Below are 72,089 nucleotides of genomic sequence, written 5' to 3' on the forward strand. Positions count from 1 at the left end.
TGCATAAAAACAGTCCTCTTCGTGCCTTTATATTTTCATTTTCTATGACCAAAAATTCGAAATTCGTTTCATTTTTACAAAAAAAGTGATTGGGATGTCCCCCAATCACTTATAAGTATCATTTGTCGATTATCTTAAATATCTTATTATATTTTTTCTATACTAAATTTTCAAACCTCTTTACCTTGATATCTTCTTTTTCATGTAATTTGAATACTTTTCTAAAGTAATCTTTTGTAAAATGTTCTGTTAATCTAAATTATCTAATAAATCTATATCAGAATTAGTTAATTCTGTTGTAAGATAAGTGAAAAATCAATGAAGACGAAGTTGCCAATATCAATTAAGTCAACTACTTTTGGTAATACATTTGGTTAAACATTCTTTCTTATTTTTTATCTCTGAATTTCGAGATTACACAGATTAAAAAAATTTGTCTCTCTTTATTATTGTATCTATTTTTTCAGAGGGTAAATAGGTTCGTCATCCCCTTCTTCATTTGGCTTATCTTCATTTTCTTTCTTTCTTTCTCTATTTGAAATTTGAAAAGTCTATCCTTCTTTTATTAACTTAACCCAGACCTAACCAGACCACAATTCATCTTTCATATATTACTTCTAAATTCTTTCTTATTAATACTTTTCTGTATTAAAAAGTAAGTAGTCTTTCATGTGATGCTTATTCAACATTCTTACTACAGCTTGGTGTTGTTGTTGTTTCTTTTTTTTACCAAGAATAAAGTTATTTAAGAAGTTTATGCAGAAAATTTCACGTGAAAAATTTATTTTCTTAGAAAAGTACAACGTAGAACTACTATATATGATATGTTGTTTGTTTATAAAATCATCAATAACTACGTATAAATATGGAATTATTCTATATTCTAACATTTTTCAATAATTGTATTAACCATATATCCAAGCTAACCAGTTTAGCCAGCATATGGACTTCTTTAACAGTTCTCCGTATTCCTTCAAATAGCATGTCATTAGTGTTGTACGCACTGCATCTCATATTATACGCAATTAATGTGACTTTTATACATATTATGCAACTGTATTATATCAACAAAGGGTGTAGAAACCCGTAAATAAATAAATAAATAAAGAAGTATTAAAAAGAGGGTAACGTGGAACTTGAAATGATTTTTTAGTTATTTTCTTTGGATATTAAAGTAGATTTCATTGGATGTAAGAGTAGATGTAATTGGACAGTTAAGTATTTTTTATTATACTGTTAAAGCAATGTGTTTTAAGGGGAGGAGGTTTAAACACCTCGCCTAACCTAACCTCGTCCGGATCTCGAGGGAAGGAACGCTGGGCAAATGGAAAATAATCGGTGCAAGTTGAATTTATTTTCGCTTAGTCGCCTTATACGATTAAGCCGTTTATTTCTTCTTAAATTTTACTCTTAATTACAATAGATAGAAGAAAATAATTTTCTAATTTGTTGATGGCGACTTCGTTAAAAAGTAATTATTCCGTCGGTAAAATGCGCAAGATTTCGGGGGTAAAATGATTGTAATTGACCCCCGCAACCGCAAATAATTTTTCCAAAACGATTTGAATTGAATTTGTTTTCCCGTCGAACAACCGTTTTCACACCTTCTCGAATTTTTTTCTAGAAAGTGGGTAGGATTTCTGGGGTATGTCTAGTCACCAAAAATGATTGTAATTGACCCCCACAGCTAACAATATTTTTTTCAGAACGATTTGAAATATTTTAATTTCGTCGAAAAATTTCACACCTTCTCGAATTTTTTTCTAGAAAGTGGGTAGGATTTCGAGGGTATGTGTCATTTGGTCACAATTACCAAAAATGATTGTAATTGACCCCCGCAACCGAAAATAATTTTTCCAAAACGATTTGAATTGAATTTTTTGTTTCTCTGTCACCTAATTAGATTTTCGGTAAGGAATTTTTTTCTCGAAAATGCGTAGGATCTCGGGGGTATGTGTAATGACCAAAAATTATTGCAATTTACCCTCACAACCGAAAATAATTTTTTTAGAACGATTTGAAAAATTTTTTACCTCTTGTTTTGTAGTTGTTCCTTCCGATCCATAGGATTTAAAAGATTTATGAAAAATCTTTTAAATGTTTCATATAAATCTTGGCAAGAATTAAATTTTCTGTAAAAAAAAATTAAATAAATTTGTTCTCTGCCTTCTCTAGAAAAGAAAAAATTAAATGAGATGAAATCTTATACATTACATGCTTACTTAAATCGCATTGAAAACGAATACCACAAATGTTTCAGAATAATCTGCAAAATGGTCTCACTCGCAAAGGGTTAATTGAGAAATAAATGTTTGGTAATTGAAAACAGGTAAGCAGGTTATTAACCAGCTGTTTTTTTCGCTAAGACAAATTGAAAACTCGGTTCTAACAAGGAAAAGTTGGAATGGTACCCGGTTTTGGGTTAGGTTTTACTTTAAGATATGTATTATTAAAGTTATTACAGGTACTATTTTCCGAAATAGAACTATATTCTATTCACCACTAATCAGCGTGGCCGTGAGTGATAAGGTGTTTGCCTGCAAGTTCGAGCTTCTTCTTTTGCTCTGCAGATTCGAACCCTGGTAGAAGAAATCTTTTTTTTATTTTTTCAATCATATTTTCGTACAATCAAGTACACATAACATGTGACATTATATTTTTGTATGCCCTTCGAATATTTCTTTTTTTTTAAGTTGAATTTAACCAAAATTACATTTATAACATAATATGTTATTTTCAATGTACGAAGTACATGAATCTGAAAAATGATGGTACTTTTCGTAAAAACAGTCAAAACATAAAAATTTCAAGCACCACGTGCATCTAACGAAAGTTCTGTTTTCACAGAAATTACAGAAATTATTTTCTATTTAATGATGATGATGGTGGAATGGAATGACCGCTTCATTTACATTGATAAAATGTGAACGATTTTCGGATAGTCGTACCTCGTACTTTTTACCTTATACTTGAGGTAAAAAGGGGTATAACCGGGTAAAACAGTTTTATGACATTACCTGCTAACTCATGTTACTGTTCTGATGAAAATGAAACGCTATGTTTTGTATTCGACTATGTCCTTTTAAAATTTTTAATCCAACCCATACTTTGTATTAAACTGGTAAACGGGATCACTTTTCTTTTGTGGTTTAAACGGTTTGGTGGTGCACGTTATTAATTTTGATGGATCGATACAATTATTTTTTTATGCAAAGTTAAGCCAAATCAAACTAGTTAATATATATTTAGTTCGTCATAACAAATTGATAATTATACGGTTATCTAAAAACATATCGAGGAAAATCATTATTAATTAATTTCTGCAACTATTAATTCTACTACTAAGTTTTGTTTATGTTATAAAAATAAGATAATAACTCTTCTTATTGAAAAATCCCACAGCGTGCACGATACTGGCAAAGAGTGGATTCTCATTTTAATTTATTAATTTTCAATCTTAAACTATTGATTTTGAAAAATCGTATTAATAATATACATATGTTACGCTCACATATAAGAATAATAATAAGAAAAAAATTTCTTTTTTTTTTCAATAATTAAAATATGATCAGGGGGTTTTAAAACCCATTTATTTTCGTAAAATAAATTTTACAAAATTTCTTTTTCAAACTACTTACGTACTTTGCTTATGTGCGCCTACATCGTCATGTGCGTCGGAAAGTAAAAATGCCTGGGCAGTCAGTCGAGAATCTCGACTCGAGATTCCAAATCGTATGCCGTTGACGGGAGGTCGGATTTCAGTTGTTAAGAGCGAGAAGGCAAATGTGAGCCTTTCTCTCTCGACTCTCACGAGGCGGTCCGAAATTACTTCGGGCAGCGTCAGTTTGCCTTTGTCGACTTTCCGAAACATTACGAGCTCACGTACGCGTGAGAGAGCACACTATGCCTTCGGTGCACTTCTGGCACCTCTGATTTCAGACACTTCCTCTAAACCAATCAAAAAACTTTTCGAACAAAAGTTACACAGAAATGACAACACTTGACAAGAAATTGCAATAGTAGAAATTAGCAAAACAGTTTTTATTCAACAAAAAATCAAGGTCGTTTCAATTTTTTTTTAACAAAAATATATAATTTTAAATATATAATCGATTTGTTTGTTGTATCTTTGTATTCTCTTTAAAAAAAAAGTGTAAGAGGTCTTAGGTCGAAAATTGACTGGAATTCTTTAGAAGCTATGATTTTTCTTCCGAATTCCCATTCACGCGACACACTGTCTCCGCTCCGCCGCCCCCGGAGGAGGATTAAACTTCATTAAATAAACGAAATACAGTTTGAAACCCTCCTATAACACGGTAGATCGGTTCCTATAAAATGCCGTGTTGTCTGAAACCGTGTTATATGAGACCTAACCCAGAGCCAGTTCACTCGAAAAGGGAGGGGAGTTATGGTCCGAAAACTTATTAAAAACGAATATTTTTTTTTAATTCAATGACAGAATTTACCACACAGTATTTGTTTAAATAAGTAATATATTTAACATAACAGGAAATAATTAAATAAATATGAATGAGCGCAAGCAGGCTGTTGCAGCTCGTAATGCAAATCAAAACGTAACATACGAGAAACGTCGCGAGAAGGCGTCCCCAAGACGAAAGAAACAAAACCGTCAACGATGTGAATGACGCGCATCTCAACGACCCATTTTATATCAAACACATATAGATCGCTTTCTCACATTCTACATAAGCAATTTAATTTTTCTATGTATACAGGGTGTTCGACCACCCCTGGGAAAAATTTTAATGGGAGATTCTAGAGGCCAAAATAAGACGAAAATCAAGAATACCAATTTGTTGATGGAGGCTTCGTTAAAACGTTATTAACAATTAAATTAAAAAATTTCAAATCGTTTTGGAAAAATTATTTTCGGTTGCCAATTCGGGGGTCAAGTACAATCATTTTTTATGAATACACATATCCCCGACAATCCTACCCTCCTTCGAGAAAAAAAGTTCGGGTAGGTGGTGAAATTTCTCGGCGAAAAAAAAAATTTTTCAAATCGTTCTAAAAAAATTATTTCCGATTGCAAGGGTCGATTATAATCATTTTTTATGAATAGATATACCCCGGAAATCCTACCCAGTTTGGAGAAAAAAATTCGAGAAGGTGTGAAATTTTTCAACAAAATTAAAAAATTTTAAATCGTTCTAAAAAAATTATTTCTGATTGCAGGGACCAATTATAATAATTTTTGGTCGATAGACATACCCTCGAAATCGTAACCATTTTCGAGAAAAAAATTCCTTACCGAAAATATAATTTCAGGCGAAAAATGCTTCCCGTAAATTTTATGTTTGAATCTTTAAAACACCATAACTTCTGAACGGATTGGACGATTTTAATGTTAAAAAAGCCAAACGCCGCGTATTTTAGTGTAGAATATGTAACAATTGTAAAAATATTGGAAAGGTTGTTCCTTGGCCCCGTAATGTTAGAAAACCCCCATAAAAATGGTCCAATTTTCAACTTAGATAGCCATAACTCCTATAATAGTGAATATATTTCAATGAAACTTTTTTCTCAAGTAGAGCCCATAGGTACCTACAAAAAAGTATTAAACAACTTTTCTGTAGGACGTCAAGCGAAATTATTAAAAATCAAAAACGAATTTTTAAGAAAAATCAACAGGGGATAGGTAGGTAGGTAGGTAGGTGCCTAAATTTTGTCGGCGAAATTGAAAAGTTTCAAATCGTTCTGGAAAAATTATTTTCGGTTGCGGAGGTAAATTATAATCATTTTCGGTGAATAGACATACTCCCGAAATCTTACCCACTTTCGAGAAAAAATTCAGTATTGGCGGAACTTTAAACGTTAATAACTTTTTAACGAAGCCACCATCAACAAATTGGTATTCTTGATTTTCGTCTTATTTTGGCCTCTAGAATCTCCCATTAATATTTTTCCCAAGGGTGGCCGAACACCCTTATATATATGTATGTATGTATGTATGTATAACAGAAAACAAAAAAACAAAAAAACACAAAAAATATTATTTTAATTTAACGCAACCTTAATTTAATAAATTATAATTTCTAATAATATATTTTTTCATGTAAAGCCACTATATTTCTTTCATTGTTCTTTCGCGTCATTACTTTAAGGTAATTTAGGTTTTAAATATGTTAAGCAAAAATCATGTTATCCAGTGCTGTACAAAGTTTTATGTTTTCGCAATTTTCTTATCGTGTTAGAGCGAAAGCGTGTTATAGGGGATATGATGCCGTGTTGTAGGGGACAAGCATCCCTGTATAGGGAAATTCTCTTTTACAAATGTCGACGGAATCCCGACGTAACACCTGTATCCACGAGTTGTTATTAATGAAGTTGAAGGTAGACGATCAACCAAGATTCACACGTAACCAGTCTTCCGAATTCAAGGACACTTCAATTTGGCGACAAGCATGGGATGCTGCTCACGAAATACACGAAACTTTCGTCGTGAGAGTAGCACGTGAAATTTACTTACATAACCTAAATCGAGCACGTACTCTACCTCACTTACGGGCACGAACGTAAGGCGATTTATACAGTCGATATCGCCGATTTTTACAAAAGGTAAGTTTTAACATTTAAGTAAACAAAGCCTCTGTAAGTTTTATTTTCCATACTTCAAAAGTAAAAATAAATGCATGAAAAAAGAAAAAAACGTTCTTGACAAGTCCTATAAAATACTTGAGTTCAGTTTGTTCATAATTCATCGGTAAAAGAATCTAACTCTATAACAATCCGATACACAAGATATAAAGTCAGTTTCTCCTTTCATTATTAGATGCGTTGACTTTAATTTTATAAATTATGATGATAAGTATGATGATTTTACAGAAAGAGTTTATTTTTAATATTAAAGATTTCCTATATAAAGACAAGAAGGATATTTTTACCAATATCTATCTATCTATCTTAATATTCTTCACCCACTTGGCCCACTTACTTTAACGAGTCTGAGTAAATCATCAGTACTATCAGTACTATCATTTATTAATAAAAATAATAGTTGGATAACATAGAACTTAATATTATTAGTCACACCACTAATAAAATGAATCTGCGATTCCATATCCAAAGATATAGTATAAGCTAGAAAATTCAGATTATTCAAGTTACTTCTATCACTCGTCAAATTTTTTATGAAATTCTATGCTAATTCATGCTCTTTAAAATATAATTATAATCTACTGGGACTTTTAGTTAACTTATGTTTTAATGAATCAATAATCAAAGTATCTATAATTAATATTAAAATCAAATAAGAGTAGTCGAAATAGTATTAATATTTACTATCAGTCTCTGATATTTAAATTTTATTAAATATTTTAAATCTGTTATCACCTTGTTCAAATAATTTATTACTAGCTTTGATAAAATAGATTTTGGGATGGATTTTTTAAGAATGGAATAAAAGGAATTCAGTTGTGAATTTTTATGAGGAATAAAGGGATATTATTATACTATCAACATGTATATCGTTCTTTAACTTGCCCATTTAGATATTTATATACTTGTATAAATATAAACCCACACTAAAATCATGTAAATATCTAAATCATTTTTAAATCTATGATTTGGAAAATTTTAGGGACTTGGAACTTAATTAATCTTTTATCTTACAGTTTTATCACACTTTAGAAGATAAAAATCATAATAATAATTTAATTTATTTTGCATAAAAACAGTCCTCTTCGTGCCTTTATATTTTCATTTTCTATGACCAAAAATTCGAAATTCGTTTCATTTTTACAAAAAAAGTGATTGGGATGTCCCCCAATCACTTATAAGTATCATTTGTCGATTATCTTAAATATCTTATTATATTTTTTCTATACTAAATTTTCAAACCTCTTTACCTTGATATCTTCTTTTTCATGTAATTTGAATACTTTTCTAAAGTAATCTTTTGTAAAATGTTCTGTTAATCTAAATTATCTAATAAATCTATATCAGAATTAGTTAATTCTGTTGTAAGATAAGTGAAAAATCAATGAAGACGAAGTTGCCAATATCAATTAAGTCAACTACTTTTGGTAATACATTTGGTTAAACATTCTTTCTTATTTTTTATCTCTGAATTTCGAGATTACACAGATTAAAAAAATTTGTCTCTCTTTATTATTGTATCTATTTTTTCAGAGGGTAAATAGGTTCGTCATCCCCTTCTTCATTTGGCTTATCTTCATTTTCTTTCTTTCTTTCTCTATTTGAAATTTGAAAAGTCTATCCTTCTTTTATTAACTTAACCCAGACCTAACCAGACCACAATTCATCTTTCATATATTACTTCTAAATTCTTTCTTATTAATACTTTTCTGTATTAAAAAGTAAGTAGTCTTTCATGTGATGCTTATTCAACATTCTTACTACAGCTTGGTGTTGTTGTTGTTTCTTTTTTTTACCAAGAATAAAGTTATTTAAGAAGTTTATGCAGAAAATTTCACGTGAAAAATTTATTTTCTTAGAAAAGTACAACGTAGAACTACTATATATGATATGTTGTTTGTTTATAAAATCATCAATAACTACGTATAAATATGGAATTATTCTATATTCTAACATTTTTCAATAATTGTATTAACCATATATCCAAGCTAACCAGTTTAGCCAGCATATGGACTTCTTTAACAGTTCTCCGTATTCCTTCAAATAGCATGTCATTAGTGTTGTACGCACTGCATCTCATATTATACGCAATTAATGTGACTTTTATACATATTATGCAACTGTATTATATCAACAAAGGGTGTAGAAACCCGTAAATAAATAAATAAATAAAGAAGTATTAAAAAGAGGGTAACGTGGAACTTGAAATGATTTTTTAGTTATTTTCTTTGGATATTAAAGTAGATTTCATTGGATGTAAGAGTAGATGTAATTGGACAGTTAAGTATTTTTTATTATACTGTTAAAGCAATGTGTTTTAAGGGGAGGAGGTTTAAACACCTCGCCTAACCTAACCTCGTCCGGATCTCGAGGGAAGGAACGCTGGGCAAATGGAAAATAATCGGTGCAAGTTGAATTTATTTTCGCTTAGTCGCCTTATACGATTAAGCCGTTTATTTCTTCTTAAATTTTACTCTTAATTACAATAGATAGAAGAAAATAATTTTCTAATTTGTTGATGGCGACTTCGTTAAAAAGTAATTATTCCGTCGGTAAAATGCGCAAGATTTCGGGGGTAAAATGATTGTAATTGACCCCCGCAACCGCAAATAATTTTTCCAAAACGATTTGAATTGAATTTGTTTTCCCGTCGAACAACCGTTTTCACACCTTCTCGAATTTTTTTCTAGAAAGTGGGTAGGATTTCTGGGGTATGTCTAGTCACCAAAAATGATTGTAATTGACCCCCACAGCTAACAATATTTTTTTCAGAACGATTTGAAATATTTTAATTTCGTCGAAAAATTTCACACCTTCTCGAATTTTTTTCTAGAAAGTGGGTAGGATTTCGAGGGTATGTGTCATTTGGTCACAATTACCAAAAATGATTGTAATTGACCCCCGCAACCGAAAATAATTTTTCCAAAACGATTTGAATTGAATTTTTTGTTTCTCTGTCACCTAATTAGATTTTCGGTAAGGAATTTTTTTCTCGAAAATGCGTAGGATCTCGGGGGTATGTGTAATGACCAAAAATTATTGCAATTTACCCTCACAACCGAAAATAATTTTTTTAGAACGATTTGAAAAATTTTTTACCTCTTGTTTTGTAGTTGTTCCTTCCGATCCATAGGATTTAAAAGATTTATGAAAAATCTTTTAAATGTTTCATATAAATCTTGGCAAGAATTAAATTTTCTGTAAAAAAAAATTAAATAAATTTGTTCTCTGCCTTCTCTAGAAAAGAAAAAATTAAATGAGATGAAATCTTATACATTACATGCTTACTTAAATCGCATTGAAAACGAATACCACAAATGTTTCAGAATAATCTGCAAAATGGTCTCACTCGCAAAGGGTTAATTGAGAAATAAATGTTTGGTAATTGAAAACAGGTAAGCAGGTTATTAACCAGCTGTTTTTTTCGCTAAGACAAATTGAAAACTCGGTTCTAACAAGGAAAAGTTGGAATGGTACCCGGTTTTGGGTTAGGTTTTACTTTAAGATATGTATTATTAAAGTTATTACAGGTACTATTTTCCGAAATAGAACTATATTCTATTCACCACTAATCAGCGTGGCCGTGAGTGATAAGGTGTTTGCCTGCAAGTTCGAGCTTCTTCTTTTGCTCTGCAGATTCGAACCCTGGTAGAAGAAATCTTTTTTTTATTTTTTCAATCATATTTTCGTACAATCAAGTACACATAACATGTGACATTATATTTTTGTATGCCCTTCGAATATTTCTTTTTTTTTAAGTTGAATTTAACCAAAATTACATTTATAACATAATATGTTATTTTCAATGTACGAAGTACATGAATCTGAAAAATGATGGTACTTTTCGTAAAAACAGTCAAAACATAAAAATTTCAAGCACCACGTGCATCTAACGAAAGTTCTGTTTTCACAGAAATTACAGAAATTATTTTCTATTTAATGATGATGATGGTGGAATGGAATGACCGCTTCATTTACATTGATAAAATGTGAACGATTTTCGGATAGTCGTACCTCGTACTTTTTACCTTATACTTGAGGTAAAAAGGGGTATAACCGGGTAAAACAGTTTTATGACATTACCTGCTAACTCATGTTACTGTTCTGATGAAAATGAAACGCTATGTTTTGTATTCGACTATGTCCTTTTAAAATTTTTAATCCAACCCATACTTTGTATTAAACTGGTAAACGGGATCACTTTTCTTTTGTGGTTTAAACGGTTTGGTGGTGCACGTTATTAATTTTGATGGATCGATACAATTATTTTTTTATGCAAAGTTAAGCCAAATCAAACTAGTTAATATATATTTAGTTCGTCATAACAAATTGATAATTATACGGTTATCTAAAAACATATCGAGGAAAATCATTATTAATTAATTTCTGCAACTATTAATTCTACTACTAAGTTTTGTTTATGTTATAAAAATAAGATAATAACTCTTCTTATTGAAAAATCCCACAGCGTGCACGATACTGGCAAAGAGTGGATTCTCATTTTAATTTATTAATTTTCAATCTTAAACTATTGATTTTGAAAAATCGTATTAATAATATACATATGTTACGCTCACATATAAGAATAATAATAAGAAAAAAATTTCTTTTTTTTTTCAATAATTAAAATATGATCAGGGGGTTTTAAAACCCATTTATTTTCGTAAAATAAATTTTACAAAATTTCTTTTTCAAACTACTTACGTACTTTGCTTATGTGCGCCTACATCGTCATGTGCGTCGGAAAGTAAAAATGCCTGGGCAGTCAGTCGAGAATCTCGACTCGAGATTCCAAATCGTATGCCGTTGACGGGAGGTCGGATTTCAGTTGTTAAGAGCGAGAAGGCAAATGTGAGCCTTTCTCTCTCGACTCTCACGAGGCGGTCCGAAATTACTTCGGGCAGCGTCAGTTTGCCTTTGTCGACTTTCCGAAACATTACGAGCTCACGTACGCGTGAGAGAGCACACTATGCCTTCGGTGCACTTCTGGCACCTCTGATTTCAGACACTTCCTCTAAACCAATCAAAAAACTTTTCGAACAAAAGTTACACAGAAATGACAACACTTGACAAGAAATTGCAATAGTAGAAATTAGCAAAACAGTTTTTATTCAACAAAAAATCAAGGTCGTTTCAATTTTTTTTTAACAAAAATATATAATTTTAAATATATAATCGATTTGTTTGTTGTATCTTTGTATTCTCTTTAAAAAAAAAGTGTAAGAGGTCTTAGGTCGAAAATTGACTGGAATTCTTTAGAAGCTATGATTTTTCTTCCGAATTCCCATTCACGCGACACACTGTCTCCGCTCCGCCGCCCCCGGAGGAGGATTAAACTTCATTAAATAAACGAAATACAGTTTGAAACCCTCCTATAACACGGTAGATCGGTTCCTATAAAATGCCGTGTTGTCTGAAACCGTGTTATATGAGACCTAACCCAGAGCCAGTTCACTCGAAAAGGGAGGGGAGTTATGGTCCGAAAACTTATTAAAAACGAATATTTTTTTTTAATTCAATGACAGAATTTACCACACAGTATTTGTTTAAATAAGTAATATATTTAACATAACAGGAAATAATTAAATAAATATGAATGAGCGCAAGCAGGCTGTTGCAGCTCGTAATGCAAATCAAAACGTAACATACGAGAAACGTCGCGAGAAGGCGTCCCCAAGACGAAAGAAACAAAACCGTCAACGATGTGAATGACGCGCATCTCAACGACCCATTTTATATCAAACACATATAGATCGCTTTCTCACATTCTACATAAGCAATTTAATTTTTCTATGTATACAGGGTGTTCGACCACCCCTGGGAAAAATTTTAATGGGAGATTCTAGAGGCCAAAATAAGACGAAAATCAAGAATACCAATTTGTTGATGGAGGCTTCGTTAAAACGTTATTAACAATTAAATTAAAAAATTTCAAATCGTTTTGGAAAAATTATTTTCGGTTGCCAATTCGGGGGTCAAGTACAATCATTTTTTATGAATACACATATCCCCGACAATCCTACCCTCCTTCGAGAAAAAAAGTTCGGGTAGGTGGTGAAATTTCTCGGCGAAAAAAAAAATTTTTCAAATCGTTCTAAAAAAATTATTTCCGATTGCAAGGGTCGATTATAATCATTTTTTATGAATAGATATACCCCGGAAATCCTACCCAGTTTGGAGAAAAAAATTCGAGAAGGTGTGAAATTTTTCAACAAAATTAAAAAATTTTAAATCGTTCTAAAAAAATTATTTCTGATTGCAGGGACCAATTATAATAATTTTTGGTCGATAGACATACCCTCGAAATCGTAACCATTTTCGAGAAAAAAATTCCTTACCGAAAATATAATTTCAGGCGAAAAATGCTTCCCGTAAATTTTATGTTTGAATCTTTAAAACACCATAACTTCTGAACGGATTGGACGATTTTAATGTTAAAAAAGCCAAACGCCGCGTATTTTAGTGTAGAATATGTAACAATTGTAAAAATATTGGAAAGGTTGTTCCTTGGCCCCGTAATGTTAGAAAACCCCCATAAAAATGGTCCAATTTTCAACTTAGATAGCCATAACTCCTATAATAGTGAATATATTTCAATGAAACTTTTTTCTCAAGTAGAGCCCATAGGTACCTACAAAAAAGTATTAAACAACTTTTCTGTAGGACGTCAAGCGAAATTATTAAAAATCAAAAACGAATTTTTAAGAAAAATCAACAGGGGATAGGTAGGTAGGTAGGTAGGTGCCTAAATTTTGTCGGCGAAATTGAAAAGTTTCAAATCGTTCTGGAAAAATTATTTTCGGTTGCGGAGGTAAATTATAATCATTTTCGGTGAATAGACATACTCCCGAAATCTTACCCACTTTCGAGAAAAAATTCAGTATTGGCGGAACTTTAAACGTTAATAACTTTTTAACGAAGCCACCATCAACAAATTGGTATTCTTGATTTTCGTCTTATTTTGGCCTCTAGAATCTCCCATTAATATTTTTCCCAAGGGTGGCCGAACACCCTTATATATATGTATGTATGTATGTATGTATAACAGAAAACAAAAAAACAAAAAAACACAAAAAATATTATTTTAATTTAACGCAACCTTAATTTAATAAATTATAATTTCTAATAATATATTTTTTCATGTAAAGCCACTATATTTCTTTCATTGTTCTTTCGCGTCATTACTTTAAGGTAATTTAGGTTTTAAATATGTTAAGCAAAAATCATGTTATCCAGTGCTGTACAAAGTTTTATGTTTTCGCAATTTTCTTATCGTGTTAGAGCGAAAGCGTGTTATAGGGGATATGATGCCGTGTTGTAGGGGACAAGCATCCCTGTATAGGGAAATTCTCTTTTACAAATGTCGACGGAATCCCGACGTAACACCTGTATCCACGAGTTGTTATTAATGAAGTTGAAGGTAGACGATCAACCAAGATTCACACGTAACCAGTCTTCCGAATTCAAGGACACTTCAATTTGGCGACAAGCATGGGATGCTGCTCACGAAATACACGAAACTTTCGTCGTGAGAGTAGCACGTGAAATTTACTTACATAACCTAAATCGAGCACGTACTCTACCTCACTTACGGGCACGAACGTAAGGCGATTTATACAGTCGATATCGCCGATTTTTACAAAAGGTAAGTTTTAACATTTAAGTAAACAAAGCCTCTGTAAGTTTTATTTTCCATACTTCAAAAGTAAAAATAAATGCATGAAAAAAGAAAAAAACGTTCTTGACAAGTCCTATAAAATACTTGAGTTCAGTTTGTTCATAATTCATCGGTAAAAGAATCTAACTCTATAACAATCCGATACACAAGATATAAAGTCAGTTTCTCCTTTCATTATTAGATGCGTTGACTTTAATTTTATAAATTATGATGATAAGTATGATGATTTTACAGAAAGAGTTTATTTTTAATATTAAAGATTTCCTATATAAAGACAAGAAGGATATTTTTACCAATATCTATCTATCTATCTTAATATTCTTCACCCACTTGGCCCACTTACTTTAACGAGTCTGAGTAAATCATCAGTACTATCAGTACTATCATTTATTAATAAAAATAATAGTTGGATAACATAGAACTTAATATTATTAGTCACACCACTAATAAAATGAATCTGCGATTCCATATCCAAAGATATAGTATAAGCTAGAAAATTCAGATTATTCAAGTTACTTCTATCACTCGTCAAATTTTTTATGAAATTCTATGCTAATTCATGCTCTTTAAAATATAATTATAATCTACTGGGACTTTTAGTTAACTTATGTTTTAATGAATCAATAATCAAAGTATCTATAATTAATATTAAAATCAAATAAGAGTAGTCGAAATAGTATTAATATTTACTATCAGTCTCTGATATTTAAATTTTATTAAATATTTTAAATCTGTTATCACCTTGTTCAAATAATTTATTACTAGCTTTGATAAAATAGATTTTGGGATGGATTTTTTAAGAATGGAATAAAAGGAATTCAGTTGTGAATTTTTATGAGGAATAAAGGGATATTATTATACTATCAACATGTATATCGTTCTTTAACTTGCCCATTTAGATATTTATATACTTGTATAAATATAAACCCACACTAAAATCATGTAAATATCTAAATCATTTTTAAATCTATGATTTGGAAAATTTTAGGGACTTGGAACTTAATTAATCTTTTATCTTACAGTTTTATCACACTTTAGAAGATAAAAATCATAATAATAATTTAATTTATTTTGCATAAAAACAGTCCTCTTCGTGCCTTTATATTTTCATTTTCTATGACCAAAAATTCGAAATTCGTTTCATTTTTACAAAAAAAGTGATTGGGATGTCCCCCAATCACTTATAAGTATCATTTGTCGATTATCTTAAATATCTTATTATATTTTTTCTATACTAAATTTTCAAACCTCTTTACCTTGATATCTTCTTTTTCATGTAATTTGAATACTTTTCTAAAGTAATCTTTTGTAAAATGTTCTGTTAATCTAAATTATCTAATAAATCTATATCAGAATTAGTTAATTCTGTTGTAAGATAAGTGAAAAATCAATGAAGACGAAGTTGCCAATATCAATTAAGTCAACTACTTTTGGTAATACATTTGGTTAAACATTCTTTCTTATTTTTTATCTCTGAATTTCGAGATTACACAGATTAAAAAAATTTGTCTCTCTTTATTATTGTATCTATTTTTTCAGAGGGTAAATAGGTTCGTCATCCCCTTCTTCATTTGGCTTATCTTCATTTTCTTTCTTTCTTTCTCTATTTGAAATTTGAAAAGTCTATCCTTCTTTTATTAACTTAACCCAGACCTAACCAGACCACAATTCATCTTTCATATATTACTTCTAAATTCTTTCTTATTAATACTTTTCTGTATTAAAAAGTAAGTAGTCTTTCATGTGATGCTTATTCAACATTCTTACTACAGCTTGGTGTTGTTGTTGTTTCTTTTTTTTACCAAGAATAAAGTTATTTAAGAAGTTTATGCAGAAAATTTCACGTGAAAAATTTATTTTCTTAGAAAAGTACAACGTAGAACTACTATATATGATATGTTGTTTGTTTATAAAATCATCAATAACTACGTATAAATATGGAATTATTCTATATTCTAACATTTTTCAATAATTGTATTAACCATATATCCAAGCTAACCAGTTTAGCCAGCATATGGACTTCTTTAACAGTTCTCCGTATTCCTTCAAATAGCATGTCATTAGTGTTGTACGCACTGCATCTCATATTATACGCAATTAATGTGACTTTTATACATATTATGCAACTGTATTATATCAACAAAGGGTGTAGAAACCCGTAAATAAATAAATAAATAAAGAAGTATTAAAAAGAGGGTAACGTGGAACTTGAAATGATTTTTTAGTTATTTTCTTTGGATATTAAAGTAGATTTCATTGGATGTAAGAGTAGATGTAATTGGACAGTTAAGTATTTTTTATTATACTGTTAAAGCAATGTGTTTTAAGGGGAGGAGGTTTAAACACCTCGCCTAACCTAACCTCGTCCGGATCTCGAGGGAAGGAACGCTGGGCAAATGGAAAATAATCGGTGCAAGTTGAATTTATTTTCGCTTAGTCGCCTTATACGATTAAGCCGTTTATTTCTTCTTAAATTTTACTCTTAATTACAATAGATAGAAGAAAATAATTTTCTAATTTGTTGATGGCGACTTCGTTAAAAAGTAATTATTCCGTCGGTAAAATGCGCAAGATTTCGGGGGTAAAATGATTGTAATTGACCCCCGCAACCGCAAATAATTTTTCCAAAACGATTTGAATTGAATTTGTTTTCCCGTCGAACAACCGTTTTCACACCTTCTCGAATTTTTTTCTAGAAAGTGGGTAGGATTTCTGGGGTATGTCTAGTCACCAAAAATGATTGTAATTGACCCCCACAGCTAACAATATTTTTTTCAGAACGATTTGAAATATTTTAATTTCGTCGAAAAATTTCACACCTTCTCGAATTTTTTTCTAGAAAGTGGGTAGGATTTCGAGGGTATGTGTCATTTGGTCACAATTACCAAAAATGATTGTAATTGACCCCCGCAACCGAAAATAATTTTTCCAAAACGATTTGAATTGAATTTTTTGTTTCTCTGTCACCTAATTAGATTTTCGGTAAGGAATTTTTTTCTCGAAAATGCGTAGGATCTCGGGGGTATGTGTAATGACCAAAAATTATTGCAATTTACCCTCACAACCGAAAATAATTTTTTTAGAACGATTTGAAAAATTTTTTACCTCTTGTTTTGTAGTTGTTCCTTCCGATCCATAGGATTTAAAAGATTTATGAAAAATCTTTTAAATGTTTCATATAAATCTTGGCAAGAATTAAATTTTCTGTAAAAAAAAATTAAATAAATTTGTTCTCTGCCTTCTCTAGAAAAGAAAAAATTAAATGAGATGAAATCTTATACATTACATGCTTACTTAAATCGCATTGAAAACGAATACCACAAATGTTTCAGAATAATCTGCAAAATGGTCTCACTCGCAAAGGGTTAATTGAGAAATAAATGTTTGGTAATTGAAAACAGGTAAGCAGGTTATTAACCAGCTGTTTTTTTCGCTAAGACAAATTGAAAACTCGGTTCTAACAAGGAAAAGTTGGAATGGTACCCGGTTTTGGGTTAGGTTTTACTTTAAGATATGTATTATTAAAGTTATTACAGGTACTATTTTCCGAAATAGAACTATATTCTATTCACCACTAATCAGCGTGGCCGTGAGTGATAAGGTGTTTGCCTGCAAGTTCGAGCTTCTTCTTTTGCTCTGCAGATTCGAACCCTGGTAGAAGAAATCTTTTTTTTATTTTTTCAATCATATTTTCGTACAATCAAGTACACATAACATGTGACATTATATTTTTGTATGCCCTTCGAATATTTCTTTTTTTTTAAGTTGAATTTAACCAAAATTACATTTATAACATAATATGTTATTTTCAATGTACGAAGTACATGAATCTGAAAAATGATGGTACTTTTCGTAAAAACAGTCAAAACATAAAAATTTCAAGCACCACGTGCATCTAACGAAAGTTCTGTTTTCACAGAAATTACAGAAATTATTTTCTATTTAATGATGATGATGGTGGAATGGAATGACCGCTTCATTTACATTGATAAAATGTGAACGATTTTCGGATAGTCGTACCTCGTACTTTTTACCTTATACTTGAGGTAAAAAGGGGTATAACCGGGTAAAACAGTTTTATGACATTACCTGCTAACTCATGTTACTGTTCTGATGAAAATGAAACGCTATGTTTTGTATTCGACTATGTCCTTTTAAAATTTTTAATCCAACCCATACTTTGTATTAAACTGGTAAACGGGATCACTTTTCTTTTGTGGTTTAAACGGTTTGGTGGTGCACGTTATTAATTTTGATGGATCGATACAATTATTTTTTTATGCAAAGTTAAGCCAAATCAAACTAGTTAATATATATTTAGTTCGTCATAACAAATTGATAATTATACGGTTATCTAAAAACATATCGAGGAAAATCATTATTAATTAATTTCTGCAACTATTAATTCTACTACTAAGTTTTGTTTATGTTATAAAAATAAGATAATAACTCTTCTTATTGAAAAATCCCACAGCGTGCACGATACTGGCAAAGAGTGGATTCTCATTTTAATTTATTAATTTTCAATCTTAAACTATTGATTTTGAAAAATCGTATTAATAATATACATATGTTACGCTCACATATAAGAATAATAATAAGAAAAAAATTTCTTTTTTTTTTCAATAATTAAAATATGATCAGGGGGTTTTAAAACCCATTTATTTTCGTAAAATAAATTTTACAAAATTTCTTTTTCAAACTACTTACGTACTTTGCTTATGTGCGCCTACATCGTCATGTGCGTCGGAAAGTAAAAATGCCTGGGCAGTCAGTCGAGAATCTCGACTCGAGATTCCAAATCGTATGCCGTTGACGGGAGGTCGGATTTCAGTTGTTAAGAGCGAGAAGGCAAATGTGAGCCTTTCTCTCTCGACTCTCACGAGGCGGTCCGAAATTACTTCGGGCAGCGTCAGTTTGCCTTTGTCGACTTTCCGAAACATTACGAGCTCACGTACGCGTGAGAGAGCACACTATGCCTTCGGTGCACTTCTGGCACCTCTGATTTCAGACACTTCCTCTAAACCAATCAAAAAACTTTTCGAACAAAAGTTACACAGAAATGACAACACTTGACAAGAAATTGCAATAGTAGAAATTAGCAAAACAGTTTTTATTCAACAAAAAATCAAGGTCGTTTCAATTTTTTTTTAACAAAAATATATAATTTTAAATATATAATCGATTTGTTTGTTGTATCTTTGTATTCTCTTTAAAAAAAAAGTGTAAGAGGTCTTAGGTCGAAAATTGACTGGAATTCTTTAGAAGCTATGATTTTTCTTCCGAATTCCCATTCACGCGACACACTGTCTCCGCTCCGCCGCCCCCGGAGGAGGATTAAACTTCATTAAATAAACGAAATACAGTTTGAAACCCTCCTATAACACGGTAGATCGGTTCCTATAAAATGCCGTGTTGTCTGAAACCGTGTTATATGAGACCTAACCCAGAGCCAGTTCACTCGAAAAGGGAGGGGAGTTATGGTCCGAAAACTTATTAAAAACGAATATTTTTTTTTAATTCAATGACAGAATTTACCACACAGTATTTGTTTAAATAAGTAATATATTTAACATAACAGGAAATAATTAAATAAATATGAATGAGCGCAAGCAGGCTGTTGCAGCTCGTAATGCAAATCAAAACGTAACATACGAGAAACGTCGCGAGAAGGCGTCCCCAAGACGAAAGAAACAAAACCGTCAACGATGTGAATGACGCGCATCTCAACGACCCATTTTATATCAAACACATATAGATCGCTTTCTCACATTCTACATAAGCAATTTAATTTTTCTATGTATACAGGGTGTTCGACCACCCCTGGGAAAAATTTTAATGGGAGATTCTAGAGGCCAAAATAAGACGAAAATCAAGAATACCAATTTGTTGATGGAGGCTTCGTTAAAACGTTATTAACAATTAAATTAAAAAATTTCAAATCGTTTTGGAAAAATTATTTTCGGTTGCCAATTCGGGGGTCAAGTACAATCATTTTTTATGAATACACATATCCCCGACAATCCTACCCTCCTTCGAGAAAAAAAGTTCGGGTAGGTGGTGAAATTTCTCGGCGAAAAAAAAAATTTTTCAAATCGTTCTAAAAAAATTATTTCCGATTGCAAGGGTCGATTATAATCATTTTTTATGAATAGATATACCCCGGAAATCCTACCCAGTTTGGAGAAAAAAATTCGAGAAGGTGTGAAATTTTTCAACAAAATTAAAAAATTTTAAATCGTTCTAAAAAAATTATTTCTGATTGCAGGGACCAATTATAATAATTTTTGGTCGATAGACATACCCTCGAAATCGTAACCATTTTCGAGAAAAAAATTCCTTACCGAAAATATAATTTCAGGCGAAAAATGCTTCCCGTAAATTTTATGTTTGAATCTTTAAAACACCATAACTTCTGAACGGATTGGACGATTTTAATGTTAAAAAAGCCAAACGCCGCGTATTTTAGTGTAGAATATGTAACAATTGTAAAAATATTGGAAAGGTTGTTCCTTGGCCCCGTAATGTTAGAAAACCCCCATAAAAATGGTCCAATTTTCAACTTAGATAGCCATAACTCCTATAATAGTGAATATATTTCAATGAAACTTTTTTCTCAAGTAGAGCCCATAGGTACCTACAAAAAAGTATTAAACAACTTTTCTGTAGGACGTCAAGCGAAATTATTAAAAATCAAAAACGAATTTTTAAGAAAAATCAACAGGGGATAGGTAGGTAGGTAGGTAGGTGCCTAAATTTTGTCGGCGAAATTGAAAAGTTTCAAATCGTTCTGGAAAAATTATTTTCGGTTGCGGAGGTAAATTATAATCATTTTCGGTGAATAGACATACTCCCGAAATCTTACCCACTTTCGAGAAAAAATTCAGTATTGGCGGAACTTTAAACGTTAATAACTTTTTAACGAAGCCACCATCAACAAATTGGTATTCTTGATTTTCGTCTTATTTTGGCCTCTAGAATCTCCCATTAATATTTTTCCCAAGGGTGGCCGAACACCCTTATATATATGTATGTATGTATGTATGTATAACAGAAAACAAAAAAACAAAAAAACACAAAAAATATTATTTTAATTTAACGCAACCTTAATTTAATAAATTATAATTTCTAATAATATATTTTTTCATGTAAAGCCACTATATTTCTTTCATTGTTCTTTCGCGTCATTACTTTAAGGTAATTTAGGTTTTAAATATGTTAAGCAAAAATCATGTTATCCAGTGCTGTACAAAGTTTTATGTTTTCGCAATTTTCTTATCGTGTTAGAGCGAAAGCGTGTTATAGGGGATATGATGCCGTGTTGTAGGGGACAAGCATCCCTGTATAGGGAAATTCTCTTTTACAAATGTCGACGGAATCCCGACGTAACACCTGTATCCACGAGTTGTTATTAATGAAGTTGAAGGTAGACGATCAACCAAGATTCACACGTAACCAGTCTTCCGAATTCAAGGACACTTCAATTTGGCGACAAGCATGGGATGCTGCTCACGAAATACACGAAACTTTCGTCGTGAGAGTAGCACGTGAAATTTACTTACATAACCTAAATCGAGCACGTACTCTACCTCACTTACGGGCACGAACGTAAGGCGATTTATACAGTCGATATCGCCGATTTTTACAAAAGGTAAGTTTTAACATTTAAGTAAACAAAGCCTCTGTAAGTTTTATTTTCCATACTTCAAAAGTAAAAATAAATGCATGAAAAAAGAAAAAAACGTTCTTGACAAGTCCTATAAAATACTTGAGTTCAGTTTGTTCATAATTCATCGGTAAAAGAATCTAACTCTATAACAATCCGATACACAAGATATAAAGTCAGTTTCTCCTTTCATTATTAGATGCGTTGACTTTAATTTTATAAATTATGATGATAAGTATGATGATTTTACAGAAAGAGTTTATTTTTAATATTAAAGATTTCCTATATAAAGACAAGAAGGATATTTTTACCAATATCTATCTATCTATCTTAATATTCTTCACCCACTTGGCCCACTTACTTTAACGAGTCTGAGTAAATCATCAGTACTATCAGTACTATCATTTATTAATAAAAATAATAGTTGGATAACATAGAACTTAATATTATTAGTCACACCACTAATAAAATGAATCTGCGATTCCATATCCAAAGATATAGTATAAGCTAGAAAATTCAGATTATTCAAGTTACTTCTATCACTCGTCAAATTTTTTATGAAATTCTATGCTAATTCATGCTCTTTAAAATATAATTATAATCTACTGGGACTTTTAGTTAACTTATGTTTTAATGAATCAATAATCAAAGTATCTATAATTAATATTAAAATCAAATAAGAGTAGTCGAAATAGTATTAATATTTACTATCAGTCTCTGATATTTAAATTTTATTAAATATTTTAAATCTGTTATCACCTTGTTCAAATAATTTATTACTAGCTTTGATAAAATAGATTTTGGGATGGATTTTTTAAGAATGGAATAAAAGGAATTCAGTTGTGAATTTTTATGAGGAATAAAGGGATATTATTATACTATCAACATGTATATCGTTCTTTAACTTGCCCATTTAGATATTTATATACTTGTATAAATATAAACCCACACTAAAATCATGTAAATATCTAAATCATTTTTAAATCTATGATTTGGAAAATTTTAGGGACTTGGAACTTAATTAATCTTTTATCTTACAGTTTTATCACACTTTAGAAGATAAAAATCATAATAATAATTTAATTTATTTTGCATAAAAACAGTCCTCTTCGTGCCTTTATATTTTCATTTTCTATGACCAAAAATTCGAAATTCGTTTCATTTTTACAAAAAAAGTGATTGGGATGTCCCCCAATCACTTATAAGTATCATTTGTCGATTATCTTAAATATCTTATTATATTTTTTCTATACTAAATTTTCAAACCTCTTTACCTTGATATCTTCTTTTTCATGTAATTTGAATACTTTTCTAAAGTAATCTTTTGTAAAATGTTCTGTTAATCTAAATTATCTAATAAATCTATATCAGAATTAGTTAATTCTGTTGTAAGATAAGTGAAAAATCAATGAAGACGAAGTTGCCAATATCAATTAAGTCAACTACTTTTGGTAATACATTTGGTTAAACATTCTTTCTTATTTTTTATCTCTGAATTTCGAGATTACACAGATTAAAAAAATTTGTCTCTCTTTATTATTGTATCTATTTTTTCAGAGGGTAAATAGGTTCGTCATCCCCTTCTTCATTTGGCTTATCTTCATTTTCTTTCTTTCTTTCTCTATTTGAAATTTGAAAAGTCTATCCTTCTTTTATTAACTTAACCCAGACCTAACCAGACCACAATTCATCTTTCATATATTACTTCTAAATTCTTTCTTATTAATACTTTTCTGTATTAAAAAGTAAGTAGTCTTTCATGTGATGCTTATTCAACATTCTTACTACAGCTTGGTGTTGTTGTTGTTTCTTTTTTTTACCAAGAATAAAGTTATTTAAGAAGTTTATGCAGAAAATTTCACGTGAAAAATTTATTTTCTTAGAAAAGTACAACGTAGAACTACTATATATGATATGTTGTTTGTTTATAAAATCATCAATAACTACGTATAAATATGGAATTATTCTATATTCTAACATTTTTCAATAATTGTATTAACCATATATCCAAGCTAACCAGTTTAGCCAGCATATGGACTTCTTTAACAGTTCTCCGTATTCCTTCAAATAGCATGTCATTAGTGTTGTACGCACTGCATCTCATATTATACGCAATTAATGTGACTTTTATACATATTATGCAACTGTATTATATCAACAAAGGGTGTAGAAACCCGTAAATAAATAAATAAATAAAGAAGTATTAAAAAGAGGGTAACGTGGAACTTGAAATGATTTTTTAGTTATTTTCTTTGGATATTAAAGTAGATTTCATTGGATGTAAGAGTAGATGTAATTGGACAGTTAAGTATTTTTTATTATACTGTTAAAGCAATGTGTTTTAAGGGGAGGAGGTTTAAACACCTCGCCTAACCTAACCTCGTCCGGATCTCGAGGGAAGGAACGCTGGGCAAATGGAAAATAATCGGTGCAAGTTGAATTTATTTTCGCTTAGTCGCCTTATACGATTAAGCCGTTTATTTCTTCTTAAATTTTACTCTTAATTACAATAGATAGAAGAAAATAATTTTCTAATTTGTTGATGGCGACTTCGTTAAAAAGTAATTATTCCGTCGGTAAAATGCGCAAGATTTCGGGGGTAAAATGATTGTAATTGACCCCCGCAACCGCAAATAATTTTTCCAAAACGATTTGAATTGAATTTGTTTTCCCGTCGAACAACCGTTTTCACACCTTCTCGAATTTTTTTCTAGAAAGTGGGTAGGATTTCTGGGGTATGTCTAGTCACCAAAAATGATTGTAATTGACCCCCACAGCTAACAATATTTTTTTCAGAACGATTTGAAATATTTTAATTTCGTCGAAAAATTTCACACCTTCTCGAATTTTTTTCTAGAAAGTGGGTAGGATTTCGAGGGTATGTGTCATTTGGTCACAATTACCAAAAATGATTGTAATTGACCCCCGCAACCGAAAATAATTTTTCCAAAACGATTTGAATTGAATTTTTTGTTTCTCTGTCACCTAATTAGATTTTCGGTAAGGAATTTTTTTCTCGAAAATGCGTAGGATCTCGGGGGTATGTGTAATGACCAAAAATTATTACAATTTACCCTCACAACCGAAAATAATTTTTTTAGAACGATTTGAAAAATTTTTTACCTCTTGTTTTGTAGTTGTTCCTTCCGATCCATAGGATTTAAAAGATTTATGAAAAATCTTTTAAATGTTTCATATAAATCTTGGCAAGAATTAAATTTTCTGTAAAAAAAAATTAAATAAATTTGTTCTCTGCCTTCTCTAGAAAAGAAAAAATTAAATGAGATGAAATCTTATACATTACATGCTTACTTAAATCGCATTGAAAACGAATACCACAAATGTTTCAGAATAATCTGCAAAATGGTCTCACTCGCAAAGGGTTAATTGAGAAATAAATGTTTGGTAATTGAAAACAGGTAAGCAGGTTATTAACCAGCTGTTTTTTTCGCTAAGACAAATTGAAAACTCGGTTCTAACAAGGAAAAGTTGGAATGGTACCCGGTTTTGGGTTAGGTTTTACTTTAAGATATGTATTATTAAAGTTATTACAGGTACTATTTTCAGAAATAGAACTATATTCTATTCACCACTAATCAGCGTGGCCGTGAGTGATAAGGTGTTTGCCTGCAAGTTCGAGCTTCTTCTTTTGCTCTGCAGATTCGAACCCTGGTAGAAGAAATCTTTTTTTTATTTTTTCAATCATATTTTCGTACAATCATGTACACATAACATGTGACATTATATTTTTGTATGCCCTTCGAATATTTCTTTTTTTTTAAGTTGAATTTAACCAAAATTACATTTATAACATAATATGTTATTTTCAATGTACGAAGTACATGAATCTGGATGGTACTTTTCGTAAAAACAGTCAAAACATAAAAATTTCAAGCACCACGTGCATCTAACGAAAGTTCTGTTTTCACAGAAATTACAGAAATTATTTTCTATTTAATGATGATGATGGTGGAATGGAATGACCGCTTCATTTACATTGATAAAATGTGAACGATTTTCGGATAGTCGTACCTCGTACTTTTTACCTTATACTTGAGGTAAAAAGGGGTATAACCGGGTAAAACAGTTTTATGACATTACCTGCTAACTCATGTTACTGTTCTGATGAAAATGAAACGCTATGTTTTGTATTCGACTATGTCCTTTTAAAATTTTTAATCCAACCCATACTTTGTATTAAACTGGTAAACGGGATCACTTTTCTTTTGTGGTTTAAACGGTTTGGTGGTGCACGTTATTAATTTTGATGGATCGATACAATTATTTTTTTATGCAAAGTTAAGCCAAATCAAACTAGTTAATATATATTTAGTTCGTCATAACAAATTGATAATTATACGGTTATCTAAAAACATATCGAGGAAAATCATTATTAATTAATTTCTGCAACTATTAATTCTACTACTAAGTTTTGTTTATGTTATAAAAATAAGATAATAACTCTTCTTATTGAAAAATCCCACAGCGTGCACGATACTGGCAAAGAGTGGATTCTCATTTTAATTTATTAATTTTCAATCTTAAACTATTGATTTTGAAAAATCGTATTAATAATATACATATGTTACGCTCACATATAAGAATAATAATAAGAAAAAAATTTCTTTTTTTTTTTCAATAATTAAAATATGATCAGGGGGTTTTAAAACCCATTTATTTTCGTAAAATAAATTTTACAAAATTTCTTTTTCAAACTACTTACGTACTTTGCTTATGTGCGCCTACATCGTCATGTGCGTCGGAAAGTAAAAATGCCTGGGCAGTCAGTCGAGAATCTCGACTCGAGATTCCAAATCGTATGCCGTTGACGGGAGGTCGGATTTCAGTTGTTAAGAGCGAGAAGGCAAATGTGAGCCTTTCTCTCTCGACTCTCACGAGGCGGTCCGAAATTACTTCGGGCAGCGTCAGTTTGCCTTTGTCGACTTTCCGAAACATTACGAGCTCACGTACGCGTGAGAGAGCACACTATGCCTTCGGTGCACTTCTGGCACCTCTGATTTCAGACACTTCCTCTAAACCAATCAAAAAACTTTTCGAACAAAAGTTACACAGAAATGACAACACTTGACAAGAAATTGCAATAGTAGAAATTAGCAAAACAGTTTTTATTCAACAAAAAATCAAGGTCGTTTCAATTTTTTTTTAACAAAAATATATAATTTTAAATATATAATCGATTTGTTTGTTGTATCTTTGTATTCTCTTTAAAAAAAAAGTGTAAGAGGTCTTAGGTCGAAAATTGACTGGAATTCTTTAGAAGCTATGATTTTTCTTCCGAATTCCCATTCACGCGACACACTGTCTCCGCTCCGCCGCCCCCGGAGGAGGATTAAACTTCATTAAATAAACGAAATACAGTTTGAAACCCTCCTATAACACGGTAGATCGGTTCCTATAAAATGCCGTGTTGTCTGAAACCGTGTTATATGAGACCTAACCCAGAGCCAGTTCACTCGAAAAGGGAGGGGAGTTATGGTCCGAAAACTTATTAAAAACGAATATTTTTTTGTAATTCAATGACAGAATTTACCACACAGTATTTGTTTAAATAAGTAATATATTTAACATAACAGGAAATAATTAAATAAATATGAATGAGCGCAAGCAGGCTGTTGCAGCTCGTAATGCAAATCAAAACGTAACATACGAGAAACGTCGCGAGAAGGCGTCCCCAAGACGAAAGAAACAAAACCGTCAACGATGTGAATGACGCGCATCTCAACGACCCATTTTATATCAAACACATATAGATCGCTTTCTCACATTCTACATAAGCAATTTAATTTTTCTATGTATACAGGGTGTTCGACCACCCCTGGGAAAAATTTTAATGGGAGATTCTAGAGGCCAAAATAAGACGAAAATCAAGAATACCAATTTGTTGATGGAGGCTTCGTTAAAACGTTATTAACAATTAAATTAAAAAATTTCAAATCGTTTTGGAAAAATTATTTTCGGTTGCCAATTCGGGGGTCAATTACAATCATTTTTTATGAATACACATATCCCCGACAATCCTACCCTCCTTCGAGAAAAAAATTCGGGTAGGTGGTGAAATTTCTCGGCGAAAAAAAAATTTTTCAAATCGTTCTAAAAAAATTATTTCCGATTGCAAGGGTCGATTATAATCATTTTTTATGAATAGATATACCCCGGAAATCCTACCCAGTTTGGAGAAAAAAATTCGAGAAGGTGTGAAGTTTTTCAACAAAATTAAAAAATTTTAAATCGTTCTAAAAAAATTATTTCTGATTGCAGGGACCAATTATAATAATTTTTGGTCGATAGACATACCCTCGAAATCGTAACCATTTTCGAGAAAAAAATTCCTTACCGAAAATATAATTTCAGGCGAAAAATGCTTCCCGTAAATTTTATGTTTGAATCTTTAAAACACCATAACTTCTGAACGGATTGGACGATTTTAATGTTAAAAAAGCCAAACGCCGCGTATTTTAGTGTAGAATATGTAACAATTGTAAAAATATTGGAAAGGTTGTTCCTTGGCCCCGTAATGTTAGAAAACCCCCATAAAAATGGTCCAATTTTCAACTTAGATAGCCATAACTCCTATAATAGTGAATATATTTCAATGAAACTTTTTTCTCAAGTAGAGCCCATAGGTACCTACAAAAAAGTATTAAACAACTTTTCTGTAGGACGTCAAGCGAAATTATTAAAAATCAAAAACGAATTTTTAAGAAAAATCAACAGGGGATAGGTAGGTAGGTAGGTAGGTGCCTAAATTTTGTCGGCGAAATTGAAAAGTTTCAAATCGTTCTGGAAAAATTATTTTCGGTTGCGGAGGTAAATTATAATCATTTTCGGTGAATAGACATACTCCCGAAATCTTACCCACTTTCGAGAAAAAATTCAGTATTGGCGGAACTTTAAACGTTAATAACTTTTTAACGAAGCCACCATCAACAAATTGGTATTCTTGATTTTCGTCTTATTTTGGCCTCTAGAATCTCCCATTAATATTTTTCCCAAGGGTGGCCGAACACCCTGTATATGTATGCATGTATGTATGTATGTGTGTATGTATGTGTAACAGAAAAGAAAAAAACAAAAAAACACAAAAAATATTATTTTAATTTAACGCAACCTTAATTTAATAAATTATAATTTCTAATAATATATTTTTTCATGTAAAGCCACTATATTTCTTTCATTATTCTTTCGCGTCATTACTTTAAGGTAATTTAGGTTTTAAATATGTTAAGCAAAAATCATGTTATCCAGTGCTGTACAAAGTTTTATGTTTTCGCAATTTTCTTATCGTGTTAGAGCGAAAGCGTGTTATAGGGGATATGATGCCGTGTTGTAGGGGACAAGCATCCCTGTATAGGGAAATTCTCTTTTACAAATGTCGACGGAATCCCGACGTAACACCTGTATCCACGAGTTGTTATTAATGAAGTTGAAGGTAGACGATCAACCAAGATTCACACGTAACCAGTCTTCCGAATTCAAGGACACTTCAATTTGGCGACAAGCATGGGATGCTGCTCACGAAATACACGAAACTTTCGTCGTGAGAGTAGCACGTGAAATTTACTTACATAACCTAAATCGAGCACGTACTCTACCTCACTTACGGGCACGAACGTAAGGCGATTTATACAGTCGATATCGCCGATTTTTACAAAAGGTAAGTTTTAACATTTAAGTAAACAAAGCCTCTGTAAGTTTTATTTTCCATACTTCAAAAGTAAAAATAAATGCATGAAAAAAGAAAAAAACGTTCTTGACAAGTCCTATAAAATACTTGAGTTCAGTTTGTTCATAATTCATCGGTAAAAGAATCTAACTCTATAACAATCCGATACACAAGATATAAAGTCAGTTTCTCCTTTCATTATTAGATGCGTTGACTTTAATTTTATAAATTATGATGATAAGTATGATGATTTTACAGAAAGAGTTTATTTTTAATATTAAAGATTTCCTATATAAAGACAAGAAGGATATTTTTACCAATATCTATCTATCTATCTTAATATTCTTCACCCACTTGGCCCACTTACTTTAACGAGTCTGAGTAAATCATCAGTACTATCAGTACTATCATTTATTAATAAAAATAATAGTTGGATAACATAGAACTTAATATTATTAGTCACACCACTAATAAAATGAATCTGCGATTCCATATCCAAAGATATAGTATAAGCTAGAAAATTCAGATTATTCAAGTTACTTCTGTCACTCGTCAAATTTTTTATGAAATTCTATGCTAATTCATGCTCTTTAAAATATAATTATAATCTACTGGGACTTTTAGTTAACTTATGTTTTAATAAATCAATAATCAAAGTATCTATAATTAATATTAAAATCAAATAAGAGTAGTCGAAATAGTATTAATATTATCAGTCTCTGATATTTAAATTTTATTAAATATTTTAAATCTGTTATCACCTTGTTCAAATAATTTATTACTAGCTTTGATAAAATAGATTTTGGGATGGATTTTTTAAGAATGGAATAAAAGGAATTCAGTTGTGAATTTTTATGAGGAATAAAGGGATATTGTTATACTATCAACATGTATATCGTTCTTTAACTTGCCCATTTAGATATTTATATACTTGTATAAATATAAACCCACACTAAAATCATGTAAATATCTAAATCATTTTTAAATCTATGATTTGGAAAATTTTAGGGACTTGGAACTTATTCATCTTTTATCTTGCAGTTTTATCACACTTTAGAAGATAAAAATCATAATAATAATTTAATTTATTTTGCATAAAAACAGTCCTCTTCGTGCCTTTATATTTTCATTTTCTATGACCAAAAATTCGAAATTCGTTTCATTTTTACAAAAAAAGTGATTGGGATGTCCCCCAATCACTTATAAGTATCATTTGTCGATTATCTTAAATATCTTATTATATTTTTTCTATACTAAATTTTCAAACCTCTTTACCTTGATATCTTCTTTTTCATGTAATTTGAATACTTTTCTAAAGTAATCTTTTGTAAAATGTTCTGTTAATCTAAATTATCTAATAAATCTATATCAGAATTAGTTAATTCTGTTGTAAGATAAGTGAAAAATCAATGAAGACGAAGTTGCCAATATCAATTAAGTCAACTACTTTTGGTAATACATTTGGTTAAACATTCTTTCTTATTTTTTATCTCTGAATTTCGAGATTACACAGATTAAAAAAATTTGTCTCTCTTTATTATTGTATCTATTTTTTCAGAGGGTAAATAGGTTCGTCATCCCCTTCTTCATTTGGCTTATCTTCATTTTCTTTCTTTCTCTATTTGAAATTTGAAAAGTCTATCCTTCTTTTATTAACTTAACCCAGACCTAACCAGACCACAATTCATCTTTCATATATTACTTCTAAATTCTTTCTTATTAATACTTTTCTGTATTAAAAAGTAAGTAGTCTTTCATGTGATGCTTATTCAACATTCTTACTACAGCTTGGTGTTGTTGTTGTTTCTTTTTTTTACCAAGAATAAAGTTATTTAAGAAGTTTATGCAGAAAATTTCACGTGAAAAATTTATTTTCTTAGAAAAGTACAACGTAGAACTACTATATATGATATGTTGTTTGTTTATAAAATCATCAATAACTACGTATAAATATGGAATTATTCTATATTCTAACATTTTTCAATAATTGTATTAACCATATATCCAAGCTAACCAGTTTAGCCAGCATATGGACTTCTTTAACAGTTCTCCGTATTCCTTCAAATAGCATGTCATTAGTGTTGTACGCACTGCATCTCATATTATACGCAATTAATGTGACTTTTATACATATTATGCAACTGTATTATATCAACAAAGGGTGTAGAAACCCGTAAATAAATAAATAAATAAAGAAGTATTAAAAAGAGGGTAACGTGGAACTTGAAATGATTTTTTAGTTATTTTCTTTGGATATTAAAGTAGATTTCATTGGATGTAAGAGTAGATGTAATTGGACAGTTAAGTATTTTTTATTATACTGTTAAAGCAATGTGTTTTAAGGGGAGGAGGTTTAAACACCTCGCCTAACCTAACCTCGTCCGGATCTCGAGGGAAGGAACGCTGGGCAAATGGAAAATAATCGGTGCAAGTTGAATTTATTTTCGCTTAGTCGCCTTATACGATTAAGCCGTTTATTTCTTCTTAAATTTTACTCTTAATTACAATAGATAGAAGAAAATAATTTTCTAATTTGTTGATGGCGACTTCGTTAAAAAGTAATTATTCCGTCGGTAAAATGCGCAAGATTTCGGGGGTAAAATGATTGTAATTGACCCCCGCAACCGCAAATAATTTTTCCAAAACGATTTGAATTGAATTTGTTTTCCCGTCGAACAACCGTTTTCACACCTTCTCGAATTTTTTTCTAGAAAGTGGGTAGGATTTCTGGGGTATGTCTAGTCACCAAAAATGATTGTAATTGACCCCCACAGCTAACAATATTTTTTTCAGAACGATTTGAAATATTTTAATTTCGTCGAAAAATTTCACACCTTCTCGAATTTTTTTCTAGAAAGTGGGTAGGATTTCGAGGGTATGTGTCATTTGGTCACAATTACCAAAAATGATTGTAATTAACCCCCGCAACCGAAAATAATTTTTCCAAAACGATTTGAATTGAATTTTTTGTTTCTCTGTCACCTAATTAGATTTTCGGTAAGGAATTTTTTTCTCGAAAATGCGTAGGATCTCGGGGGTATGTGTAATGACCAAAAATTATTGCAATTTACCCTCACAACCGAAAATAATTTTTTTAGAACGATTTGAAAAATTTTTTACCTCTTGTTTTGTAGTTGTTCCTTCCGATCCATAGGATTTAAAAGATTTATGAAAAATCTTTTAAATGTTTCATATAAATCTTGGCAAGAATTAAATTTTCTGTAAAAAAAAATTAAATAAATTTGTTCTCTGCCTTCTCTAGAAAAGAAAAAATTAAATGAGATGAAATCTTATACATTACATGCTTACTTAAATCGCATTGAAAACGAATACCACAAATGTTTCAGAATAATCTGCAAAATGGTCTCACTCGCAAAGGGTTAATTGAGAAATAAATGTTTGGTAATTGAAAACAGGTAAGCAGGTTATTAACCAGCTGTTTTTTTCGCTAAGACAAATTGAAAACTCGGTTCTAACAAGGAAAAGTTGGAATGGTACCCGGTTTTGGGTTAGGTTTTACTTTAAGATATGTATTATTAAAGTTATTACAGGTACTATTTTCAGAAATAGAACTATATTCTATTCACCACTAATCAGCGTGGCCGTGAGTGATAAGGTGTTTGCCTGCAAGTTCGAGCTTCTTCTTTTGCTCTGCAGATTCGAACCCTGGTAGAAGAAATCTTTTTTTTATTTTTTCAATCATATTTTCGTACAATCATGTACACATAACATGTGACATTATATTTTTGTATGCCCTTCGAATATTTCTTTTTTTTTAAGTTGAATTTAACCAAAATTACATTTATAACATAATATGTTATTTTCAATGTACGAAGTACATGAATCTGGATGGTACTTTTCGTAAAAACAGTCAAAACATAAAAATTTCAAGCACCACGTGCATCTAACGAAAGTTCTGTTTTCACAGAAATTACAGAAATTATTTTCTATTTAATGATGATGATGGTGGAATGGAATGACCGCTTCATTTACATTGATAAAATGTGAACGATTTTCGGATAGTCGTACCTCGTACTTTTTACCTTATACTTGAGGTAAAAAGGGGTATAACCGGGTAAAACAGTTTTATGACATTACCTGCTAACTCATGTTACTGTTCTGATGAAAATGAAACGCTATGTTTTGTATTCGACTATGTCCTTTTAAAATTTTTAATCCAACCCATACTTTGTATTAAACTGGTAAACGGGATCACTTTTCTTTTGTGGTTTAAACGGTTTGGTGGTGCACGTTATTAATTTTGATGGATCGATACAATTATTTTTTTATGCAAAGTTAAGCCAAATCAAACTAGTTAATATATATTTAGTTCGTCATAACAAATTGATAATTATACGGTTATCTAAAAACATATCGAGGAAAATCATTATTAATTAATTTCTGCAACTATTAATTCTACTACTAAGTTTTGTTTATGTTATAAAAATAAGATAATAACTCTTCTTATTGAAAAATCCCACAGCGTGCACGATACTGGCAAAGAGTGGATTCTCATTTTAATTTATTAATTTTCAATCTTAAACTATTGATTTTGAAAAATCGTATTAATAATATACATATGTTACGCTCACATATAAGAATAATAATAAGAAAAAAATTTCTTTTTTTTTTTCAATAATTAAAATATGATCAGGGGGTTTTAAAACCCATTTATTTTCGTAAAATAAATTTTACAAAATTTCTTTTTCAAACTACTTACGTACTTTGCTTATGTGCGCCTACATCGTCATGTGCGTCGGAAAGTAAAAATGCCTGGGCAGTCAGTCGAGAATCTCGACTCGAGATTCCAAATCGTATGCCGTTGACGGGAGGTCGGATTTCAGTTGTTAAGAGCGAGAAGGCAAATGTGAGCCTTTCTCTCTCGACTCTCACGAGGCGGTCCGAAATTACTTCGGGCAGCGTCAGTTTGCCTTTGTCGACTTTCCGAAACATTACGAGCTCACGTACGCGTGAGAGAGCACACTATGCCTTCGGTGCACTTCTGGCACCTCTGATTTCAGACACTTCCTCTAAACCAATCAAAAAACTTTTCGAACAAAAGTTACACAGAAATGACAACACTTGACAAGAAATTGCAATAGTAGAAATTAGCAAAACAGTTTTTATTCAACAAAAAATCAAGGTCGTTTCAATTTTTTTTTAACAAAAATATATAATTTTAAATATATAATCGATTTGTTTGTTGTATCTTTGTATTCTCTTTAAAAAAAAAGTGTAAGAGGTCTTAGGTCGAAAATTGACTGGAATTCTTTAGAAGCTATGATTTTTCTTCCGAATTCCCATTCACGCGACACACTGTCTCCGCTCCGCCGCCCCCGGAGGAGGATTAAACTTCATTAAATAAACGAAATACAGTTTGAAACCCTCCTATAACACGGTAGATCGGTTCCTATAAAATGCCGTGTTGTCTGAAACCGTGTTATATGAGACCTAACCCAGAGCCAGTTCACTCGAAAAGGGAGGGGAGTTATGGTCCGAAAACTTATTAAAAACGAATATTTTTTTGTAATTCAATGACAGAATTTACCACACAGTATTTGTTTAAATAAGTAATATATTTAACATAACAGGAAATAATTAAATAAATATGAATGAGCGCAAGCAGGCTGTTGCAGCTCGTAATGCAAATCAAAACGTAACATACGAGAAACGTCGCGAGAAGGCGTCCCCAAGACGAAAGAAACAAAACCGTCAACGATGTGAATGACGCGCATCTCAACGACCCATTTTATATCAAACACATATAGATCGCTTTCTCACATTCTACATAAGCAATTTAATTTTTCTATGTATACAGGGTGTTCGACCACCCCTGGGAAAAATTTTAATGGGAGATTCTAGAGGCCAAAATAAGACGAAAATCAAGAATACCAATTTGTTGATGGAGGCTTCGTTAAAACGTTATTAACAATTAAATTAAAAAATTTCAAATCGTTTTGGAAAAATTATTTTCGGTTGCCAATTCGGGGGTCAATTACAATCATTTTTTATGAATACACATATCCCCGACAATCCTACCCTCCTTCGAGAAAAAAATTCGGGTAGGTGGTGAAATTTCTCGGCGAAAAAAAAATTTTTCAAATCGTTCTAAAAAAATTATTTCCGATTGCAAGGGTCGATTATAATCATTTTTTATGAATAGATATACCCCGGAAATCCTACCCAGTTTGGAGAAAAAAATTCGAGAAGGTGTGAAGTTTTTCAACAAAATTAAAAAATTTTAAATCGTTCTAAAAAAATTATTTCTGATTGCAGGGACCAATTATAATAATTTTTGGTCGATAGACATACCCTCGAAATCGTAACCATTTTCGAGAAAAAAATTCCTTACCGAAAATATAATTTCAGGCGAAAAATGCTTCCCGTAAATTTTATGTTTGAATCTTTAAAACACCATAACTTCTGAACGGATTGGACGATTTTAATGTTAAAAAAGCCAAACGCCGCGTATTTTAGTGTAGAATATGTAACAATTGTAAAAATATTGGAAAGGTTGTTCCTTGGCCCCGTAATGTTAGAAAACCCCCATAAAAATGGTCCAATTTTCAACTTAGATAGCCATAACTCCTATAATAGTGAATATATTTCAATGAAACTTTTTTCTCAAGTAGAGCCCATAGGTACCTACAAAAAAGTATTAAACAACTTTTCTGTAGGACGTCAAGCGAAATTATTAAAAATCAAAAACGAATTTTTAAGAAAAATCAACAGGGGATAGGTAGGTAGGTAGGTAGGTGCCTAAATTTTGTCGGCGAAATTGAAAAGTTTCAAATCGTTCTGGAAAAATTATTTTCGGTTGCGGAGGTAAATTATAATCATTTTCGGTGAATAGACATACTCCCGAAATCTTACCCACTTTCGAGAAAAAATTCAGTATTGGCGGAACTTTAAACGTTAATAACTTTTTAACGAAGCCACCATCAACAAATTGGTATTCTTGATTTTCGTCTTATTTTGGCCTCTAGAATCTCCCATTAATATTTTTCCCAAGGGTGGCCGAACACCCTGTATATGTATGCATGTATGTATGTATGTGTGTATGTATGTGTAACAGAAAAGAAAAAAACAAAAAAACACAAAAAATATTATTTTAATTTAACGCAACCTTAATTTAATAAATTATAATTTCTAATAATATATTTTTTCATGTAAAGCCACTATATTTCTTTCATTATTCTTTCGCGTCATTACTTTAAGGTAATTTAGGTTTTAAATATGTTAAGCAAAAATCATGTTATCCAGTGCTGTACAAAGTTTTATGTTTTCGCAATTTTCTTATCGTGTTAGAGCGAAAGCGTGTTATAGGGGATATGATGCCGTGTTGTAGGGGACAAGCATCCCTGTATAGGGAAATTCTCTTTTACAAATGTCGACGGAATCCCGACGTAACACCTGTATCCACGAGTTGTTATTAATGAAGTTGAAGGTAGACGATCAACCAAGATTCACACGTAACCAGTCTTCCGAATTCAAGGACACTTCAATTTGGCGACAAGCATGGGATGCTGCTCACGAAATACACGAAACTTTCGTCGTGAGAGTAGCACGTGAAATTTACTTACATAACCTAAATCGAGCACGTACTCTACCTCACTTACGGGCACGAACGTAAGGCGATTTATACAGTCGATATCGCCGATTTTTACAAAAGGTAAGTTTTAACATTTAAGTAAACAAAGCCTCTGTAAGTTTTATTTTCCATACTTCAAAAGTAAAAATAAATGCATGAAAAAAGAAAAAAACGTTCTTGACAAGTCCTATAAAATACTTGAGTTCAGTTTGTTCATAATTCATCGGTAAAAGAATCTAACTCTATAACAATCCGATACACAAGATATAAAGTCAGTTTCTCCTTTCATTATTAGATGCGTTGACTTTAATTTTATAAATTATGATGATAAGTATGATGATTTTACAGAAAGAGTTTATTTTTAATATTAAAGATTTCCTATATAAAGACAAGAAGGATATTTTTACCAATATCTATCTATCTATCTTAATATTCTTCACCCACTTGGCCCACTTACTTTAACGAGTCTGAGTAAATCATCAGTACTATCAGTACTATCATTTATTAATAAAAATAATAGTTGGATAACATAGAACTTAATATTATTAGTCACACCACTAATAAAATGAATCTGCGATTCCATATCCAAAGATATAGTATAAGCTAGAAAATTCAGATTATTCAAGTTACTTCTGTCACTCGTCAAATTTTTTATGAAATTCTATGCTAATTCATGCTCTTTAAAATATAATTATAATCTACTGGGACTTTTAGTTAACTTATGTTTTAATAAATCAATAATCAAAGTATCTATAATTAATATTAAAATCAAATAAGAGTAGTCGAAATAGTATTAATATTATCAGTCTCTGATATTTAAATTTTATTAAATATTTTAAATCTGTTATCACCTTGTTCAAATAATTTATTACTAGCTTTGATAAAATAGATTTTGGGATGGATTTTTTAAGAATGGAATAAAAGGAATTCAGTTGTGAATTTTTATGAGGAATAAAGGGATATTGTTATACTATCAACATGTATATCGTTCTTTAACTTGCCCATTTAGATATTTATATACTTGTATAAATATAAACCTACACTAAAATCATGTAAATATCTAAATCATTTTTAAATCTATGATTTGGAAAATTTTAGGGACTTGGAACTTATTCATCTTTTATCTTGCAGTTTTATCACACTTTAGAAGATAAAAATCATAATAATAATTTAATTTATTTTGCATAAAAACAGTCCTCTTCGTGCCTTTATATTTTCATTTTCTATGACCAAAAATTCGAAATTCGTTTCATTTTTACAAAAAAAGTGATTGGGATGTCCCCCAATCACTTATAAGTATCATTTGTCGATTATCTTAAATATCTTATTATATTTTTTCTATACTAAATTTTCAAACCTCTTTACCTTGATATCTTCTTTTTCATGTAATTTGAATACTTTTCTAAAGTAATCTTTTGTAAAATGTTCTGTTAATCTAAATTATCTAATAAATCTATATCAGAATTAGTTAATTCTGTTGTAAGATAAGTGAAAAATCAATGAAGACGAAGTTGCCAATATCAATTAAGTCAACTACTTTTGGTAATACATTTGGTTAAACATTCTTTCTTATTTTTTATCTCTGAATTTCGAGATTACACAGATTAAAAAAATTTGTCTCTCTTTATTATTGTATCTATTTTTTCAGAGGGTAAATAGGTTCGTCATCCCCTTCTTCATTTGGCTTATCTTCATTTTCTTTCTTTCTCTATTTGAAATTTGAAAAGTCTATCCTTCTTTTATTAACTTAACCCAGACCTAACCAGACCACAATTCATCTTTCATATATTACTTCTAAATTCTTTCTTATTAATACTTTTCTGTATTAAAAAGTAAGTAGTCTTTCATGTGATGCTTATTCAACATTCTTACTACAGCTTGGTGTTGTTGTTGTTTCTTTTTTTTACCAAGAATAAAGTTATTTAAGAAGTTTATGCAGAAAATTTCACGTGAAAAATTTATTTTCTTAGAAAAGTACAACGTAGAACTACTATATATGATATGTTGTTTGTTTATAAAATCATCAATAACTACGTATAAATATGGAATTATTCTATATTCTAACATTTTTCAATAATTGTATTAACCATATATCCAAGCTAACCAGTTTAGCCAGCATATGGACTTCTTTAACAGTTCTCCGTATTCCTTCAAATAGCATGTCATTAGTGTTGTACGCACTGCATCTCATATTATACGCAATTAATGTGACTTTTATACATATTATGCAACTGTATTATATCAACAAAGGGTGTAGAAACCCGTAAATAAATAAATAAATAAAGAAGTATTAAAAAGAGGGTAACGTGGAACTTGAAATGATTTTTTAGTTATTTTCTTTGGATATTAAAGTAGATTTCATTGGATGTAAGAGTAGATGTAATTGGACAGTTAAGTATTTTTTATTATACTGTTAAAGCAATGTGTTTTAAGGGGAGGAGGTTTAAACACCTCGCCTAACCTAACCTCGTCCGGATCTCGAGGGAAGGAACGCTGGGCAAATGGAAAATAATCGGTGCAAGTTGAATTTATTTTCGCTTAGTCGCCTTATACGATTAAGCCGTTTATTTCTTCTTAAATTTTACTCTTAATTACAATAGATAGAAGAAAATAATTTTCTAATTTGTTGATGGCGACTTCGTTAAAAAGTAATTATTCCGTCGGTAAAATGCGCAAGATTTCGGGGGTAAAATGATTGTAATTGACCCCCGCAACCGCAAATAATTTTTCCAAAACGATTTGAATTGAATTTGTTTTCCCGTCGAACAACCGTTTTCACACCTTCTCGAATTTTTTTCTAGAAAGTGGGTAGGATTTCTGGGGTATGTCTAGTCACCAAAAATGATTGTAATTGACCCCCACAGCTAACAATATTTTTTTCAGAACGATTTGAAATATTTTAATTTCGTCGAAAAATTTCACACCTTCTCGAATTTTTTTCTAGAAAGTGGGTAGGATTTCGAGGGTATGTGTCATTTGGTCACAATTACCAAAAATGATTGTAATTGACCCCCGCAACCGAAAATAATTTTTCCAAAACGATTTGAATTGAATTTTTTGTTTCTCTGTCACCTAATTAGATTTTCGGTAAGGAATTTTTTTCTCGAAAATGCGTAGGATCTCGGGGGTATGTGTAATGACCAAAAATTATTGCAATTTACCCTCACAACCGAAAATAATTTTTTTAGAACGATTTGAAAAATTTTTTACCTCTTGTTTTGTAGTTGTTCCTTCCGATCCATAGGATTTAAAAGATTTATGAAAAATCTTTTAAATGTTTCATATAAATCTTGGCAAGAATTAAATTTTCTGTAAAAAAAAATTAAATAAATTTGTTCTCTGCCTTCTCTAGAAAAGAAAAAATTAAATGAGATGAAATCTTATACATTACATGCTTACTTAAATCGCATTGAAAACGAATACCACAAATGTTTCAGAATAATCTGCAAAATGGTCTCACTCGCAAAGGGTTAATTGAGAAATAAATGTTTGGTAATTGAAAACAGGTAAGCAGGTTATTAACCAGCTGTTTTTTTCGCTAAGACAAATTGAAAACTCGGTTCTAACAAGGAAAAGTTGGAATGGTACCCGGTTTTGGGTTAGGTTTTACTTTAAGATATGTATTATTAAAGTTATTACAGGTACTATTTTCAGAAATAGAACTATATTCTATTCACCACTAATCAGCGTGGCCGTGAGTGATAAGGTGTTTGCCTGCAAGTTCGAGCTTCTTCTTTTGCTCTGCAGATTCGAACCCTGGTAGAAGAAATCTTTTTTTTATTTTTTCAATCATATTTTCGTACAATCATGTACACATAACATGTGACATTATATTTTTGTATGCCCTTCGAATATTTCTTTTTTTTTAAGTTGAATTTAACCAAAATTACATTTATAACATAATATGTTATTTTCAATGTACGAAGTACATGAATCTGGATGGTACTTTTCGTAAAAACAGTCAAAACATAAAAATTTCAAGCACCACGTGCATCTAACGAAAGTTCTGTTTTCACAGAAATTACAGAAATTATTTTCTATTTAATGATGATGATGGTGGAATGGAATGACCGCTTCATTTACATTGATAAAATGTGAACGATTTTCGGATAGTCGTACCTCGTACTTTTTACCTTATACTTGAGGTAAAAAGGGGTATAACCGGGTAAAACAGTTTTATGACATTACCTGCTAACTCATGTTACTGTTCTGATGAAAATGAAACGCTATGTTTTGTATTCGACTATGTCCTTTTAAAATTTTTAATCCAACCCATACTTTGTATTAAACTGGTAAACGGGATCACTTTTCTTTTGTGGTTTAAACGGTTTGGTGGTGCACGTTATTAATTTTGATGGATCGATACAATTATTTTTTTATGCAAAGTTAAGCCAAATCAAACTAGTTAATATATATTTAGTTCGTCATAACAAATTGATAATTATACGGTTATCTAAAAACATATCGAGGAAAATCATTATTAATTAATTTCTGCAACTATTAATTCTACTACTAAGTTTTGTTTATGTTATAAAAATAAGATAATAACTCTTCTTATTGAAAAATCCCACAGCGTGCACGATACTGGCAAAGAGTGGATTCTCATTTTAATTTATTAATTTTCAATCTTAAACTATTGATTTTGAAAAATCGTATTAATAATATACATATGTTACGCTCACATATAAGAATAATAATAAGAAAAAAATTTCTTTTTTTTTTCAATAATTAAAATATGATCAGGGGGTTTTAAAACCCATTTATTTTCGTAAAATAAATTTTACAAAATTTCTTTTTCAAACTACTTACGTACTTTGCTTATGTGCGCCTACATCGTCATGTGCGTCGGAAAGTAAAAATGCCTGGGCAGTCAGTCGAGAATCTCGACTCGAGATTCCAAATCGTATGCCGTTGACGGGAGGTCGGATTTCAGTTGTTAAGAGCGAGAAGGCAAATGTGAGCCTTTCTCTCTCGACTCTCACGAGGCGGTCCGAAATTACTTCGGGCAGCGTCAGTTTGCCTTTGTCGACTTTCCGAAACATTACGAGCTCACGTACGCGTGAGAGAGCACACTATGCCTTCGGTGCACTTCTGGCACCTCTGATTTCAGACACTTCCTCTAAACCAATCAAAAAACTTTTCGAACAAAAGTTACACAGAAATGACAACACTTGACAAGAAATTGCAATAGTAGAAATTAGCAAAACAGTTTTTATTCAACAAAAAATCAAGGTCGTTTCAATTTTTTTTTAACAAAAATATATAATTTTAAATATATAATCGATTTGTTTGTTGTATCTTTGTATTCTCTTTAAAAAAAAAGTGTAAGAGGTCTTAGGTCGAAAATTGACTGGAATTCTTTAGAAGCTATGATTTTTCTTCCGAATTCCCATTCACGCGACACACTGTCTCCGCTCCGCCGCCCCCGGAGGAGGATTAAACTTCATTAAATAAACGAAATACAGTTTGAAACCCTCCTATAACACGGTAGATCGGTTCCTATAAAATGCCGTGTTGTCTGAAACCGTGTTATATGAGACCTAACCCAGAGCCAGTTCACTCGAAAAGGGAGGGGAGTTATGGTCCGAAAACTTATTAAAAACGAATATTTTTTTTTAATTCAATGACAGAATTTACCACACAGTATTTGTTTAAATAAGTAATATATTTAACATAACAGGAAATAATTAAATAAATATGAATGAGCGCAAGCAGGCTGTTGCAGCTCGTAATGCAAATCAAAACGTAACATACGAGAAACGTCGCGAGAAGGCGTCCCCAAGACGAAAGAAACAAAACCGTCAACGATGTGAATGACGCGCATCTCAACGACCCATTTTATATCAAACACATATAGATCGCTTTCTCACATTCTACATAAGCAATTTAATTTTTCTATGTATACAGGGTGTTCGACCACCCCTGGGAAAAATTTTAATGGGAGATTCTAGAGGCCAAAATAAGACGAAAATCAAGAATACCAATTTGTTGATGGAGGCTTCGTTAAAACGTTATTAACAATTAAATTAAAAAATTTCAAATCGTTTTGGAAAAATTATTTTCGGTTGCCAATTCGGGGGTCAATTACAATCATTTTTTATGAATACACATATCCCCGACAATCCTACCCTCCTTCGAGAAAAAAATTCGGGTAGGTGGTGAAATTTCTCGGCGAAAAAAAAATTTTTCAAATCGTTCTAAAAAAATTATTTCCGATTGCAAGGGTCGATTATAATCATTTTTTATGAATAGATATACCCCGGAAATCCTACCCAGTTTGGAGAAAAAAATTCGAGAAGGTGTGAAGTTTTTCAACAAAATTAAAAAATTTTAAATCGTTCTAAAAAAATTATTTCTGATTGCAGGGACCAATTATAATAATTTTTGGTCGATAGACATACCCTCGAAATCGTAACCATTTTCGAGAAAAAAATTCCTTACCGAAAATATAATTTCAGGCGAAAAATGCTTCCCGTAAATTTTATGTTTGAATCTTTAAAACACCATAACTTCTGAACGGATTGGACGATTTTAATGTTAAAAAAGCCAAACGCCGCGTATTTTAGTGTAGAATATGTAACAATTGTAAAAATATTGGAAAGGTTGTTCCTTGGCCCCGTAATGTTAGAAAACCCCCATAAAAATGGTCCAATTTTCAACTTAGATAGCCATAACTCCTATAATAGTGAATATATTTCAATGAAACTTTTTTCTCAAGTAGAGCCCATAGGTACCTACAAAAAAGTATTAAACAACTTTTCTGTAGGACGTCAAGCGAAATTATTAAAAATCAAAAACGAATTTTTAAGAAAAATCAACAGGGGATAGGTAGGTAGGTAGGTAGGTGCCTAAATTTTGTCGGCGAAATTGAAAAGTTTCAAATCGTTCTGGAAAAATTATTTTCGGTTGCGGAGGTAAATTATAATCATTTTCGGTGAATAGACATACTCCCGAAATCTTACCCACTTTCGAGAAAAAATTCAGTATTGGCGGAACTTTAAACGTTAATAACTTTTTAACGAAGCCACCATCAACAAATTGGTATTCTTGATTTTCGTCTTATTTTGGCCTCTAGAATCTCCCATTAATATTTTTCCCAAGGGTGGCCGAACACCCTGTATATGTATGCATGTATGTATGTATGTGTGTATGTATGTGTAACAGAAAAGAAAAAAACAAAAAAACACAAAAAATATTATTTTAATTTAACGCAACCTTAATTTAATAAATTATAATTTCTAATAATATATTTTTTCATGTAAAGCCACTATATTTCTTTCATTATTCTTTCGCGTCATTACTTTAAGGTAATTTAGGTTTTAAATATGTTAAGCAAAAATCATGTTATCCAGTGCTGTACAAAGTTTTATGTTTTCGCAATTTTCTTATCGTGTTAGAGCGAAAGCGTGTTATAGGGGATATGATGCCGTGTTGTAGGGGACAAGCATCCCTGTATAGGGAAATTCTCTTTTACAAATGTCGACGGAATCCCGACGTAACACCTGTATCCACGAGTTGTTATTAATGAAGTTGAAGGTAGACGATCAACCAAGATTCACACGTAACCAGTCTTCCGAATTCAAGGACACTTCAATTTGGCGACAAGCATGGGATGCTGCTCACGAAATACACGAAACTTTCGTCGTGAGAGTAGCACGTGAAATTTACTTACATAACCTAAATCGAGCACGTACTCTACCTCACTTACGGGCACGAACGTAAGGCGATTTATACAGTCGATATCGCCGATTTTTACAAAAGGTAAGTTTTAACATTTAAGTAAACAAAGCCTCTGTAAGTTTTATTTTCCATACTTCAAAAGTAAAAATAAATGCATGAAAAAAGAAAAAAACGTTCTTGACAAGTCCTATAAAATACTTGAGTTCAGTTTGTTCATAATTCATCGGTAAAAGAATCTAACTCTATAACAATCCGATACACAAGATATAAAGTCAGTTTCTCCTTTCATTATTAGATGCGTTGACTTTAATTTTAAAAATTATGATGATAAGTATGATGATTTTACAGAAAGAGTTTATTTTTAATATTAAAGATTTCCTATATAAAGACAAGAAGGATATTTTTACCAATATCTATCTATCTATCTTAATATTCTTCACCCACTTGGCCCACTTACTTTAACGAGTCTGAGTAAATCATCAGTACTATCAGTACTATCATTTATTAATAAAAATAATAGTTGGATAACATAGAACTTAATATTATTAGTCACACCACTAATAAAATGAATCTGCGATTCCATATCCAAAGATATAGTATAAGCTAGAAAATTCAGATTATTCAAGTTACTTCTGTCACTCGTCAAATTTTTTATGAAATTCTATGCTAATTCATGCTCTTTAAAATATAATTATAATCTACTGGGACTTTTAGTTAACTTATGTTTTAATAAATCAATAATCAAAGTATCTATAATTAATATTAAAATCAAATAAGAGTAGTCGAAATAGTATTAATATTATCAGTCTCTGATATTTAAATTTTATTAAATATTTTAAATCTGTTATCACCTTGTTCAAATAATTTATTACTAGCTTTGATAAAATAGATTTTGGGATGGATTTTTTAAGAATGGAATAAAAGGAATTCAGTTGTGAATTTTTATGAGGAATAAAGGGATATTGTTATACTATCAACATGTATATCGTTCTTTAACTTGCCCATTTAGATATTTATATACTTGTATAAATATAAACCCACACTAAAATCATGTAAATATCTAAATCATTTTTAAATCTATGATTTGGAAAATTTTAGGGACTTGGAACTTATTCATCTTTTATCTTGCAGTTTTATCACACTTTAGAAGATAAAAATCATAATAATAATTTAATTTATTTTGCATAAAAACAGTCCTCTTCGTGCCTTTATATTTTCATTTTCTATGACCAAAAATTCGAAATTCGTTTCATTTTTACAAAAAAAGTGATTGGGATGTCCCCCAATCACTTATAAGTATCATTTGTCGATTATCTTAAATATCTTATTATATTTTTTCTATACTAAATTTTCAAACCTCTTTACCTTGATATCTTCTTTTTCATGTAATTTGAATACTTTTCTAAAGTAATCTTTTGTAAAATGTTCTGTTAATCTAAATTATCTAATAAATCTATATCAGAATTAGTTAATTCTGTTGTAAGATAAGTGAAAAATCAATGAAGACGAAGTTGCCAATATCAATTAAGTCAACTACTTTTGGTAATACATTTGGTTAAACATTCTTTCTTATTTTTTATCTCTGAATTTCGAGATTACACAGATTAAAAAAATTTGTCTCTCTTTATTATTGTATCTATTTTTTCAGAGGGTAAATAGGTTCGTCATCCCCTTCTTCATTTGGCTTATCTTCATTTTCTTTCTTTCTCTATTTGAAATTTGAAAAGTCTATCCTTCTTTTATTAACTTAACCCAGACCTAACCAGACCACAATTCATCTTTCATATATTACTTCTAAATTCTTTCTTATTAATACTTTTCTGTATTAAAAAGTAAGTAGTCTTTCATGTGATGCTTATTCAACATTCTTACTACAGCTTGGTGTTGTTGTTGTTTCTTTTTTTTACCAAGAATAAAGTTATTTAAGAAGTTTATGCAGAAAATTTCACGTGAAAAATTTATTTTCTTAGAAAAGTACAACGTAGAACTATATATGATATGTTGTTTGTTTATAAAATCATCAATAACTACGTATAAATATGGAATTATTCTATATTCTAACATTTTTCAATAATTGTATTAACCATATATCCAAGCTAACCAGTTTAGCCAGCATATGGACTTCTTTAACAGTTCTCCGTATTCCTTCAAATAGCATGTCATTAGTGTTGTACGCACTGCATCTCATATTATACGCAATTAATGTGACTTTTATACATATTATGCAACTGTATTATATCAACAAAGGGTGTAGAAACCCGTAAATAAATAAATAAATAAAGAAGTATTAAAAAGAGGGTAACGTGGAACTTGAAATGATTTTTTAGTTATTTTCTTTGGATATTAAAGTAGATTTCATTGGATGTAAGAGTAGATGTAATTGGACAGTTAAGTATTTTTTATTATACTGTTAAAGCAATGTGTTTTAAGGGGAGGAGGTTTAAACACCTCGCCTAACCTAACCTCGTCCGGATCTCGAGGGAAGGAACGCTGGGCAAATGGAAAATAATCGGTGCAAGTTGAATTTATTTTCGCTTAGTCGCCTTATACGATTAAGCCGTTTATTTCTTCTTAAATTTTACTCTTAATTACAATAGATAGAAGAAAATAATTTTCTAATTTGTTGATGGCGACTTCGTTAAAAAGTAATTATTCCGTCGGTAAAATGCGCAAGATTTCGGGGGTAAAATGATTGTAATTGACCCCCGCAACCGCAAATAATTTTTCCAGAACGATTTGAGACTTTTCATTTTGGCCGAAAAATTTAGGCACCTACCTACCTACCTACCTATCCCCTGTTGATTTTTCTTAAAAATTCGTTTTTGATTTTTAATAATTTCGCTTGACGTCCTACAGAAAAGTTGTTTAATACTTTTTTGTAGGTACCTATGGGCTCTACTTGAGAAAAAAGTTTCATTGAAATATATTCACTATTATAGGAGTTATGGCTATCTAAGTTGAAAATTGGACCATTTTTATGGGGGTTTTCTAACATTACGGGACCAAGGACAACCTTTCCAATATTTTTATAATTGTTACATATTCTACACTAAAATACGCGGCGTTTGGCTTTTTTAACATTAAAATCGTCCGATCCGTTCAGAAGTTATGGTGTTTTAAAGATTCAAACATAAAATTTACGGGAAGCATTTTTCGCCTGAAATTATATTTTCGGTAAGGAATTTTTTTCTCGAAAATGGTTACGATTTCGAGGGTATGTCTATCGACCAAAAATTATTATAATTGGTCCCTGCAATCAGAAATAATTTTTTTAGGACGATTTAAAATTTTTTAATTGTGTTGAAAAATTTCACACCTTCTCGAATTTTTTTCTCCAAACTGGGTAGGATTTCCGGGGTATATCTATTCATAAAAAATGATTATAATCGACCCTTGCAATCTATATAATAAAACTCAAATGCTGTTCGTTGGTCACGACATCACGGGAGAACGGCTGAACCGATCTGGCTAATTTTTTTTTTAAAATGTTCGTTGTAGTCCGAATCAGGTTTTTACATTAAAATAAATTGGAAATGTTTCTCGGAAACATGGAAATTCGGGAAGAGATGAGACTACTCACACCGCGACCGCCGCGAGAGGGCCACGACGGCGTCACCTACCGCGGTCACGCCCAGATGGACAATGCTACGTAGCGAGTTCCTCGCAAGTAAAATCCACGACGGCGTCACCTACCGCGGCCACCGCCAGATGCACAAGTTTCTCGCATGTAAGGTGTTGCGCGGGCGGTATTAATATGCGTCGCGGACGCGGATATTCACCATTATTGGCTCATATTGACCTTATGGTATCATTTGCTAAACCTACCCATCCTGTTGTCCTCGCCCTCTTGTGTACTATGTTGGTTTCCGACAAATTTCCAATATTATTCTTATTTTTATTTTACTTTATTGTGTCGCAATCGACAAAATTTGTTTAGAATTGATTATATTGACCATACATTGTGTCGCAATCGACTAAATTTCTTTTGAAGTGATTCCAAGCTCAACGCCAGCCGATGAACTGAATGCATGTTTGAAGTCGTCCGTTTTGTGGAAATACGTAATGACCATCCAATTAAGTATGAACATGCGAGTCAAGTTACTGAATGACCAATTTGGAGAAGTATTTTCAAACCAATTGCTGGACATTGGCAATGGCAAAATCCCCGTTGACATTTCGACTGCCTACATTCAATTCCCCGTCAATTTTTGCAAGTTCACTATATTAGCTGCGAAAAACATTGATGTCGACAAATTGGATATCACGATTCAAACTGAAATTGCTGGCGACTTGATGATGTACAAATCGGTCGATTCCGTTACTAGCCAAGATGATGTCGTGAACTATCCAACCGAATTTTTAAACTCGCTGGAATTGCTCGGATTGCCGCCGCATAATCTCCAATTGAAAGTCGGATCGGTAATCATGATGTTGCGAAGTATCAATCAACCACGTCTTTGTAATGACATTCGGCTTGCGGTGAAGAAACTGATGAACAACCTCATCGAAGCAACAATTCTTACAGGAAAGTACAAAGGTGAAGACGTTTTGATACCACGCATTCCAATTACTCCGATCGACATGCCATTCGACTTAAAACGCTTGCAATTTCCGGTGCGGCTTGCATTCGCAATGACAATAAACAAATCACAAGGGCAGTCATTGAGTGTTTACGGCATTAATGTTGAAAATCCATGCTTCTCGCATGGTCAATTGTATGTCGCCTGTCCTCGCGTTGGAAAACCATCAGCTGTGTTTGTCTATGCGGCAGAAAACAAAATAAAAAACGTAGTGTATCATAAAGCATTGCAATGAAAAAATGGTGACATAACAGAAAACCAATTGAAACAAAACATTTCTTTGTTTTGATTGTTTACTTTAACATCGATCTTGCAATAGAAATCGAAATGTAAGTAAAACACCTCGAGATTTATTGTGATTTTAAAGTTAATACAAGGAAATAAATCATTTGGTTGACATGAAATTCTGTCCATGCGAAAGTTCAGTCGTTCAAAAGTTGTGATGTCACTGGTGCGCGCATTGTGCGCCGCCCGTAAGGGCGACCCGTCCGGAGGGTCTGGCAGCGAGGGCGTGCCAAAGGCACGCCACGAGTACTATTATATAAAGAGAGAGCCGATTTTTATGTTCGCGTAAAACTCAAGACCTATTGAGCCGATCTTTCTCAAATTTTGACACGTTATGCCTGCATACTCTAGGACGGACATAGGCTATGTAGCATGTCTCAGAAGCGCGTTATTAACATATAATTTATATGCAAAGATTTCATGTGTACGACTGTTTGGCAGATCACGTGACTCCTGTATACGACAGTCAACTTGCGCGCGCATGCGCATATTCGGCTCGCGCGATACCTCGCTCGTAGAAGTACCGCGTTGTTACCGCCAGGTGGCGAAGCTTCTCGAGCGCTTCCTCGCGAGAGAAATCATAAATTGCTTTTGCAAATTTATCTACAGTCTCTTTTGAAGTCTGTTTTCATTTTGATGTTACTATGCCACGAATGCGATCAAACTTATCAAGATTATCTGTTTCTGCTCGACGTATCAAACCTACACGCCGAGCAACGTGGAATGTTGTTAATCATGGGCTCATAAAAGTAAAAATTACCGTAAGGTTTGCTTTCAAATATGATCCAGGAATTGACTATCTTAATTTACGAGAAGTTAAAGTAGGAGCGATGGATCATACTTGCCGCAATTACTCAGTCAAAAAATGGAACGAAACAGCGCCTGGTATCTGTTGTGTAACGCTACCATCTCGGGCGAAGCCCAGATGGGGCATGCTAGTCGGAAATAATTTCTTTAGAACGATTTGAAAAATTTTTTTTACCGCCGAGAAATTTCACCACCTACCCGAATTTTTTTCTCGAAGGAGGGTAGGATTTTCGGGATATGTGTATTCATACAAAATGATTGTAATTGACCCCCGCAACCGAAAATAATTTTTCCAAAACCATTTAAAATTTTTTAATTTAATTGTTAATATTTTTTTAACGAAGCCTCCATCAACAAATTGGTATTCTTGATTTTAGTCTTATTTTGGCCTCTAGAATCTTCCATTAAAATTTTTCCCAGGGGTGGCCGAACACCCTGTATACATATAAAAATTAAATTGCTTATGTAGAATTAAAAGAAAATAATGACCGAAACCAGGTTTAATTGACTGTTCCACTGTGGTACCACATTACTGCGTGATCTGGCCAACAAGTATATGCAAAATCCAAAATCTTAAGCCAGGTCCGGGCATATCCCAGACCTTTTTTTTTTTTTTTTTTTTTTTTTAACGTGGTGAAATCCTCATGGACACCCCGGCTCCCTGGGGGGGAGGCCGGGGTAGTGCCGGACTCTTACCGGCTAAAACACCACGGTGACCGCCTGCGCCCTTTATCTGGGGAGAGTCACGGGAACCAAACTAGCGATACTACCGTGACTCTCCCCGTTGGCGCAACGCCCTATTACGGGCCCTTCCCGGGGGAGGAGATGTGATCCTCCTCCCCCAATGGGGGGCAAACTGAACTGATTGCCCCCCGGCGACGCCACGCGGTCACACGCGACGTCGCCCCCACTCGTGCCGTTGCTACTAACCGCGACCGGGCCCCCACCCGATCGCGACCACGGCTGCGGGGCCGGATAATACTGCCGCCCCCGCTAAACGGGGCCCCTGCCACGGGCCCCCGGTCCGGTGATGGGCAGGGTGCGAGGAGGAATGAGGGAATAAAGTCCCTCACCTCGCACCACAAACACCATCACCGAACCCTTCGCGCTCCCCCTGCCACGGGGAGCGGTGGTGGGTCTTACGGTCGGCGTCGCCGCCTGCCCCCCACGTCCTCACGCGCCCTTTCGGCGTCTTCCTTGGCGGCCATGACCTCCTCACAAAATAAGGCCATGGCCGCCCACACCTCCTCACTGCCGACCATCGCACGTATGACGGCCGGCAGTGAGAGGTCCGCTCCAATCGCTGTAACGAGGACACCGCGCTGGACTGCCCACGCCGGACAAAACTCCAGCGTGTGTTGCGCGGTGTCCTCCCTTCCCCTGCAATGATGGCACGCAGCCGTCGCCTCCCGCCCTATGCGATGCAGGTACCGACCGAAGCAACCGTGTACGGTCAGTACCTGTGTCAGGCGGTAGGTGGGCGTACTCCAGCTACGGCCTACCCAGGCGTAAAATACTGGGCGAACCGCCGCGGCAACGCGATCATCCCGCTGGTCTGGCTTGGATAGCCATACCAGCCACCGACTATAGACGCGTCGCCACGCCTGGCTTCGGGCCCTGGCGGCCTCCTCGCCGTGCGGGTCCACGCCCCGCTGGCGAAGGTCGCAGAGGCTTTGATAGACCTCTGCGTCCATTTTGGCCAGCAGGTGAAACGGTGCGGAACCCGCCAGCAAGGTGGCGGCTGTGTAGGAGATCGTGCGATAACCCCGCACGACTCTGATGGCGACTAACCTCTGTAACCGACGGAGTACAAATGCACCCCGCCGATTGGCCATCAGACCGCCGGCCCATATTGGCGCGCCATAAAGCGCCATGGACCGGACGACTCCCATATACAGCCGCCGTGCCGCCATGTTGGGCCCCCCGAGATTAGGCATTATGCGGCCCAACGCGGCCGCTGCCCTTTCAATACGGGGACCCAACCCCTCCACATGATGCCCGAACCGCCAGTAGCTGTCGAGGGTGTGGCCCAGATACTTCATCCGGCGCCCCACCCCGACTTGGGCTCCGCCCACCCGTAGAGACGCCTGGCGCGGCACCCCGCGACCACCGACGTTACACAGCCAGATGGCCTCGGTCTTCTGGAGTGCCGCGCGCAACCCCAGACGCTCTACCTCGGCGACGACTCGTGCCGTCCCTTCCTCCGCGAGGGCCACGGCCCTCCTCCACGTATCCCCGCCGGCTATCACCAGGGTGTCGTCGGCATAACATACCAACGACACGCCGACGGTGAGGTCCGCCCGCAGCACCGCGTCATAGGCCAAGTTCCACAAGAGCGGCCCGAGGACCGACCCCTGTGGAACCCCGCGGTGCACCGCTCTCTGCTCCATCCCGTTCCGACCCGGATATTGGACTACCCTGCCCCGCAGATAGTCCCCGATCAGTCGACACAGATAGGCGGGCACCCGGTGGTACTGGAGTGCCCGACCTATCGCCCCCCAGGAGACGGTGTTAAAGGCGTTGGCTATGTCAAGAGATACTGCCAACGCCACACCCCCCCGGGAGATTGCCGATTCCGCTAGGGTCCGCACGGTCGCTATGGCGTCGACAGTGGAGCGGCCCCGGCGAAAGCCGAACTGTCGGTCGGCCAGATCAGGGCCGACGCGGGACAGATGCCCCTCGAGACGGGATACAATGACCCGCTCGAGGAGTTTCCCAGCCTCGTCCAACAGACAAATGGGTCGGAACGCGGATGGAGAATCCGCGGGCTTCCCTGGCTTGTGGAGGAGGACCAACCTCGCCACCTTCCATATGGGGGGGAACTGGCCGGTCCGTAGGCACGCGTCAAAGACACGTATCAAGCCGGCCCCCAGAACGCCCACCGCTACTGCCCAGGCCTTGCCGGGTATGCCGTCCGGTCCTGGCGCCGTCTTCTTGGCAGCCATACTCCGGACGGCCCTAGCTAGCTCCTCCTCAGAAACCCCCAGTTCGTCGGACCACCAAGGCGGGTGATCCGGCTGTGGCTCGGGGGGATGCAGAAACGCCTCTCCCCCAACGGGGAAGAGGACGCGCATAGTTTCCCCGAGCAGCTGGGGGTCGAGACTCTCTGTGATCGGGGGCGCCCATGATCGCATCTTCCCTAGCATAACCCAGACCTAACCCAGACCTAACCGGTGTTATCCTCCAAAATATTGATCGAAACCAAATTTAATGGACTGTTTCTGTGTGGTACCGCATTACTACGTTATTCAAACGGGGTAAAACCCAGGTTCTGGCCAACAAGTATACGATGAAGGCAGAATCATGGGCGAGATGCGGGCATAACCCAGACCTAACCCAGACCTAACCGGTGTTATCCTCAAAAATATTGATCGAAACCAGGTTTAGTTGACTGTTTCGTTGTGGTACCGCATTACTGCGCCATACAAACAGGAGAAAACCCAGGTTCTGGCCAACAAGTATACGATGAAGGCAGAATCATGGGCGAGATGCGGGCATAACCCAGACCTAACCCAGGCCTAACCGGCGTTATCCTCTAAAATATTGATCGAAACCAGGTTTAGTTGACTGCTTCAGTGCGGTACCACATTAATACGTGATGCAAACCTGAAAAACCCTGCATCTGGCCAACATGTATGCGAAGGAGGCCAAGTCATGAGCGAGATGCGGGCATAACCCAGACCTAACCCAGATCTAACCGGTGTTATCCTCCAAAATATTGATCGAAACCAGCTTTAGTTGAATGTTTCGTTGTGGTACCGCATTACTACGTCATTCAAACTGGGTAAAACCCAGGTTCTGGCCAACAAGGATGCGAAGAAGGCAAAATCATGAGCCAGATGCGGGCATAACCCAGACCTAACCCAGACCTAACCGGTGTTATCCTCCAAAATATTGATCGAAACCAAATTTAATGGACCGTTTCTGTGTGGTACCGCATTACTACGTCATTCAAACAGGGTAAAACCCAGGTTCTGGCCAACAAGTATACGATGAAGGCAAAATCATGAGCCAGATGTGGGCATAACCCAGACCTAACCCAGACCTAACCGGTGTTATCCTCAAAAATACTGACCGAATCCAGGTTTAATTGACCGTTCCACTGTGGTACCACATTACTACGTGATGCAAACGTGAAAAACCCAGGATCTGGCCAACAAGTATGCTAAGAAGGCAAAATCATGAGCGAGATGCGGGCATAACCCAGACCTAACCCAGACCTAACCGGTGTTATGCTCCAAAATATTGATCGAAACCAAATTTAATGGACTGTTTCTGTGTGGTACCGCATTACTACGTCATTCAAACAGGGTAAAACCCAGGTTCTGGCCAACAAGTATGCGAAGAAGGCAAAATCATGAGCCAGATGCGGGCATAACCCAGACCTAACCCAACCCTAACCGGTGTTATCCTCTAAAATATTGATCGAAACCAGGTTTAGTTGACTGTTTCGTTGTGGTACCGCATTACTGCGCCATTCAAACCGGAAAAAACCCAGGATCTGGCCAACAAGAGTGCGAAGAAGGCAAAATCATGAGCCAGATGCGGGCATAACACAGACCTAACCCAGACCTAACCGGTTTTATCCTCTAAAATGTGGATCGAACCAGCTTTAAATGACTGTTTCAGTGTGGTACCACATTACTACGTGATTCAAACCCGAAAAAACCCAGGATCTGGCCAACAAGTATGCGAAGAAGGCAAAATCATGAGCCAGATGCGGGCATAACACAGACCTAACCCAGACCTAACCTGTTTTATCCTCTAAAGTGTGTATCGAAACCACCTATAATTGACTGTTTCAGTGTGGTACCACATTACTACGTGATTCAAACCCGAAAAAACCCAGGATCTGGTCAACAAGTATGCGAAGAAGGCAAAATCATGAGCCAGCTGCGGGCATAACCCAGACCTAACCCATCCCTAACCGGTGTTATCCTCTAAAATATTGATCGAAACCAGGTTTAGTTGACTGTTTCGTTGTGGTACCGCATTACTACGTCATTCAAACAGGGTAAAACCCAGGTTCTGGCCAACAAGTATGCTAAGAAGGCAAAATCATGAGCCAGATGCGGGCATAACCCAGACCTAACCCAGGCCTCACCGGCGTTATCCTCTAAAATATTGATCGAAACCAGGTTTAGTTGACTGCTTCAGTGCGGTACCACATTACAACGTGATGCAAACCTGAAAAACCCTGCATCTGGCCAACATGTATGCGAAGGAGGCCAAGTCATGAGTGAGATGCGGGCATAACCCAGACCTAACCCAGACCTAACCGGTGTTATCCTCCAAAATATTGATCGAAACCAGCTTTAGTTGACTGTTTCTGTGTGGTACCGCATTACTACGTCATTCAAACAGGGTAAAACCCAGGTTCTGGCCAACAAGTATGCGAAGAAGGCAAAATCATGAGCCAGATGCGGGCATAACCCAGACCTAACCCAGACCTAACCGGTGTTATCCTCAAAAATACTGACCGAATCCAGGTTTAATTGACCGTTCCACTGTGGTACCACATTACTACGTGATTCAAACGTGAAAAACCCAGGATCTGGCCAACAAGTATACGATGAAGGCAGAATCATGGGCGAGATGCGGGCATAACCCAGACCTAACCCAGGCCTAACCGGCGTTATCCTCTAAAATATTGATCGAAACCAGGTTTAGTTGACTGCTTCAGTGCGGTACCACATTAATACGTGATGCAAACGTGAAAAACCCAGGATCTGGCCTACAAGTATGCTAAGAAGGCAAAATCATGAGCGAGATGCGGGCATAAACCAGACGTAACCCAGACCTAACCGGTGTTATCCTCTAAAACATTGATCGAAACTAGGTTTAATTGACTGTTCCACTGTGGTACCACATCACTACGTGATTCAAACGGGAAAAAACCCAGGATCTGGCCAACAAGAATGCGAAGAAGGCAAAATCATGAGCCAGATGCGGGCATAACACAGACCTAACCCAGACCTAACCTGTTTTATCCTCTAAAGTGTGTATCGAAACCACCTATAATTGACTGTTTCAGTGTGGTACCACATTACTACGTGATTCAAACCCGAAAAAACCCAGGATCTGGTCAACAAGTATGCGAAGAAGGCAAAATCATGAGCCAGATGCGGGCATAACCCAGACCTAACCCATCCCTAACCGGTGTTATCCTCTAAAATATTGACCGAAATCAGGTTTAGTTGACTGTTTCGTTGTGGTACCGCATTACTGCGCCATTCAAACAGGGTAAAACCCAGGTTCTGGCCAACAAGTATTCGATGAAGGCAGAATCATGGGCGAGATGCGGGCATAACCCAGACCTAACCCAGACCTAACCGGTGTTATCCTCTAAAATATTGATCGAAACCAGGTTTAGTTGACTGTTTCAGTGTGGTACCACATTACTACGTGATTCAAACCCGAAAAAACCCAGGATCTGGTCAACAAGTATGCGAAGAAGGCAAAATCATGAGCCAGCTGCGGGCATAACCCAGACCTAACCCATCCCTAACCGGTGTTATCCTCTAAAATATTGATCGAAACCAGGTTTAGTTGACTGTTTCGATGTGGTACCGCATTACTGCGCCATTCAAACAGGGTAAAACCCAGGTTCTGGCCAACAAGTATACGATGTAGGCAGAATCATGGGCGAGATGCGGGCATAACCCAGACCTAACCCAACCCTAACCGGTGTTATCCTCTAAAATATTGACCGAAATCAGGTTTAGTTGACTGTTTCGTTGTGGTACCGCATTACTGCGCCATTCAAACAGGGTAAAACCCAGGTTCTGGCCAACAAGTATTCGATGAAGGCAGAATCATGGGCGAGATGCGGGCATAACCCAGACCTAACCCAGACCTAACCGGTGTTATCCTCAAAAATACTGACCGAATCCAGGTTTAATTGACCGTTCCACTGTGGTACCACATTACTACATGACGCAAACGTGAAAAACCCAGGATCTGGCCAACAAGTATGCTAAGAAGGCAAAATCATGAGCCAGATGCGGGCATAACCCAGACCTAACCCAGGCCTCACCGGCGTTATCCTCTAAAATATTGATCGAAACCAGGTTTAGTTGACTGCTTCAGTGCGGTACCACATTACAACGTGATGCAAACCTGAAAAACCCTGCATCTGGCCAACATGTATGCGAAGGAGGCCAAGTCATGAGCGAGATGCGGGCATAACCCAGACCTAACCCAGACCTAACCGGTGTTATCCTCCAAAATATTGATCGAAACCAGCTTTAGTTGACTGTTTCTGTGTGGTACCGCATTACTACGTCACTCAAACAGGGTAAAACCCAGGTTCTGGCCAACAAGTATGCGAAGAAGGCAAAATCATGAGCCAGATGCGGGCATAACCCAGACCTAACCCAGACCTAACCGGTGTTATCCTCAAAAATACTGACCGAATCCAGGTTTAATTGACCGTTCCACTGTGGTACCACATTACTACGTGATTCAAACGTGAAAAACCCAGGATCTGGCCAACAAGTATACGATGAAGGCAGAATCATGGGCGAGATGCGGGCATAACCCAGACCTAACCCAGGCCTAACCGGCGTTATCCTCTAAAATATTGATCGAAACCAGGTTTAGTTGACTGCTTCAGTGCGGTACCACATTAATACGTGATGCAAACGTGAAAAACCCAGGATCTGGCCTACAAGTATGCTAAGAAGGCAAAATCATGAGCGAGATGCGGGCATAAACCAGACGTAACCCAGACCTAACCGGTGTTATCCTCTAAAACATTGATCGAAACTAGGTTTAATTGACTGTTCCACTGTGGTACCACATCACTACGTGATTCAAACGGGAAAAAACCCAGGATCTGGCCAACAAGAATGCGAAGAAGGCAAAATCATGAGCCAGATGCGGGCATAACACAGACCTAACCCAGACCTAACCTGTTTTATCCTCTAAAGTGTGTATCGAAACCACCTATAATTGACTGTTTCAGTGTGGTACCACATTACTACGTGATTCAAACCCGAAAAAACCCAGGATCTGGTCAACAAGTATGCGAAGAAGGCAAAATCATGAGCCAGATGCGGGCATAACCCAGACCTAACCCATCCCTAACCGGTGTTATCGTCTAAAATATTGATCGAAACCAGGTTTAGTTGACTGTTTCGTTGTGGTACCGCATTACTGCGCCATTCAAACAGGGTAAAACCCAGGTTCTGGCCAACAGGTATACGATGTAGGCAGAATCATGGGCGAGATGCGGGCATAACCCAGACCTAACCCAACCCTAACCGGTTTTATCCTCTAAAATAATGACCGAAACCAGGTTTAGTTGACTGTTTCGTTGTGGTACCGCATTACTGCGCCATTCAAACAGGGTAAAACCCAGGTTCTGGCCAACAAGTATTCGATGAAGGCAGAATCATGGGCGAGATGCGGGCATAACCCAGACCTAACCCAACCCTAACCGGTGTTATCCTCTAAAATATTGATCGAAACCAAGTTTAGTTGACTGCTTCGTTGTGGTACCACATCACTACGAGATTCAAACAGGAAAAAACCCAGGATCTGGCCAACAAGAATGCGAAGAAGGCAAAATCATGAGCCAGATGCGGGCATAACACAGACCTAACCCAGACCTAACCGGTTTTATCCTCTAAAATGTGGATCGAAACCAGCTTTCATTGACTGTTTCAGTGTGGTACCACATTACTACGTGATTCAAACCCGAAAAAACCCAGGATCTGGCCAACAAGTATGCGAAGAAGGCAAAATCATGAGCCAGATGCGGGCATAACCCAGACCTAACCCAGACCTAACCGGTGTTATCCTCAAAAATACTGACCGAATCCAGGTTTAATTGACCGTTCCACTGTGGTACCACATTACTACATGATGCAAACGTGAAAAACCCAGGATCTGGCCAACAAGTATGCTAAGAAGGCAAAATCATGAGCGAGATGCGGGCATAACCCAGACCTAACGCAACCCTAACCGGTGTTATCCTCTAAAATATTGATCGAAACCAGGTTTAGTTGACTGTTTCGTTGTGGTACCGCATTACTGCGCCATTCAAACAGGGTAAAACCCAGGTTCTGGCCAACAAGTATTCGATGAAGGCAGAATCATGGGCGAGATGCGGGCATAACCCAGAACTAACCCAACCCTAACCGGTGTTATCCTCTAAAATATTGATCGAAACCAGGTTTAGTTGACTGTTTCGTTGTGGTACCGCATTACTGCGCCATTCAAACAGGAAAAAACCCAGGATCTGGCCAACAAGAATGCGAAGAAGGCAAAATCATGAGCCAGATGCGGGCATAACACAGACCTAACCCAGACCTAACCGGTTTTATCCTCTAAAATGTGGATCGAAAACAGCTTTAATTGACTGTTTCAGTGTGGTACCACATTACTACGTGATTCAAACTCGAAAAAACCCAGGATCTGGCCAACAAGTATGCGAAGAAGGCAAAATCATGAGCCAGATGGGGGCATAACCCAGACCTAACCCAGACCTAACCGGTGTTATCCTCCAAAATATTGATCGAAACCAAATTTAATGGACTGTTTCTGTGTGGTAGTGCATTACTACGTCATTCAAACAGGGTAAAACCCAGGTTCTGGCCAACAAGTATACGATGAAGGCAGAATCATGGGCCAGATGCGGGCATAACCCAAACCTAACCCAGACCTAACCGGTGATATCCTCAAAAATACTGACCGAATCCAGGTTTAATTGACCGTTCCACTGTGGTACCACATTACTACGTGATTCAAACCCGAAAAAACCCAGGATCTGGCCAACAAGTATGCGAAGAAGGCAAAATCATGAGCCAGATGCGGGCATTACCCAGACCTAACCCAGACCTAACCGGTGTTATCCTCAAAAATACTGACCGAATCCAGGTTTAATTGACCGTTCCACTGTGGTACCACATTACTACGTGATGCAAACGTGAAAAACCCAGGATCTGGCCAACAAGTATGCTAAGAAGGCAAAATCAGGAGCGAGATGCGGGCATAACACTGACCTAACCCATACCTAACAGGTTTTATCCTCTAAAATGTGGATCGAAACCAACTTTAATTGACTGGTTCAGTGTGGTACCACATTACTACGTGATTCAAACCCGAAAAAACCCAGGATCTGGCCAACAAGTATGCGAAGATGGCAAAATCATGAGCCAGATGCGGGCATAACCCAGACCTAACCCAGACCTAACCGGTGTTATCCTCAAAAATACTGACCGAATCCAGGTTTAATTGACCGTTCCACTGTGGTACCACATTACTACGTGATGCAAACGTGAAAAACCCAGGATCTGGCCAACAAGTATGCTAAGAAGGCAAAATCATGAGCGAGATGCGGGCATTACCCAGACCTAACCCAGACCTAACCGGTGTTGTCCTCAAAAATACTGACCGAATCCAGGTTTATTTGACTGTTTCGCTGTGGTACCGCATCACTGCGCCATTCAAACAGGGTAAAACCCAGGATCTGGCCAACAAGTATGCGAAGAAGGCAAAATCATGAGCCAGATGCGGGCATTACCCAGACCTAACCCAGACCTAACCGGTGTTATCCTCAAAAATACTGACCGAATCCAGGTTTAATTGACCGTTCCACTGTGGTACCACATTACTACGTGACGCAAACGTGAAAAACCCAGGATCTGGCCTACAAGTATGCTAAGAAGGCAAAATCATGAGCGAGATGCGGGCATAACCCAGACCTAACCCAGACCTAACCGGTGTTATCCTCCAAAATATTGATTGAAACTAGGTTTAATTGACTATTTCACTGTGGTACCACATCACTACGTGATTCAAACAGGAAAAAACCCAGGATCTGGGCAACAAGAATGCGAAGAAGGCAAAATCATGAGCCAGATGCGGGCATAACCCAGACCTAACCCAGACCTAACCGGTGTTATCCTCAAAAATACTGACCGAATCCAGGTTTAATTGACCGTTCCACTGTGGTACCACATTACTACGTGATGCAAACGTGAAAACCCCAGGATCTGGCCAACAAGTATGCTAAGAAGGCAAAATCATGAGCGAGATGCGGGCATTACCCAGACCTAACCCAGACCTAACCGGTGTTGTCCTCAAAAATACTGACCGAATCCAGGTTTATTTGACTGTTTCGCTGTGGTACCGCATCACTCCGCCATTCAAACAGGGTAAAACCCAGGATCTGGCCAACAAGTATGCGAAGAAGGCAAAATCATGAGCCAGATGCGGGCATTACCCAGACCTAACCCAGACCTAACCGGTGTTATCCTCTAAAATATTGATCGAAACCAGGTTTAGTTGACTGTTTCGTTGTGGTACCGCATTACTGCGCCATTCAAACAGGGTAAAACCCAGGTTCTGGCCAACAAGTATACGACGAAGGCAGAATCATGGGCGAGATGCGGGCATAACCCAGACCTAACCCAGACCTAACCGGTGTTATCCTCTAAAATATTGATCAAAACCAGGTTTAATTGACTGTTTCACTGTGGTACCACATCACTACGTGTTTCAAACAGGAAAAAACCCAGGATCTGGCCAACAAATATACTAAGATGTCAAAATCATGAGCGAGATGCGGGCATAACCAAGACCTAACCCAGACCTAACCGGTGTTATCCTCTAAAATATTGATCGAAACTAGGTTTAATTGACTGTTTCACTGTGGTACCACATCACTACGTGTTTCAAACAGGAAAAAACCCAGGATCTGGCCAACAAGAATGCGAAGAAGGCAAAATCATGAGCCAGATGCGGGCATAACACAGACCTAACCCAGACCTAACCGGTTTTGTCCTCTAAAATGTGGATCGAAACCAGCTATAATTGACTGTTTCAGAGTGGTACCACATTACTACGTGATTCAAACCCGAAAAAACCCAGGATCTGGTCAACAAGTATGCGAAGAAGGCAAAATCATGAGCCAGATGCGGGCATTACCCAGACCTAACCCAGACCTAACCGGTGTTGTCCTCAAAAATACTGACCGAATCCAGGTTTATTTGACTGTTTCGCTGTGGTACCGCATCACTGCGCCATTCAAACAGGGTAAAACCCAGGATCTGGCCAACAAGTATGCGAAGTAGGCAAAATCATGAGCCAGATGCGGGCATTACCCAGACCTAACCCAGACCTAACCGGTGTTATCCCCTAAAATATTGATCGAAACCAGGTTTAGTTGACTGTTTCGTTGTGGTACCGCATTACTGCGCCATTCAAACAGGGTATAACCCAAGTTCTGGCCAACAAGTGTACGATGAAGGCAGAATCATGAGCCAGATGTGGGCTTAACCCAGACCTAACCCAGACCTAATCGGTGTTATCCTCAAAAATACTGACCGAATCCAGGTTTAATTGACCGCTCCACTGTGGTACCACATTACTACGTGATGCAAACCCGAAAAAACCCAGGATCTGGCCAACAAGTATGCGAAGAAGGCAAAATCATGAGCCAGATGCGGGCATAACACAGACCTAACCCAGACCTAACCGGTGTTATCCTCAAAAATACTGACCGAATCCAGGTTTAATTGACCGTTCCACTGTGGTACCACATTACTACGTGATTCAAACGTGAAAAACCCAGGATCTGGCCAACAAGTATGCTAAGAAGGCAAAATCATGAGCGAGATGCGGGCATAACCCAGACATAACCCAACCCTAACCGGTGTTATCCTCTAAAATATTGATCGAAACCAGGTTTAGTTGACTGTTTCGTTGTGGTACCGCATTACTGCGCCATTCAAACAGGGTAAAACCCAGGTTCTGGCCAACAAGTATTCGATGAAGGCAGAATCATGGGCGAGATGCGGGCATAACCCAGAACTAACCCAACCCTAACCGGTGTTATCCTCTAAAATATTGATCGAAACCAGGTTTAGTTGACTGTTTCGTAGTGGTACCGCATTACTGCGCCATTCAAACTGGAAAAAACCCAGGATCTGGCCAACAAGAATGGAAGAAGGCAAAATCATGAGCCAGATGCGGGCATAACACAGACCTAACCCAGACCTAACCGGTTTTATCCTCTAAAATGTGGATCGAAAACAGCTTTAATTGACTGTTTCAGTGTGGTACCACATTACTACGTGATTCAAACCCGAAAAAACCCAGGATCTGTCCACAACAAGTATGCGAAGAAGGCAAAATCATGAGCCAGATGGGGGCATAACCCAGACCTAACCCAGACCTAACCGGTGTTATCCTCCTAAATATTGATCGAAACCAAATTTAATGGACTGTTTCTGTGTGGTAGTGCATTACTACGTCATTCAAACAGGGTAAAACCCAGGTTCTGGCCAACAAGTATACGATGAAGGCAGAATCATGGGCCAGATGCGGGCATAACCCAGACCTAACCCAGACCTAACCGGTGATATCCTCAAAAATACTGACCGAATCCAGGTTTAATTGACCGTTCCACTGTGGTACCACATTACTACGTGATTCAAACAGGGTAAAACCCAGGTTCTGGCCAACAAGTATACGATGAAGGCAGAATCATGGGCGAGATGCGGGCATAACCCAGTTCTAACCGGTGTTATCCTTCAAAATATTGATCGAAACCAAATTTAATGAACTGTTTCTGTGCGGTACCGCATTACTACGTCATTCAAACAGGGTAAAACCCAGGTTCTGGCCAACAAGTATACGATGAAGGCAGAATCATGGGCGAGATGCGGGCATAACCCTGTCCTAACCGGTGTTATCCTCCAAAAGATTGATCGAAACCAAATTTAATGGACTGTTTCTGTGTGGTACCGCATTACTACGTGATTCAAACTCGAAAAAACCCAGGATCTGGCCAACAAATATACTAAGAAGTCAAAATCATGAGCGAGATGCGGGCATAACCAAGACCTAACCCAGACCTAACCGGTGTTATCCTCTAAAATATTGATCGAAACTAGGTTTAATTGACTGTTTCACTGTGGTACCACATCACTACGTGTTTCAAACAGGAAAAAACCCAGGATCTGGCCAACAAGAATGCGAAGAAGGCAAAATCATGAGCCAGATGCGGGCATAACACAGACCTAACCCAGACCTAACCGGTTTTGTCCTCTAAAATGTGGATCGAAACCAGCTATAATTGACTGTTTCAGTGTGGTACCACATTACTACGTGATTCAAACCCGAAAAAACCCAGGATCTGGTCAACAAGTATGCGAAGAAGGCAAAATCATGAGCCAGATGCGGGCATTACCCAGACCTAACCCAGACCTAACCGGTGTTGTCCTCAAAAATACTGACCGAATCCAGGTTTATTTGACTGTTTCGCTGTGGTACCGCATCACTGCGCCATTCAAACAGGGTAAAACCCAGGATCTGGCCAACAAGTATGCGAAGAAGGCAAAATCATGAGCCAGATGCGGGCATTACCCAGACCTAACCCAGACCTAACCGGTGTTATCCTCTAAAATATTGATCGAAACCAGGTTTAATTGACTGTTTCTGTGTGGTACCACATTACTACGTGATTCAAACACGAAAAAACCCAGGATCTGGCCAACAAGTATGGGAAGAAGGCAAAATCATGAGCCAGATGCGGGCATAACCCAGACCTAACCCAGACCTAACCGGTGTTATCCTCAAAAATACTGACCGAATCCAGGTTTAATTGACCGTTCCACTGTGGTACCACATTACTACGTGACGCAAACGTGAAAAACCCAGGATCTGGCCTACAAGTATGCTAAGAAGGCAAAATCATGAGCGAGATGCGGGCATAACCCAGACCTAACCCAGACCTAACCGGTGTTATCCTCCAAAATATTGATTGAAACTAGGTTTAATTGACTATTTCACTGTGGTACCACATCACTACGTGATTCAAACAGGAAAAAACCCAGGATCTGGGCAACAAGAATGCGAAGAAGGCAAAATCATGAGCCAGATGCGGGCATAACCCAGACCTAACCCAGACCTAACCGGTGTTATCCTCAAAAATACTGACCGAATCCAGGTTTAATTGACCGTTCCACTGTGGTACCACATTACTACGTGATGCAAACGTGAAAACCCCAGGATCTGGCCAACAAGTATGCTAAGAAGGCAAAATCATGAGCGAGATGCGGGCATTACCCAGACCTAACCCAGACCTAACCGGTGTTGTCCTCAAAAATACTGACCGAATCCAGGTTTATTTGACTGTTTCGCTGTGGTACCGCATCACTGCGCCATTCAAACAGGGTAAAACCCAGGATCTGGCCAACAAGTATGCGAAGAAGGCAAAATCATGAGCCAGATGCGGGCATTACCCAGACCTAACCCAGACCTAACCGGTGTTATCCTCTAAAATATTGATCGAAACCAGGTTTAGTTGACTGTTTCGTTGTGGTACCGCATTACTGCGCCATTCAAACAGGGTAAAACCCAGGTTCTGGCCAACAAGTATACGACGAAGGCAGAATCATGGGCGAGATGCGGGCATAACCCTGTCCTAACCGGTGTTATCCTCCAAAAGATTGATCGAAACCAAATTTAATGGACTGTTTCTGTGTGGTACCGCATTACTACGTGATTCAAACTCGAAAAAACCCAGGATCTGGCCAACAAATATACTAAGAAGTCAAAATCATGAGCGAGATGCGGGCATAACCAAGACCTAACCCAGACCTAACCGGTGTTATCCTCTAAAATATTGATCGAAACTAGGTTTAATTGACTGTTTCACTGTGGTACCACATCACTACGTGTTTCAAACAGGAAAAAACCCAGGATCTGGCCAACAAGAATGCCAAGAAGGCAAAATCATGAGCCAGATGCGGGCATAACACAGACCTAACCCAGACCTAACCGGTTTTGTCCTCTAAAATGTGGATCGAAACCAGCTATAATTGACTGTTTCAGTGTGGTACCACATTACTACGTGATTCAAACCCGAAAAAACCCAGGATCTGGTCAACAAGTATGCGAAGAAGGCAAAATCATGAGCCAGATGCGGGCATTACCCAGACCTAACCCAGACCTAACCGGTGTTGTCCTCAAAAATACTGACCGAATCCAGCTTTAATTGACCGCTCCACTGTGGTACCACATTACTACGTGATGCAAACCCGAAAAAACCCAGGATCTGGCCAACAAGTATGCGAAGAAGGCAAAATCATGAGCCAGATGCGGGCATAACCCAGACCTAACCCAGACCTAACCGGTGTTATCCTCAAAAATACTGACCGAATCCAGGTTTAATTGACTGTTCCACTGTGGTACCACATTACTACGTGATGCAAACGTGAAAAACCCAGGATCTGGCCAACAAGTATGCTAAGAAGGCAAAATCATGAGCGAGATCCGTGCATAACCCAGACCTAACCCAACCCTAACCGGTGTTATCCTCTAAAATATTGATCGAAACCAGGTTTAGTTGACTGTTTCGTTGAGGTACCGCATTACTGCGCCATTCAAACAGGGTAAAACCCAGGTTCTGGCCAACAAGTATTCGATGAAGGCAGAATCATGGGCGAGATGCGGGCATAACCCAGACCTAACCCAACCCTAACCGGTGTTATCCTCAAAAATACTGACCGAATCCAGGTTTAATTGACCGTTCCACTGTGGTACCACATTACTACGTGATGCAAACGTGAAAAACCCAGGATCTGGATAACAAGTATGCTAAGAAGGCAAAATCATGAGCGAGATGCGGGCTTAACCCAGACCTAACCCAGACCTAACCGGTGCTATCCTCCAAAATATTGATCGAAACCAGCTTTCATTGACTATGTCACTGTGGTACCACATCACTACGTGATGCAAATGTGAAAAACCCAGGATCTGGCCAACAAGAATGCGAAGAAGGCAAAATCATGAGCCTGATGCGGGCATAACACAGACCTTACCCAGACCTAACCGGTTTTATCCTCTAAAATGTGGAACGAAACCAGCTATAATTGACTGCTTCAGTCTGGTACCACATTACTAAGTGATTCAAACCCGAAGAAACCCAGGATCTGGTCAACAAGTATGCGAAGATGGCAAAATCATGAGCCAGATGCGGGCATAACCCAGACCTAACCCATCCCTATCCGGTGTTATCCTCTAAAATATTGATCGAAACCAGGTTTAGTTGACTGCTTCAGTGCGGTACCACATTGCAACGTGATGCAAACCTGAAAAACCCTGCATCTGGCCAACAAGTATGCGAAGGAGGCCAAGTCATGAGCGAGATGCGGGCATAACCCAGACCTAACCCAACCCTAACCGGTGTTATCCTCTAAAATATTGATCGAAACCAGGTTTAGTTGACTGTTTCGTTGAGGTACCGCATTACTGCGCCATTCAAACAGCGTAAAACCCAGGTTCTGGCCAACAAGTATTCGATGAAGGCAGAATCATGGGCGAGATGCGGGCATAACCCAGACCTAACCCATCCCTATCCGGTGTTATCCTCTAAAATATTGATCGAAACCAGGTTTAGTTGACCGTTTCGTTGTGGTACCGCATTACTGCGCCATTCAAACAGGAAAAAACCCAGGATCTGGCCAACAAGAAGTCGAAGAAGGCAAAATCATAAGCCAGATGCGGGCATAACACAGACCTAACCCATACCTAACCGGTGTTATCCTCCAAAATATGGATTGAAACTAGGTTTAATTGACTATTTCACTGTGGTACCACATCACTACGTGATTCAAACAGGAAAAAACCCAGGATCTGGCCAACAAGAATGCGAAGAAGGCAAAATCATGAGTCAGATGCGGGCATAACACAGACCTAACCCAGACCTAACCGGTTTTATCCTGTAAACTGTGGATCGAAACCAGCTTTAATTGACTGTTTCTGTGTGGTACCACATTACTACGTGATTCAAACACGAAAAAACCCAGGATCTGGCCAACAAGTATGCGAAGAAGGCAAAATCATGAGCCAGATGCGGGCATAACCCAGACCTTACCCAGACCTAACCGGTGTTATCCTCAAAAATACTGGCCGAATCCAGGTTTATATGACTGTTTCGCTGTGGTACCGCATCACTGCGCCATTCATACAGGGTAAAACCCAGGATCTGGCCAACAAGAATGCGAAGAAGGCAAAATCATGAGCCAGATGCGGGCATAACCCAGACCTAACCGGTGTTATCCTCCAAAATATTGATTGAAACTAGGTTTAATTGACTATTTCACTGTGGTACCACATCACTACGTGATTCAAACAGGAAAAAACCCAGGATCTGGCCAACAAGAATGCGAAGAAGGCAAAATCATGAGCCAGATGCGGGCATAACCCAGACCTAACCCAGACCTAACCGGTGTTATCCTCAAAAATACTGACCGAATCCAGGTTTAATTGACCGTTCCACTGTGGTACCACATTACTACGTGATGCAAACGTGAAAAACCCAGGATCTGGCCAACAAGTATGCTAAGAAGGCAAAATCATGAGCGAGATGCGGGCATAACCCAGACCTAACCCAGACCTAACCGATGTTATCCTCCAAAATATTGATCGAAACCAGCTTTCATTGACTATTTCACTGTGGTACCACATCACTACGTGATTCAAACAGGAAAAAACCCAGGATCTGGCCAACAAGAATGCGAAGAAGGCAAAATCATGAGCCAGATGCGGGCATAACACAGACCTAACCCAGACCTAACCGGTATTATCCTCTAAAATGTGGATCGAAACCAGCTTTAATTGACTGTATCTGTGTGGTACCACATTACTACGTGATTCAAACACTAAAAAACCCAGGATCTGGCCACCAAGCATGCGAAGAAGGCAAAATCGTGAGCGAGATGCGGGCATAACCCAGACCTAACCCAGACCTAACCGATGTTATCCTCCAAAATATTGATCGAAACCAGCTTTCATTGACTATTTCACTGTGGTACCACATCACTACGTGATTCAAACAGGAAAAAACCCAGGTTCTGGCCAACAAGAATGCGAAGAAGGCAAAATCATGAGCCAGATGCGGGCATAACACAGACCTAACCCAGACCTAACCGGTATTATCCTCTAAAATGTGGATCGAAACCAGCTTTAATTGACTGTATCTGTGTGGTACCACATTACTACGTGATTCAAACACTAAAAAACCCAGGATCTGGCCACCAAGCATGCGAAGAAGGACAAATCATGAGCGAGATGCGGGCATAACCCAGACCTAACCCAACCCTAACCGGTGTTATCCTCTAAAATATTGATCGAAACCAGGTTTAGTTGACTGTTTCGTTGAGGTACCGCATTAATGCGCCATTCAAACAGGGTAAATCCCTGGTTCTGGCCAACAAGTATTCGATGAAGGCAGAATCATGGGCGAGATGCGGGCATAACCCAGACCTAACCCAACCCTAACCGATGTTATCCTCTAAAATATTGATCGAAACCAGGTTTAGTTGACTGTTTCATTGTGGTACCGCATTACTGCGCCATTCAAACAGGAAAAAACCCAGGACCTGGCCAACAAGAAGGCGAAGAAGGCAAAATCATGAGCCAGATGCGGGCATAACACAGACCTAACCCAGACCTAACCGGTTTTATCCTCTAAAATGTGGATCGAAACCAGCTTTCATTGACTGTTTCAGTGTGGTATCACATTACTACGTGATTCAAACCCGAAAAAACCCGGGATCTGGCCAACAAGTATGCGAGGAAGGCAAAATCATGAGCCAGATGCGGGCATAACCCAGACCTAACCCAGACCTAACCGGTGTTATCCTCAAAAATACTGACCGAATCCAGGTTTAATTGACCGTTCCACTGTGGTACCACATTACTACGTGATGCAAACGTGAAAAACCCAGGATCTGGCCAACAAGTATGCTAAGAAGGCAAAATCATGAGCGAGATGTGGGCATAACCCAGACCTAACCCAGACCTAACCGGTGTTATCCTCCAAAATATTGATCGAAACCAAAGTTAATGGACTGTTTCTGTGTGGTAGTACATTACTACGTCATTCAAACAGGGTAAAACCCAGGTTCTGGCCAACAAGTATACGATGAAGGCAGAATCATGGGCGAGATGCGGGCATAACCCAGACCTAACCCATCCCTATCCGGTGTTATCCTCTAAAATATTGATCGAAACCAGGTTTAGTTGACTGTTTCGTTGAGGTACCGCATTACTGCGCCATTCAAACAGCGTAAAACCCAGGTTCTGGCCAACAAGTATGCGAAGAAGGCAAAATCATGAGCCAGATGCGGGCATAACCCAGGCCTAACCCAGACCTAACCGGTGTTATCCTCAAAAATACTGACCGAATCCAGGTTTATTTGACTGTTTCGCTGTGGTACCGCATCACTGCGCAATTCAAACAGGGTAAAACCCAGGATCTGGCCAACAAGAATGCGAAGAAGGCAAAATCATGAGCCAGATGCGGGCATAACCCAGACCTAACCCAGACCTAACCGGTGTTATCCTCCAAAATATTGATTGAAACTAGGTTTAATTGACTATTTCACTGTGGTACCACATCACTACGTGATTCAAACAGGAAAAAACCCAGGATCTGGCCAACAAGAATGCGAAGAAGGCAAAATCATGAGCCAGATGCGGGCATAACCCAGACCTAACCCAGACCTAACCGGTGTTATCCTCAAAAATACTGACCGAATGTAGGTTTAATTGACCGCTCCACTGTGGTACCACATTACTACGTGATGCAAACGTGAAAAACCCAGGATCTGGCCAACAAGTATGCTAAGAAGGCAAAATCATGAGCGAGATGCGGGCATAACCCAGACCTAACCCAGACTTAACGGATGTTATCCTCCAAAATATTGATCGAAACCAGCTTTCATTGACTATTTCACTGTGGTACCACATCACTACGTGATTCAAACAGGAAAAAACCCAGGATCTGGCCAACAAGAATGCGAAGAAGGCAAAATCATGAGCCAGATGCGGGCATAACCCAGACCTAACCCAGACCTAACCGGTGTTATCCTCAAAAATACTGACCGAATCCAGGTTTAATTGACTGTTTCACTGTGGTACCACATTACTACGTGATGCAAACGTGAAAAACCCAGGATCTGGCCAACAAGTATGCTAAGAAGGCAAAATCATGAGCGAGATGCGGGCATAACCCAGACCTAACCCAACCCTAACCGGTGTTATCCTCTAAAATATTGATCGAAACCAGGTTTAGTTGACTGTTTCGTTGAGGTACCGCATTAATGCGCCATTCAAACAGGGTAAATCCCAGGTTCTGGCCAACAAGTATTCGATGAAGGCAGAATCATGGGCGAGATGCGGGCATAACCCAGACCTAACCCAACCCTAACCGGTGTTATCCTCAAAAATACTGACCGAAACCAGGTTTAGTTGACTGTTTCGTTGTGGTAACGCATTACTGCGCCATTCAAACAGGGTAAAACCCAGGATCTGGCCAACAAGAATGCGAAGAAGGCAAAATCATGAGCCAGATGCGGGCATGCCACAGACCTAACCCAAACCTAACCCGGTTTTATCCTCTAAAATGTGGATCGAAACCAGCTTTAATTGACTGTTTCAGTGTGGTACCACATTACTACGTGATTCAAACCCGAAAAAAC

The 72,089-nt window shown here is 36.2% G+C and overlaps 1 protein-coding gene across 1 annotated transcript; it reads left to right on the plus strand.

The window, feature by feature from the left end:
• Window positions 1-48,979: 48,979 nt before the first annotated feature.
• LOC143344502 (uncharacterized) lies at window positions 48,980-49,732 on the plus strand. The gene has a single exon (XM_076770617.1). It carries the CDS (start codon window positions 48,980-48,982, stop codon window positions 49,730-49,732), a length of 753 nt encoding a protein of 250 aa, XP_076626732.1.
• The last annotated feature ends 22,357 nt before the right edge of the window (window positions 49,733-72,089 follow it).

The sequence above is a fragment of the Colletes latitarsis genome, chromosome 8 (genome assembly GCF_051014445.1).
Source record: "Colletes latitarsis isolate SP2378_abdomen chromosome 8, iyColLati1, whole genome shotgun sequence".
Lineage (NCBI taxonomy): Eukaryota > Metazoa > Arthropoda > Insecta > Hymenoptera > Colletidae > Colletes > Colletes latitarsis.

What these genes read in the sequence shown, in the direction of transcription:
- LOC143344502 (XM_076770617.1), top strand. Translation starts at nt 48,980, where the DNA reads ATGACCATCCAATTAAGTATGAACATGCGAGTCAAGTTACTGAATGAC.